General features: G+C 41.5%; 4 protein-coding genes across 4 annotated transcripts; all 4 read right to left on the bottom strand.

Moving 5' to 3' along the window:
• Window positions 1-1,633: 1,633 nt before the first annotated feature.
• LOC148116312 (vomeronasal type-2 receptor 26-like) lies at window positions 1,634-16,816 on the bottom strand. Its single transcript, XM_087871913.1, has 6 exons — window positions 16,658-16,816; window positions 14,754-14,761; window positions 10,691-10,803; window positions 8,755-9,624; window positions 7,091-7,192; window positions 1,634-2,016 (listed from the first exon to the last, which is right to left on the bottom strand). The coding sequence occupies exons 1-6, from the start codon at window positions 16,814-16,816 to the stop codon at window positions 1,634-1,636; spliced, it is 1,635 nt and encodes a 544-aa protein (XP_087728039.1).
• Window positions 16,817-21,446: 4,630 nt separating this feature from the next.
• Window positions 21,447-22,397, bottom strand: LOC148116311 (vomeronasal type-2 receptor 26-like). The gene has a single exon (XM_087871439.1). It carries the CDS (start codon window positions 22,395-22,397, stop codon window positions 21,447-21,449), a length of 951 nt encoding a protein of 316 aa, XP_087727565.1.
• A 15,336-nt stretch (window positions 22,398-37,733) lies between these two features.
• LOC148116310 (vomeronasal type-2 receptor 26-like) lies at window positions 37,734-38,830 on the bottom strand. Its single transcript, XM_087895417.1, has one exon. It carries the CDS (start codon window positions 38,828-38,830, stop codon window positions 37,874-37,876), a length of 957 nt encoding a protein of 318 aa, XP_087751543.1. The 3' UTR covers window positions 37,734-37,873.
• Window positions 38,831-48,285: 9,455 nt separating this feature from the next.
• Window positions 48,286-56,539, bottom strand: LOC148116309 (vomeronasal type-2 receptor 26-like). The gene is made up of 5 exons (XM_087894884.1): window positions 56,434-56,539; window positions 54,353-55,222; window positions 51,761-51,951; window positions 51,284-51,442; window positions 48,286-48,507 (listed from the first exon to the last, which is right to left on the bottom strand). The coding sequence occupies exons 1-5, from the start codon at window positions 56,537-56,539 to the stop codon at window positions 48,286-48,288; spliced, it is 1,548 nt and encodes a 515-aa protein (XP_087751010.1).
• Window positions 56,540-71,635: the final 15,096 nt, after the last annotated feature.

Here is a 71,635-nt window from a genome sequence, read left to right as displayed (position 1 = left end):
CGGAAGGTTCCTCCTCAAATCTCACTGGAAGTTTAGCAGATCAGACACCACCTGTGCCACCTGGATGGCCCCAGGACCACTTTATAGCAACAATATTTTTTCTTACCTGTGGTTGGGCTTTGACCATAGAAGAAATAAAGGCATGTGAGTCTCTTCAAACCCAGGAATGAGCTCTTTGCAAGGCAGGTTAAGGTGATATGTTCTTCCCCCCATCTGGTGAACTCAGAGATATTTTTTAAAGCAGGTTTTATCCTGGAAGATCTTTGTGTGTGGAAATCCACAGGGGATACATGAAGAATGACTGTTTTTTCTGATAATTGCAGGGAAAGCCATTGTCCTCTCCCCTTAGTAACAGCTTCTCTTCATACAGCAGAATGGAAAACATGTTTGTGTCTCTTGTAATTCTCAGAGCAGATGGAGTCATGGGGAAGTTGTCTAGTTGACCTATGTGAAAGTGACCCCTGCACACAAGATGGATTTTGGCTTGTCCCATAGTTTGGTCAGATAATATGAAGGCTACTTGGGAATAGTGGCACAAGGCAGAGATGTAATTTGAGGAAGAATGTCAGGATATTAACTGCAATTTTTTGGCAAGATTTGAAAATTTCTGTTGCTGTATCCTAAGGGTAGGAATTGTCATCTGGTTGTCTCTTTTGGTCTTTTGGGGTGCTGCTCCCCAAATTACCAGGTCTGAAATTCTTTTCTAGAAGTTTCATTCACAGGTGCAGTTGGAATCAATACTACTGTACCAGCCTTCTTGCTGCACAGCAACTTCCCTGTCTGAGCCTCTGGAGGGCATTTCACGGTTGACTGAGGGGTTCCCTAGACTTAAGGTCTTGAGATATGTCAATTTGCCATTTCTAGAGCAATCCTTAGAGGCATTTCAACATGGCCACCATCATTCATGGCTCGATTCAAAAGAGACCACTTCCAACGTGATCTGAGGAGGAGCTATCCTGGTCCCCTTTGTCCTGGCCAGATCATGACTTTGAGATTCTATTTTGCTGCTCCTCTCTGCAGGGAGGCTGGATCTCTTTGACCAGTCCACTCTTAGTGACTGATGGGGTTCCAAAGGGAACTGAGGATTATACCCCAGGCTCTGCTGCATGGTTCTTCTGAGGCCTTGGCCACTACCTGGAATAAGACAGCTACTGAGGCCTTGGATAGGATCACTCGCATGCAACCTCTCTTGGCCCATTGTTCCCAACATGCCCCAGGATTCAATTGAGGGAGCAAAAAAGGGTCAAGAGACATCCAGAGCTCTGCTGAAGGAACATGAGGGATGAAGCTGACTGAACGTGAGCTAGAGCAGGGGTGTCAAACTCCATTTCACTGAGGGCCAGATCAGGATTATTGTTGCCCTTAGGGGAGCCGGGAGTGGCATGGCTGTGTGGTTGTGGGTGGATGGGTGGGTGTGGACAGTGTGGGCATGGTGAGCTAGATGTCCCTCATGTTGGGGGTGGGACCAGGCTGATCCACCGGAGGAGACTCACTGACCCGCTCAGGCCACGCGGGGGGGTACAGATGGCAGCATGAGTCATCTGACCTTTGAGCTCCCAGGGCACCAGGACTCCACAGCCCTGCCCTACTTCCCTGAGGGGATGCCTGGGCTCACTTGCCTCCTGCTCCAGGCTCACTCTCCTTGCCCAGTCTGGGCTTCCTGGATTGGGAAGAGGGGCTGAGGGACAGTGGGGCTCCTGCTGGAGGGCTCTGCTACTGCTGGTGCCACTGCTTGAAGGTGAGGCAGGGGGTGAGACGGTGTGGCCTGGCTGAGGGGTCCCCATGTACGCTGGTGTAGGGCATGTAGGTCAGCTCTGGGGCTGGGCTCAGTAGGGAGGGGAGTCCCAGCTGCCTCTTTGGGATTGTCTTCCTGCCCTTCCCATATACTGGGGCCATTCCAGGTGGGTAGGTGGGTGGGAGTCTCATCCCACTTGTCTGGTGGAGCTGGAGGAAGAGGTTTGGACAGCACGGGCTGCGCCCCATGGTGGAAGCTACAGGAGCAGGTGGAAGCAGATGCTTGGGGGAAGACAGGAGATTTGGTCTGCAAGGGGACCACACATCTGCCTGCCCTGTTCCAGCTGGGATGGCCGTGGGCAAGCAAAAACAAATGGTGGGACAGAGTGGGTGAGTGAGTGGGCAGCCACCTGGTGCATTCAGCAGGCCTGATCACGTGCCTCCCCCCATGGCTCTGCCTCCCCCTTTTGCTTGGAGGGCCAACCTGGCAGTCCCAGTGCTTGGACCCACCTGCCCAGCATGGGCTGTGACTACTGCCAGACACTGTTGGACCCTGTGCACTCGTCCCCTCCTGTGTGTGGACTGGGGTGGGAGGGGCCTTGTGTTTGACATACCTGAGCTAGAGTTTCTATTAAGGCCCACCTCATGGCACTACAAGCCTCAAAATGTCAATATTTCTCCATTCTTTTTGCACTTCTTATAACACTGAGTGACACCCGTGGCCTTTGTAAAGATGATCTGGAACCTTCTGGGTAAGGGTCATGTGTAGGTTTTCCTTCAGGCCTCACAGGATGTTATAAAGATGGTGGACCATAACTTTATATGTTTACAATCTATTAAATAAATGAGCCTCACAAAGATTTTTAAACTAAACTGTTTTATTTACGAAAATAAACAAAGCCTATTCAACAGAATATCCGTTGTCAGTCTCTTCCTTAAGTATCTTGTCAGCTCTTTCTGCAGTCGCCCTGTACGATTGGAGTTTGGGCCTTTCTTCCTCAGAAGGGAGAGGCTTTGGTGACTTCAGCTCTGCCTCTGATCCCGAACTGGGTTAGCCTGCTGGCAAGCAGCTCCTTATATGCTGACAGTTAGTGACAGTTAGTGACAGTTAGGGAAGGCATAGAAAAAGCCCGGGAGATTCAAAACCAGGAGCTGCACTCTGATTGGCCTATTCAATTATCTAAGCCAAAGGCCATTAATAGGCACAGCAATCGTGAGGGAATTTTTTTTCCTCACACTCACAGAGGAATTCTGGTTGATAAAATTGCTTGGATCTCTTCCCAGTTGGAGGCCAAGCATGGTGTGGATCCTATGGAGAAGGCTGGGGAAAGGACTTTTGCAGTAATTTAGGAACAGTTTGATCTGGTTGATCCCAAGGATGTCGACAGAGTCCATGGGATGTAGTTGTGACCACCTGTGAACTAGATCCATGCCCCCCTGTTAATGACATGGTTGTTAAATGAATCTAGTTTCCCCATTGACCTGGCTTGTTGGAAAGTCAGAAAAGAGGACCCTGGGACACTGCAACCGTCATAAATATGAGCCAGTTGCCAAAGGCCCAAAGTTTGACCACATGCCCATGGGAATGCTGCAATGGTCATAAGTGTGAAAAATGGTTATAAGTCATGTTTCTCAGTGCCTTTGTAACTTTGAACAATCACTGAATGAACTGTCGAGGACAGCCTGTATAATGTCACATACACTTTTGAAACTCCTTCTGTGTTTAATTTTTATATTGATTGTATAGTTTTTGGTTTATTTAGATCAATAGGCCAATTTTAAATAGCACATTTTCTCCTTTTATTGTAAGATGTTCTGCACTCGGAAAATAAAATAAATAAATGAAATCACCGTTGTTGACCCCCACCTGAAACTTCACCTTCGCTGGAGCTCCAGAGTTTTCTGCAATGCTGCACAAACAGCCAGAGGGAAGCAGAACGAATCACTTTGTCACAAGGCCACATGGTGCAATGACAGAAGTGGCCACCATATTCCAAGGGACCACAACTGAATGAGGCCACTGGTGGCTGCTACCAAAATCATGCTGGAAGTGCTTGTTTAGCGAATCTGTCCCAACATTGATGAAGAACATCAGTTTTTTATGCTTTACAGACCTGTGAACATGGTCAATGTGTAGTCTGGGACAATTGGCTACATCCACTTCATCCCAGCCCCCTCACCCCACCTGACCCATGGCATTCACCCCTCCCTAGCTGCTATGGTTGATGCTCCCCTCTTTGCAAACTGGATTCCCCAGGCTGTGGCAGGAGTGATCACGATGGCCTTTTGACTCCCTTTGAGCTGCCCCACTTTGGTTCAATGCAAAGGGTGAGCACATGGGCCAGACAGCTTCTGTTCTCACCATTCAGCAGCCAATCCAGAGCTTCAGTTTGCTGATCAATTCCATGGCCTGAGGTGTGCAGTTTGCAAAGAGGGGCCCACAAGCTGTATCCTGCTGTCAATGCAGGGCAGGACTGGGCTCTCTGTATAAAAATTCAATCTCTCCTGGAGTGATAGAGCCTTTAATTTAGGAAGCATCATCTGTGGCTCTCCAGTTGGGACCTCCGGTTACATAATGCCTTTGCTGGCCTTGCTGGTGGACAGAATGTCAGGCCTGTCCCCGCTTAGACATTTAGGAAAGAAAAATCCTTGACTCTCTTTGTAGAGTTGTGTATACTTTTACTAAAAGTCAAGTGGTTACTGCGTAAGCAAAGCCAGATCTGAAGATTTCTGTATAAACCATGTAATTTTTCCTCTTCCCAGGCCTCCCCCATATGTCATCTTGTTAGTTTCCAATGAGGTTAAAATTAGTCTTCTTGGTTTCTAAAGTTTGAGGCCTGTTTAGTGGCCCGTTGCATTCTGTTCCCATGCCTCTGTCCTTGGATCGTTCAGGCATTGTCTCTGGTTGCCTCTTCTGTTACCTGTCATTCCCCCCTTCCCTATTTCCCTCCTCTCATCCTTGATGGCAGATCTGACCTAGAGCCTGTTACTGTCTGCAACCCACATGGCCCCGATCCCTCTTTGCTGAGAGTGATTCTCATGTGGGAGGCAATGAAATAAATGGGGAATGGGCCCAATTCCAGGAGTCAGTAGAGGAGGAGGAGGAGGTTGGTGCAGTGGGAAGGATCTTCTGGAAATGGTTTTGTTCTGGGAAGAGTTGAGACATGCAGGGCTAATTGTCCCGTGATGCAAATCTGCCGAGGCAATTTGTACTACAGTGAATCCGCCAGGGTGAGGCAGCGTGAGAGGGTGGCTGGGGAGAATCAGTTGGGGGGCTGATAGGGAGGAGCTAACAGGAAGGGACTGATGGGGAGGGGTGGCCATGGTGGGTTAGCTGAAATGGGGAGGCTGGGGTGAGATGGCCGGGGCAAGGCGACTGCAGCCAATTGTCCCATTTCCATCAGTGTTGGGTTGCAAAGTTACTATTTCATCATTGTCGCTAAATAAGGACTATCTCTCATGTTTATGCAGCTGTTACAACTGCTTAAGCCTTCAGGCTTCAGATGCAGGACCAAATCAAGTCTCACTGCAGTATTTTTTGTTAAGAGTATGCCCAGGATACATTTTCTCTACAGAATAGTTGGAGGAATGCTTGAAGGTCAAAGGATGCATTCATATTTATACATTTGAGAAAGATGGAGAAAATGATATATGTATAAGGAATAGATGATGTAAGCATACCTATTCATAATTAACAAACTATCAATTATGGTGCCACTTGTCTAGTGTTACTATCGTCAACAGAGAAATATTGTCTTAATAAAAAAGTATGTCTGTTAGATTGCCATAGAAATTTTGATAAAGCTTATGGAAAACCAGAGAATTTGAGTTTGCTATTTTATGGGCCAATTTGCACACATTCCTCCATTGTTTCCATTTCCCACATGAGAGGCCTTCTGATGGAAATGGAGATGTTATCATCAACATACCAATTGTGCACTACCCAGGATTAAATGACTACATGTCACAGGACTCTGTGATTTCTAGGTGCCTCCTGACTTTGATGACTGTCATACCTTGTCACACCTTGAATGACATTACCGGGAACTTGTCCTCATTAAAGAAATTTGATTGTGGTGTTGGGCATGGATAGAATGATTCCTGTGGAGACCTTCTGTGCACACAGATCTCATAGAACAACGTAGTTTACCACAGAAGTCCATGAGATGAAATGTCAGAAGAGATGATTAACATACTCCATAAAATTATGACATTCTTTGTTCATTCCTCTCAGGGAGATTCTGCCCAACATTGATGAGGCAATACTGCAGATCTGGATGTGAGGAAGATTTATGTTTAAAAAAATTGATATTGAACCTAGTCCTTTAAAACACTACCTTAAAAATAAACTAAATAAATTAAGAAAATTTCCTCCTTGAAATAATAAACACATCTTTTTTCAAGTTTAACATTTTTTATTAGGTTATAAGATAAAATACAAAATACAAAAGTAAATAGGAAGACACAGTGTGTGTGAGGGGGAAACAAGGAGAGAAAAGTGAGAAGAAATTGGGGAAAAGAAAAGAAGAAACATTGACTTCCGACTCCTTCTCTTGCAGTAAAAAAAAGCATTAACATCAAACCACAACTTTTTGTTTTTCCATAGTAATATAAACTAACCATTTCTATAAAAACATATCAATCTAATCAGTAAAACCCAAAATCAAAGTTTCATTTTTTTTCCACTTCAAGCACAAAGTTCAGAAGTGGTTTCCATGTGGAAATAAAGGTACTTATATTCTTGACCAAAATGGTCAAATTTGCCATTTCTTACAACTCCATCAGCTTCTGTAGCCATTCATTGATAGTGGGAATCTAAGGGTTCTTCCATTTTTATGCGTATAATTGTCTTGCTGCTGTCAACATATATAAGATCAAAATTTTTCTCCAAGTCTTTTTCCATTAAACCCAAAGGAAATGTTTCTGGTTTTATTTTTATTTTCATTTTAAGAATATTCTGTATTATAGGATGAATCTTACTCTAAAATTTCTTTGCCTTAACACATGTCCATCATAAAAGGAAAAAAGTTCCTTCTTTCCTTTACAAATTCATTTGAAATGCCTTTATGCATTCTCGATAACTTATCCGGTGTTAAATGCCAATGATACATGATCTTATAAAATTATTCTTTTAAATTACAGTATAGTGTAAATTTTAAACCTTTCATTTACATATTTTCCCATAGTTCAAGCATCACATTATATCCAAAATTCCTTACCCAGTGAATCATACAATGTTTTACATGTTCACTTTCCAAATTCACGTTCAATAACATTTTATAAATCTTAGTAATAATATGCTCATCACTACCACACAGTAAGATTTCCAATGCATTTTTAGCAAAATCAAACCCACAACTCTTTTTATTTGATTTAAACCATTCTTTCAGTTCTTGATATGTAAACCAATGGCAAACATAACCTTCTAATTCAAGTTCTTCCCTCAATTTTAATGTAGCTTCACCAGAGTTGAAAGATAATATTTTACCACAATGATTGCATGGGGGGAAATTTTTGGTTATGGAATTGACTTAGAGAAATGGCAAAAACTGTGGCTGCAAAATTATAAAATGACAATGTCAACAGCATATAAGGAAAATTTGTATAAGATGTTTTACAGGTGGCATCTACCCCAAGCAAGAATAGCCAGAATGTTCAAGAACAAATCGGAAAAGTGCTGGAAATGTCATCAGACTCCGGGCTCATATTACTATATGTGATGGACATGTGTAGAAGTTAAAAGATACTGGACTGTAATCCATACATGGTTGGAAAAAGTGATTAAAAAAAACACATAGACTTTAAGCCAGAGATTTTTTTTATTAGGAATTGTGCCAGAAATATACAGTAGAGAATTGAGATATTTGATTGTGAATGTTTTAACAGCGGCTAGAATTGTGTTTGCGAAAAACTGGAAAAATGAAAAAATACCAACGCAAGATGAAGTTATTAAGAAAATTATGGAATGTGCTGAAATGAGTAAATTGACATTTGAAATTAGAGAACAAGAAGATAAAAAATATTATAAGATACAGGATTTATTTTACCAATGGCTAGATAAGAAAGCATGGGAATGAAATATGAAACATGAAATGAATGTTATAAATATAATACTTGAAAATAATTTTTATGAAGCGGTAAAGCCATTGTTAAATAAATGACAAATGAGGATGTTTATTTGTTTGAAAATATGAGAAACTAAATAACTAGTAAATTTTGAATATGGAGATGAAGCACAAAAGATTTGTAACCGACCGACACACTGTTTGAAATTATAATGGAAGATGGATTTATATTTTATGTTTTGTTTAAAAAAAAATTCAAAAAAAAAAAAGATAATATTTTACCATACGTCTAGCAGGCTGCCTTCGCCACCATTTCTTTTCTTTAAAAAGCTTCTTGTGGGGACAACCAAAGAGGCAATTTCGTATAGAACCTTGTTTTATATTTATTCCAAACTCTTAGAATAGCATGTCTAGCAAAGTAATTATTAAAATCAACATGAACTTGAACTTTATCATACCATAAATAACCGTGCCATCCAAACCTTAATTCGTGGCCCTCTAATTCAAGTAGCCTCTTATTCTGGAGGTTCACCCACTCTTTTAACCAGGCCAGACAACATGCCTCAGAATACAATTTCAGGTCTGGTAAACCCAAACCCCCTTTTTCCTTAGCATCTTGCAGTAGTTTGTATCAAATTCTTGGTTTTTTCCTTTGCCATATAAACGTACAAAATATCCAAAATAATAAACACATCTTTAACAACAAGTTTTCCTTCCATACAGGGCACTGGACTTCACTAAGGACACTTTGAAAACATGAGAAACAAAAGACTGACCAGAGGAATATTGTAAGCACTTGCAGAACTTGATAAGGAATTCTTTATGGACAAATTCCTCCTTCACATCATCATTTATTAGAAATCTTATCACATTCTAAACATACCACAAAGACAATTATAAATGGCAACTCCTTGCATTGGTTAGAAATTCTTGTTCCTTACTATATTTTCTCTACAATTGAGATCCGGCCTCTGCAGAATAATGTAGCATTTGGGGAAAAAGATACAAGCCAAGAGAGCAGCTCCAGAGGCCAAAATGGAGAAGATCTCCACAGCCACCATGGACTTCCCTTTGGTGCTCAGGTAGGTGGGGAGGAAGGAGATCCAAACACTGCAAAAGACCAGCATGCTAAAAGTAATGAACTTGGCTTCATTAAAACTATCAGGCAATTTCCTAGCCAGAAAGGCCACTGTGAAACTGATGACGGCCAAAAGTCCTAGGTAAGAGAGGACAATGTAAAACATTACAGCTGAGCCTTGCTTACATTCCAAGATGATCTCTCCAAACAAGGAGTGGAAGTCCAAGTTAAGAAATGGGGGAGAGGTTCCCAGCCAGGTGGCACAAAGGACTGCTTGGATCAGGGGACCGGCTATGACAATGGAGTTGATCAGTTGTTTTCTTAAGAGTTTCCTTGTCTTGTTCCCTGGCTTGGTGGCCATGAAGGCCAAAACCACCATGACAGTTTTTGCCAAAACAGAGGAAACTGCCAGGGAAAAGAGAATGGCAAAGGCAGATTGTTGGAAGAGACAGGTGAGCTTCCCTGGTTGACCAATGAAGAGGAAGGAGCAGAGGAAGCAGAGCAGGAGGGAGGTCAAGAGGAGGTAGGTGAGGTCTCGGTTGTTGGCCTTGACTATTGGTGTGTCATGGTGTTTATAAAAAATTACCAGGACAGCAGAAGTGATCACAGAGAGGAAAAGAGCGAGAAAAACTAAAGTGTATCCCAGGGTGTCCTGATAGGCAAGGAAGTGGATCTTCTTGGCAATGCATTGGTCCTTGTCCTTGTTGGGATATTGGTCTTCTGGGCAGGGTTGACAGTGAGCAGCATCTGAAATCAAGAGTCTATTTAAGAATTTCCGGGGCATCTACCATGCCCATTATCCCTATTTTAAAGAACATATGAGTGTTGCCTTTCTGCTGTTGGCGTGTTGTGAGAACCCATGTGTAATTTATGGGACATCAAAAAGAGCAAATCATTCTTCATTTACGATGATCCTGGGGATAGATTAGCCAGAGATGAGGATTTATCCAGTTCCAGTTATCCATTCACTCTGCAGTTCCATGAGTAACGTGGCTTTCAGTTTAAGGTTGCTGCCTTTTTTTTCTCCCATTTTATAATGGAACCCATAGAAGAAAGACAGATTTGTTATCCAGAAATGCTGCTGTTTTGTTTGTGTGTATATTATCCCTGTTTCAGTGGTGAAATTCAAAATTTTTTACTACTGGTTCTTTGGGTGTTGCTTGGTAGGTGTGGTGTTGCTTGGTGGGTGTACCAGGGGAAGGATACTGCAAAATCCCCATTCCCACCCCACTCTGGGACCAGCTAGAGCTGGTGTTTGCCAGTTCTCTGAACTAATCAAAATTTCCGCTACTGGTTCTCCAGAACCTGCTGGATTTCACCCCTGCCCTGCCTTAACCTCTCTACTTCGTATCTCAAATCTGTCCATTTAGAAGTTTTTTGCTCCCTCCTGCTCTATCAAAGAGACATAAATAAATGAATGTCCTCTTTCCCTGGCAGGTCTATTTCCTCAGAGGTTGATAGTGCTGACAGAAGGAGCTTATTCTGAATAATAAAAATTAAAGCTTGGACTTCACACCCCATTTCCTCAGGTAAGTTTGGAAGGCAGTTTTTGCAATTGGATGTTAAAGTAGCAATGGAAATCTGAGTTGGGATTCATAAATTCAGCCCTAAAGATATCCTGCATGGAACTGCTGAGGATTGGGAAAGGTGGCTTCTGTGACCACTGCAATTTATATCTGGAAACTGATTTCAGCAACGGTTTTCCTGGAAGATATGATTTCATGACAATCTCATAAAAATAACAATAACAAAAAAATGACTTAATGAATGTCTTCTTTGATCCTGGATGATTTACATTTGAAGTCTTGCCTACCTGTCTGATTAGAAATGGTCCCTTCTGGACAAGGGTCACACTGGTAGCAGCAAACCTGCTTGCCCTCTGGAACTCTTCTCCTCTCTCCTGCATGGCACCTCTTCATGCCACACCTGGCAAAGGGCACCTTCTGAAAGAGAAAAGAGAAATACTTGAGATGACCTAAGCAATGAACCTGCTGCATCCATGCTTTTCCCCATTCCTACTTCTATGTTCAGATTTTCTTCTAAAGAGATACATTGCCACCATCTATCAGAAATGTGGAACAGCTCCTGGGGGGTTCAGGCCACTGGAATTCCTGAGACATCAACAGATGTTGGAGATTTTAACTGGGGTTTCATCCTGCAGAGGAAGGATTATGACTGAACCACAGCATTTCTAAAATAAAGAACCATGAGGATACAACTGAGTGACAGTGGTCAATGGAAATCACTGTTACTAGCTGTAATTGCATCCTGCGTTTCAAGCAGAAGTCACTCCCAAGCCTAACTCTTTGTGGAATGACACAAATCAGACCACAAATGTGTTACATACAAAGCAGATTTCTCACCAAATAACTGCCATAATTTCTGACTCAATTGATTATTTTTCAACTTAGAAAGATGTTCTGCACCTCAGGAAGAGAATGAATCTTTCTGTGAATTTAGAACATTTCCTTGCAACTCACCTTTGTGGCCCAGATGATTCCATCAGAGTAAATGGTGAAATCCTGGCCTGGAGGAGCCTCAGGATTTACTTGACCAACCTTCCTGTGGACAAAAGATCGATTGGGGAAGAGAACCCAGTTGAGAAGATCATAACAATCAGATCCCAGTCCATCTTCTGAGAAGGAGACTTCCTCTCCAGCACTGTTGTTGAACTGCACATTACTCACATAGGCAAGAATCTGAAATAAAAGAGACATTCAGAAATTCGAATATTTGGGCTAAAGCTACAAATGAGACATCATGGCTTCTATCATCACATAAAGGGCATCTTGAGAAGATGGGTTTATATTTGAGAAGCTAGTTCTGTCTCTTGCTGGAAATCTGAGGAATCAGGTGTATTTAACTCTGAAACTAAAAGTTTTCTCTTCATCACTGGGCATGGTTTCCAACTCCAATTTGAGCAAAACACAAGAATTTTAGTTCCACAATCTAAATTTAATTGTAGGCTTTTCCTCTTGTGATACTTGGCTACATGCACTTTCAAATAGTTACTTTTTCCCATGGTCTTTTTAATTGATAAAGGAATTTTTGGAATGAATAAACCATTTCTAAGAGAATCATGGAAAATTCCACTGGTTTTCTCTAGCTCATTGTCAAAGGCAGCAGAAGGCAGGAACCAGGTTTGATCAATTGGGCCATGTGGAAGGAAGCATCCGACCTGGTTGATCACTTCACTAGTTAGAGAGGTCCAACATTTCAGGCTTTGATGCAGGAAATTCTGATGAATTTCAGACCAGGAGTCCATTAGGACCCCTTTGAATCTTGCTCTGTGCTGTATATTATCATAGAAAGAGAATCACAGTATTGGAAGGGACATTGGAGGTCTTCTAATCCAACCCCCTGCTCAAGCAACAGATCCTCTACGATTTCAGACAAGTGGCTATCCTGTCTCTTCTTCAATGACTCCAGCAATGAGGCTCCCACAAATTCTAAAGGTAAACCCACCCTTAAGAAATTTCTCCTTAGATCTAGGTTGCTTCTCTCCTTGGTTAGTTTCCATCCATTCTTAATCAGAAGCTGTTTTCACACAACAAGTTGTGTAGCACAACAAATGGTAAACTAAAAAGAGGGGCAGGGTCTCAGATGAATTGGTATGGGAGAACACAGACATTTAATCAGGAACTGAAGAAATTCATATGGGGAGCATCCAATTTAAGTGTCTGTGGACTGAGTCAAAAGCCAAAGAAATTACCTGCCATGACTGGACATTGGAGATCCTCTTTCCAAGCCTCATCATGGTCGGTCGAACTCTGGATCCATGCATTGCATGTAAAGCGTGTGCCAAAGCATAAACAGCATTGTAGATATTGTAACTTTCACCTGTCATTCTTTTTTCAATAGTGTAATTGGGCAGATTCTGCAGATTCTCCTTTCCTGTACATTGTTTTTCTCCCTTTGGAGGGATCTCTCCTGATTTATGGATCTTGCAGCGAAAGACCCTTTCCCACCATAGAGGGAGAAAGACATCTCCTTGGGGGTTCAAGGGGTCTAAAGACAGGAGGAAGTGGCTGAATTCAGAGACATCCTTGGAGTGATGCCTAAAATGCAAGGTCCCATGCAAAGCTTTTATATATTGCAATGTGTATTCAGCTTCTTCCATGCCAAGTTTCCAATGGGAAGTGAAGATACAAACTTTCCTAAATGATACTTTCCTGTATTTTTCAAAAAAACGTACTGCCCCTATTACAGTGACTGTAACAACAGTGTCTCCAAACACAATAAACACATCTACTTTAGACCACATGCGGAAATTGGCAACAATCTTGTTCAGAGTGGTTTTAAAATCACTCAATTCCAGCATTTCAGTGAAGGCCAGGCAGATCTCCTTCTCTTGGAGCATTGGTGTCAGAGTTGAGATGAAACGTTCTCCCCTGTCATCTTGAGGGGCCAGAAGACCAACCCAGTTCCACTGGAAATAGAAGAGGAGCTGGACTAAACCCACATACTGAGGAGATTCCTTGGGATTAATCCGAAAGAAGGAAGGATAAACTCTTCTCTCTCCCTGAGAGAACTCAAAGCCAACTCCGAGCTGGAAAAAATGAGATTCATCTTTTAAAGACAAGGACAACATTGGGAGGCACCATTGTGTGGTTTTTCCTCCACCTGTCAGGCTGACTGACTCTGAGTGGCAAGCTTCATCTCCTTCCCTTCTTAGGGAGAGCCACCACTTACACATCTTGACTGGTTGTGGTATGTCAGAAGACAAGAAGACATGAGAAGAAACCAACAACCTGATACAGAGAATAAACATCACTAAAATGATGGGTACACTTTTATGAAGAATAAACGAAGAGTCACAGGCTCATGATGTGCGTTCCCCAAACTACCTTTAATTTCATCTTGGCTTATGTTTGTGCTTGTGATCTTTGTCTATTCTACTCCATATTGTATCTAACAGAGCTATCTTACCTGTGGGACCTTAAAGATGCTGAAGATGGAGTCCATCAGCTTTGAGAATTTGGAGCTGAGACCCCCAATGACAGAGAGCAGAGTGTCCTGCAGGTGACATTTGTAACCTGGAACCACTTGGCCTTGTGAGGAGAGCATGGAGAGGCTGTTGATGGAAATAAATATTTCCCTCTGGAAATGGCCATAGATGTGGAAGCCAAGGGTGAAATTGGGGAGCAGAAGAAAATCCTTATTGACCTCAGAGACAGCAAACATCAATGCAAGGAACTGCTGGTAGTGACCTAGTATGAGCCTGTAGTGAGAAAAAAATATTGGGGAAGATTACAGGAAAGCTTGTGTGTTGCTTCACTGATTGGGGGAGCATTGGGGCAGCAACCCCCAAATTTTATTGGGTTTGGGGTTAGGGTTACGGTTGAACTTTGACTTGAGTTTTCTAACCACAAGTTACTATTTGGGTTAATATTATAATTTGAGTTCTTCACTAAGCCAGCACAGCTTCCCTCTTCATTTTTACTGTTTATCTTCTTCTTGTGGAGAGGTTGAGAATTCCACTCTATTTTAATAGCTTGGTAGTTTATTGAGAAAAGCACAAAATATGAACTCCAGTAGGGCAGTGAAAAATACTAGAAGGATTATTTCTGAAAAGGGTCCCAGAATTAAAAGCAAAGAGACCATTTATATGTAAGTTTCTCCTCCAACTGAAACTTACACATAATTTACAGGAAGATTCATAGTATTAAAGTCTTGGACAGGAGATTTTAAAGTAGTTCCAAAGGGCAAATTCCCACCAATAATGAGATCACCAGACCTATAGTAGCTTTCTTCTAATGGGATATAATCCCTGAGCACACATATGGTTTGCAGTCTCTTTGCTGTAGTTGGAGCCAGGAGCCAGAAGAGCATCAGCATCAGCAGTAGCATGACTCCTGCCCGGTCATTCTTCTCACCTTTCCTCCTAGAACAGAAATCAAAGTTTATGCAGAAACTGAATTGAAGGTTACTGTTGAAATCTCACTGGAGCTTTAGCAGATCAGACTCTACCTGTGCCACCTGGATGGCCCCAGGACCAATTTATATCAACCGTGCTTCCTCTTACCTGTCTTTGGGCTGTGACCATAAAGGAAACAAAGGCATGGGAGTCTCTTCAAACCCAGGAGCTCTTTGCAAGACAGACTAAGGTGACACGTTCTGCCCCCCCAGCAGGTGAACTCAGATAATTTTTAAAACCACTTTTATCCTGGAAGATCTTTGTGTCTAGAAATCCACAGGGGATACATGAAGAATGACTGTTGTTCTGATAATTGCAGGGAAAAGCCATTGTCCTCTCCCCTTAGCAACAGCATCTCCTCTTGCAGCAGAATGGAAAACATGTTTGTGTCTCTTCTTGTAATTCACAGAGCAGATGGAGTCATGGCAAACTTGTCTAGTTGGCCTACGTGAAAGTGCCCCTTGCAAACAAGATGGATTTTGGATTTTGCCCTAGTTTGGTCAGATAATAGGTGGGCTACTTGGGAATAGTGGCACAAGGCAGAAATGTACCATATTTTTCAGAGTGTAAGACACACTTTTACCCCCCTAAAAGAGGGTGATAATGTTGGTGCCTCCTATACACCGAATACGGTCATTTTTGCCCTCCCGAGGCCCCGCCCATCCCATTTTTGTGAGAAATGGGCCCGTTTTTCACAAAAACAGGGTGCACAGAGGGTTTGGGAGGCCTGCAGAGTGCTCCTGGGGACTGGGGAGGGCAAAAACCTGTTTTTCTTACTTACCTCTTCAAAATCTTTGGTGCATCTTATACACCGATTTGTCTTATAGTCAGAAAAATACAGTAATTTGAAGAAGTATCTCAGGATATTAACTGCAATTTTTTTGACAAGACTTGCAAATTTCTGTTGCTGTATCCTAAGGGTAGGAATTGTCATTTGGGTGTTTCTTTTGTTCTTTTGGGTGCTGCTCCCCAAATTGCCAGGTCTGAAATTCTTTTCTTGAAGATTCATTCACAGGACCAGTTGGGATCATTACTACTGTACCAACCTTCTTGCTGCACAGCAATCTCTGTGTCTGAGTCTCTGGAGGACATTTCACAGTTGACTGTGAGGTTCCCCAGACTTATGGTCTTGAGAGAGGTCCATTTACCATCCCTGGGGCTGGCCTTAGAGGCATCTCAAAATGGCCACCATCATTCTTGGCTCAACTTAAAACTGACCACTTCCAACCTGATCTGAGGAAGAGCTGTCCTGGCCAGATCATGGCCTAATGACGTTGAGATTCTATTTTGCTGCTCCTCTCTGCAGGGAGGCTGGATCTCTTTGGCCAGTCCAGTCTTAGTGACTGATGGGATTCCAAAGGGAATTGAGGATTATACCTGAGGTTCTGCTGCGTGATCCTTCTGAGGCCTTGGCCACTACCTGGAATAGGAAAGTTACTGAGATCTTGGATAGGATCACTTGCATGCAACCTCTCTTTGTCCATTGTTCCCAACATGCCCCATGATTCAATTCAGGGAGCTGAAAAGGGTCAAGAGACATCCAGAGCTCTGCTGAAGGAATATGAGGGATGAAGCTGACTGAACATGAGCTGGAGCAGGAGTATCAAACTCCATTTCATTGAGGGTCACATCAGGAGTGTTGTTGGCCTTGGGGGGCCGGGGTGGTGGTAACTGGGTGGTTGCAGCTGCTGTGTGGGCATGGCCAGTGTGGGCATGGCCAGCTCAACGTCCCTCATGTAGGGGGTGGGACCAGGGTGGGCTTCAGGCCCTGATCCACTGGAGGAGCCTCACCAAGCCTCTTAGGTCACATGGTCAGGCCCTGGATGGCAGCATGGGCTACCTGGGACCCTGGGCAGCAGGTACCCGACACTTGAGTTCCCAGGGCACCGGGACTCTACTGCCCAGCCCCACTTCCCTTAGGGCATGCCTCCGCCTGCTTGCCTCCTGATCCTGGCTGCTGCTGCTGGTGATGCCATTGCTGCAAGGCGAGGCAGGAAGCAAAGCGGGGATCCCAAAATACATGAATGCAGGGTTCGTGGGTCAGCTCTGGAGCTGGGTTTGGGTGGGGCAGAGTGGAGAGGGGAGTCCCAGCTGCTTCTTGGGGATGCGTAACTTCTTACAGTGTGTCAGTTGGACCTTTTTCTGGACTATAATTCTGTGTGCTCAGTCATTCATGCCCTGGTCTTCCTTCATTTGAGTTCATACAATGGGCTCTACATAGGGCTACCTTTGAAGAGCATTTGGAAGATGCAGCTGGTGCTTAATGACGCAGGGTGGACAATGTTATCTACCCCTAGTATGGCCCATGTAATAGCCCTGTTTTAAAAGCTGCATTGGTTTCTGCTTTGCATCCGTGTCGAACTCAAGGTTTGGGTTATCACATTGAAAGACCTCCATGGCATCCTCTTTGAAATATTTATTTTATTTATTGTTTATTATTTGTTGAGTACATATTAGATAATTTATAGAAGTATAAGCATGAAAACCAGTTCTATTGAATTCCATAAAAAAATCTCCAACCAAAAAAGGACAAAAGTAAAAAATAAAAAGACAAACCTAAAGACCTTTTTTGAGAGTTCTCAAAGCAAAACCAAACAACCCAGAAAAGAAAAAGAAAGTAAAATAAAAAGTTACGTTCCAATATGAAAAAAAAAGTTCCAAAACATGCTTAAAGTCTAATCTCTCAACTCTCCACAGTTGGCATTCTTGCCTTCATTAAGAGTTCATGAAATAGTAGCTCTTAAGTGAATTAATGACATGGTTGTTAAATGAATCTGGCTTCTCCATTGACTTGGCTTGTCAGAAGGTCACAAAAGGGGATCACGTGACCCTGGGACACTGCAACCGTCATAAGTACGAGTCAGTTGCCAAGGGCCCAAATTTTGATCACGTGCCCATGGGAATGCTGCGATGGTCGTTAAGTGTGAAAAACAGTCCTAAGTCACTTTTTTCATTGCCTTTGTAACTTTGAACAATCACTGAATGAACTGTCGAGGACAGCCTGTATAATGTCACATAAGGATTTTAAATTCCTTCTGTGTTTAATTTATATATTTGTTATATAGTTTTTGATTTTTTAAAATTTAGATCAATAGGCCAACATTAAATAGCATATTTCTCCTTTTAATATAAGATGTTCTGCACTCGGAAAATAAAATAAATAAATAAAATCACCGTTGTTGATCCTCACCTGAAACTTCACCTTCGCTGGAGCTCCAGAGTTTTCTGCAATGCTGCACAAACAGCCAGAGGGAAGCAGAACGAATCACTTTGTCACAAGGCCACCTGGTGCAATGACAGAAGCGGCCACCATATTCCAAGGGACCACAACTGAATGAGGCCACTGGTGGCTGCTACCAAAATCATGCTGGAAGTTCTTGCTAAGCGAATCTGTCCCAACATTTATGAAGAACATCATTTGTTTATGCTTTACAGACCTGTGAACATTTTCACTGTGTAGTCTGGGACAATTGGCTGCAGCCACTTCATCCCAGCCCCCTCACCCCAGCTGACCCATGGCATTCACCCCTCCCTAGCTGCTATGGTTGACGCTCCCCTCTTTGCAAATTGGACAATTCAGGCCTTGGCAGGAGTGCTCATGCTTGCATTTTGACTCCCTGTGAGTTGCCCAACTTTGGTGGAAGTGCGTAAGGTGAGCACATTGGCCAGACAGTTTCTGTCCCCAAACTTCAGTTTGGTGATCAATTCCTGGGGTGTTCAGTTTGTAAAAAGGGGCCCGCAAGCTGTAGCCTGCTATCAATACAGGACAGGACTGGGCTCTCTGTACAGGTATCTGGGGGAAGAAAATTCTCAATCAGCCCTGGAGTGACAGAGCCTCTAATTTAGGAAGCACCATTTATGGGTCTCCAGTTGGGACCACCGGTTGCATAATGCCTTTGCTGGCCTTGCTGGTGGACAGAATGTCAGGCCTGTCCCAGCTTAGACATTTAGGAAAGAAAAATCCTTGACTCTCTTTGTAGAGTTGGGTATACTTTTACTAAAAGTCAAGTGGTTACTGCGTAAGCAAAGCCAGATCTGAAGATTTCTGTATAAACCATTAATTTCCCCTACTCCCATATGTCCCATATGTCATCTTGTTAGTGTCCAATGAGGTTAAAATTAGTTGTTTTGGTAATAGTTCTAAAGTTTGATGTTTATTTGATGGCCTTTTGCCTTCTATTCCCATGCCTCTGTCCTTGGATCGTTCAGTCATTGTCTCTGGTTGCAAAGTTACTATTTCATCATTGTTGCTAAACAAGCACTATCTGTAATGTTTATGTAGCTATTCCAAGTGCTTAAACCTTCTGGTTTCAAATGCAGGACCAAAAACAAATAATCAAGTCTCACAGCAATATTGCTTATTAAGAGTGTGCCCAGGATAAATTTTCTCCAGAGAATAGTGGGAGGAACCCTTGAAGACCAAAGATTGCACTCATATTTTCATTTCAGAAAGAAGGAGAAGATGATTTATGTATAAGAAATAGATGGTGTAATCACATATATTCATAATTAACAAACTATCAATTATGTTGTCATTCTTCTAGAATGATTCCTGTGGAGACCTTCTGTGCACACAGATCTCATAGAACAGCGTAGTTTACCATGGAAGTCCATGAGATGAAATGTCACAAGAGATGACTAACATACTCCATACAATTATGACATTCTTTGCTCATTCCTTTCAGGAAAATTCTGCCCAACGTTGATGAGGCAGTACTGCAGATCTGGATGTGAGGAAGATTTAAACTCTGCTATTTCAAAAACAATTGAGTAGTGGTAGGGAAGTTCTATAAAGCCTCAAACATCTAAGGAAACAGCCATATATGTTTAAAAACACTGATATTGAACCCAATCCTTTAAAACACTACCTTAAAAATAAACTAAATAAAATAAGAAAATTTCCTCCTTGAAATAATAAACACATCTTTTTTCCAGTTTAACATTTTTATTAGGTTATAAGATAAAATACAAAATACAAAAGTAAATAGGAAGACAGAGTGTGTTGAGGGGGAAACAGGGAGAGAAAAGTGAGAAGAAATTTGGGAAAAGAAAAGGAGAAACATTGCCTTCCGACTCCCTCTGTTGCAGTAAAAAAAAAAAGCATTAACATCAAACCACAACTTTTTGTCTTCCCATAGTAATATAAACTATCTATTTCTATAAAAACATATCAATCTAATTGGTAAAACCTAAAATCAAAGTTTCATTTTTATCCACCTCAAGCACAAAGTTCAGAAGTGGTCTCCATGTGGAAACAAAGGATATTTATATTCTTTCCTTTAACCAAAACGATCAATTTTGCCACTTCTGCCAACTCCATCAGCTTCTGTAGCCATTCGTCCATAAGCGTCCTTCCATTTTTGTGCATATAATAGATTTGCTGCTGTCAACATATATAAGATCAAAATTTTTCTCCAAGTCTTTTTCCATTAAACCCAAAGGAAAAGTTTCTGGTTTCATTTTTATTTTCGTTTTAATAATATTCTGTATTATAGTATGAATCTTACTCTAAAATTTCTTAACACATGTCCACTATAAAAGGCAAGAAGTTCCTTCTTTCCTTTACAAATTCATTTGAAATGCCTTTATGCATTCCGCATAACTTATCCGGTGTTAAATGCCAGTGATACATGATCTTATAAAATTTTTGTTTTTAATTACAGTTTAGTGTAAATTTTAAACCTTTCATCCACATATTTTCCTATTGTTCAAGCATCACATTATATCCAAAATTCCTTACCCAGAGAATCATACAATGTTTTACATGGTCACTTTCCAAATTCAAGTTCAATAACATTTTATAAATCTTAGCAATAATATGCTCATCACTACCACACAGTAAGATTTGCAATTCATTCTTAGCAAAATCAAACCCACAACTTTTTTTTTTAATTTAAATTATTCTTTCAGTTCTTGATATGTAAACCAATGGCAAACATAACCTTCTAATTCAAGTGCTTCCCTCAACTTTAATGTAGGTTCTATACAGAGTTTGAAGATAATATTTTACCATACGTCCCGCAGTCTGACTTCGCCACCATTTCTTTTCTTTAAAAAGCTTCTTGGGGGGACACCCAAAGAGGCAACTTCGTATAGAACCTTCTTTTATATTTATTCCAAACTCTTAGTATGGCACATCTAGGAAAGTGATTATTAAAATTAACATGAACTTGAACTTGATCATACCATAAAAAACGGTGCCATCCAAAGTTTAATTCGTGGCCCTCTAATTCAAGTAGCCTGGAGGTTCTGGAGGTTCACCCACTCTTTTAACCAGGCCAGACAACATGCCTCAAAATAAGAATTTGGGTCAGGTAAACCCAAACCTCCTATTTCCTTAGTATCTTGCAGTAATTTGTATCTAATTTCGGGTTTTATCCTTTGCCATATAAATTTAGAAATATCCAAAATAAAAAAATGCATCTTTGACAACAGGTTTTCTTTCCATACAGGACACGGAGCCTCACTGAGGACACTTTAAAAACATGAAAAACAAAAGATTGCGCACAGGAATATTATAACCAATTGCAGCACTTGATAAAGAATTATTTTATGGACAAATTCCTTCTTCATGTTATTATTTATTAGAAATCTTATCACATTCTAAATGTGCCTCAAAGACAAATATAAATGTGGCCAGCTGTTGCATTAGTTAGAATTTTTTGTTTTTTACTATATTTTCTCTGCAATTCAGATTGGGCCTCAGCAGAATAATGTAGCATTTGGGGAAAAAGATACAAGCCAAGAGAGCAGCACCAGAGGCCAAAATGGAGAAGATCTCCACGGCCACCATGGACTTCCCTTTGGTGCTCAGGTAGGTAGGGAGGAAGGAGATCCAAACACTGCAAAAGACCAGCATGCTAAAAGTAATGAACTTGGCTTCATTAAAACTATCAGGCAGTTTCCTAGCTAGAAATGCCACTGTGAAACTGACTAGGGCTAAAAGTCCTAGGTAAGAGAGAACACTGTAAAACATTACAGCTGAGCCTTGCTTACATTCCATGATGATCTCTCCAAACAAGGAGTGGAAGTCCAAGGTAAGAAATGGGGGAGAGGTTCCCAGCCAGGTGACGCAAAGGACTGCTTGCATCAGAGGACAGGCTATGACAATGAAGTTAGTAAGTGGTTTTCCTAAGAGTTTCCTTGTCTTGTTCCCTGGCTTGGTGGCCATGAAGGCCAGAACCACCATGACAGTTTTTGCCAATACAGAGGAAACTGCAAGAGAAAAGAGAATGGCAAAGGCAGATTGTTGGAAGAGACAGGTGATCTTCCCTGGTTGACCAATGAAGAGGAAGGAGCAGAGGAAGCAGAGCAGGAGGGAGATCAGGAGGATGTAGGTGAGATCTCGGTTGTTGGCCTTGACGATTGGTGTTTCATGATGTTTATAGAAAACCACTAGGACTGCAGAAGTGATCACAGAGAGGAAAAAAGCAAGAAAAACTAAAATGTATCCCAGGGTGTCTTGATAGGCAAGGAAGTGGATCTTCTTGGCAATGCAGTGGTCCTTGTCCTTGTTGGGAAATTGGTCTTCTGGGCAGGGTTCACAGCGAGCAGCATCTGAAATCAAAAGTCTTTGTCTAAGGATTTCTTGAGCAACTACCATGCACATTACCTTCCTGAAAAAATGATACGTTTCTTGCCTTTCTGATGGTGATTTACCCACCAAGGCACTGATGAAATAATCCCTGTGTTCTTTATGGGGCATCAAAAAGAACAAATCATCTTTCATTTATGATGGTCCTGGGGATAGATTAGCCAGAGACAAGGATTGGGTTCTAGCTATCCATTCACCATGCACTTTCATGAGTCATGTAGCTTTCAGTTTGAGATTGCTGCATGATTTTTCTCCCATTTTATAATGGAACCCACAGAAGAGAGATACATCTGTTATACATGAATTCTGGTGTTCTGCTGGTGTGTACATTATCCCTTAACATGATAGCCTTAATGTCTCTGCTTTGTACATCAAATCTGTTTATTCAGTCTTTTTTTGTCTCCCTCCTGCTCTATCAAAGAGACATAGATAGATGGCTCTCCTCTTTCTCTGGCTGAGGCAGATGGGAGAAATCCCCTAAAATTCCTGATCAATATACTAGGAGCTGTAGTAGAAATAAGGGTGTTTAGATGCTTTCAGCTTTGGGAAAGTACAGGAAAGTTGCTAAATGTAACGATGTGCTTAAGGACCTATGTGCTAGATACTTCCTGTAACAGAAAACATTGCAAGAAGGGTCTACCGAAAGTAACAGATGGTATCAGATAGTACCCATATATGGAAATAGAGTAAGATAATACATTATTATTAATAATAATAAAGGGGAAGTTTACAATAATGTAAACTTCCCCTTTTCTCTTTAGCTGTGTTAAAGCTAGATAACAGTAACGCCTCCGGCAAGGGTGGAATTGCAAAATGTATAAAAGTCACACTTTGGGTGTAGCCCGGTGTTCGGAATCTGACATGCGAATGCTCCGAACCTTTGCGCAATGAACCTGTATTCTCCAATCTCCGTGGTCTTGTCTCCTGAATTGGGAACGTGGGTTATCCTGCTTCATAGCAGGTCTATTTCCTCAGAGGTTGATAGAGATTCCTGAAGAAGCTCACGGTAAATGATCAAATAGAAGCTTGGACCACATGCCCCACTTACTCAGGAAAAGACTGAAAGTTGGTTTCCCAATTGGATGTGAAAGTAGAGGCAGAAATGGATGTTGGGGGACTCATAATTTGCACACTCAAACTATCCTTGCTGAGGGTCGGGAAAGGTGGCTCCGATGGCTATGGCAGTTTAAATGTTTAAACTGAAAGGTTCTATTGAAATGTATGAATGCATATCAATCTTATAAAAAATGACCACAATAACAAAAAAATTGAATTAATGAATGTCTTCCTTGATCCTGGAAGATTTACATTTGTTATCTGCTCTTTATCAAGATTGAACTGCTTTTGAAACATTTGAGTCTTATCACTATTCAATTTGCCAAAGAACTGGGAGGGAAGGGTGAGAAAAAATGCAGATGCTCCAGAGACAGACAGTGAGAGCCAAGAACCTACCAAGGCCACTGCTGAAGGTGTCCAGCAAAGAAGTGAACTGTTCTCAAAACAAAAGGACGATTCATAATTGGACAATGTGAACAGCCAGGGGTGGGGAGAAGGACAAGCTATTGTTTAACCATGTAAGCCTTGTGTGGGAAAAACCAGAGCTGGTTTTGATTCTTCAGTACCGAAATGGTGTATCCAATAAAGTTTTGCTTTGGGGATTACAAAGTTCCTGAGAGTCTCTACTTTTGTTGGGTTCGCTAGTCGGAACATTGACACTCTACCTGTCTGATTAGAAATGGTCCCTTCAGGACAAGCGTCACATTGGTAGCAGCAAACCTGCTTGCCCTCTGCAACTCTTCTCCTCTCTCCTGCCTGGCATCTCTTCATGCCACACCTGGCAAAGGGCACCTTCTGAAAGAGAAAAGAGAAACACTTGAGATGACCTAAGAAATGAATCAGCTGCATTCATTGTTTTCCCCATTCCTATTTCTCTTCCTTATTCCTACTTCTATGTTCAGATTCTCTTCCAAAGAAATAGTTTGCTAGTGAAATAGGGAAAAGCTCCTGTGGGATTCAGGCCAGTGGCATTTCTGAGACACCTATGGATTTTGGAGATTGGAACTGGGATCTCAGCCTGCAGAGGAAGGATTGTGACTCAACCACAGCATTTCTAAAAGAAAAAACCATGAGGATACAACTGAGCATCAATGGTCTGTGGAAATCACTGTTGCTGTAATTGCATCCTGCGTTTCAAGAAGAAGTCATTCCCAAGCCTTTGTGGAATAACACAAACCAGACCTCAAAGGTGTTACCTGCATAGCAGATTTATCACCATATGACTGCCATGATTTTTGACTCAATTGATTATTTTTAATTTAGAAAGATGTTCTGCATCTCAGGAAGAGAATGACTCTTTCCCTGAGTTTACAACATTTCCTTGCAGCTCACCTTTGTGGCCCAGACAATTCCATTAGAGTTAATGGTGAAATCCTGGCCTGGGGGAGCCTCAGGATTTACTTGCCCAACTTTCATGGGGACAAAAGATTGATTGGGGAAAAGAACCCAGTTGAGAAGATCATAACGAGCAGATCCCAGTCCATCTTCTGAGAAGGAGACTTCATCTCCAGCACTGTTGTTGAATTGCACATTCCTCAAATAGGGAAGAATCTGAAAGAAAGGAGACCTTTACAAATAGAAGTATGAGGACTAGAGCTACAAATGAGACATTGTGGTTTCTATCACAACATGATTGCCACCTTGAGAAGATGGGTTTATATTTGAGAAGTTAGTTCCATCCCTTGGTGGCAATCTGAGGAACCAAGTGTGTTGATCTCTGAAACTAAGCTTTCTCTTTATCATTGGGCATGGTTTGCAACTAATATTTCACCAAAACAGAAGAATTTTAGTTCCACAATCGAAATTTAATTTTAGGATTTTCCTCTTGTGATACTTGCCTACATGCACTTGGCCCAAGGTCTTGTTAACTGATAAATGAATGTTTGAAATGAATAAATTATTTCTCTCAGAACCATGGAAAATTCCACTGATTTTCTCTGGCTCATTGTCAAAGGTAGCAGAAGGCAGGAACCAGGTTTGATCTACTGGGCCATGTGGAAAGAAGTATTTGACCTGGTTGGTCACTTCACTATTCAGAGAGGTTCAACATTTTAGGCTTTGATGCACAAAACTCTGATGGATTTCAGACCAGGAACCCATTAGGACCATGTTGAACCTTGCTCTGTGCTGTGGTTGTCATAGAAACAGAATCACAGAATTGGAAGGGTCTTCTAGTCCAACCCCCTGATCAAGCCACAGACCCTCTACAGCTTTAGATAGGTGGCTATCCTGTCTCTTCTTAAATGACTCCGGCAATGGGGCTCCCACGACTTCTAAAGGGAAACAGATCCTTAAGAAATTTCTCCTTAGTTCTAGGTTGCTTCTCTCCTTGGTTAGTTTCCATCCATTCTTAATCAGAAGCTGTTTTCACACAGCAGGCTGAGTAGCACAACAAAGGGTAAACTAACAAAAAGGGCAGGGTCTCAGATGAATTGGTATGGGAGGACCCAGACATTTAATCAGGAACTGAAGAAATTCATATGGGGAGCTTCCAATTTAACTGTCTGTGGACTGAGTCAAAAGCCAGAGAAATTACCTGCCATGATTGGACATATTGGACATTTGAGATCCTCTTTCCAAGCCTCATCATGGTCGGTTGAACTCTGGATCCATGCATTGCATGTAAAGCGTGTGCCAGAGCATAAACAGCATTGTAGATATTGTAACTGTCACCTGTCATGCTCCTTTCAAAAGTGTAATTTGGCACATTCTGCAGATTCTCCTTTCCTGTACATTGTTTTTCCCCTCTTGGAAGGATCTCTCCTAATTTATGGACCTTGCAGGCAAAAACTCTTTCCCACCATGGAGGGAGAAAGACATCTCCTTGGGGGTTCAAGGGGTCTAAAGACAGGAGGAAGTGGCTGAATTCTGAGACATCCCTGGAGTGGTCCCTAAAATGAAAAGCCCCATGATAAATCTTTACCAATTGCAATGTTTTTTCAGATTCTTCCATGCCAAGTTTCCAATGTGAAGTGAAGATACAAACTTTCCTAAATGATACTTTCATGTATTTTTCAAAAAAATGTACTGCCCCTATTACAGTGACCGTAACAACTGTGTCTCCAAACATAATAAAAACTTCTGTTTTAGACCACGTGAGGAAATTGACAAAAATCTTGTTCAGAGTGATTTCAAAATTATCCAATTCCAGCATTAGAGTGAAGGCCAGGCAGATCTCCTTCTCCTGGAGCATTGGCATCAACATTGAGATGAAACGTTCTCCCCTGTCATCTTCAGGGGCCAGAAGACCAACCCAGTTCCACTGGAAATGCAGGAGCAGCTGGACTAAACCCACATACTGAGGAGATTCCTTGGGATTCATCCGGAAGAAGGAAGGATAAACTCTTCTCTCTCCCTGAGAGAACTCAAAGCCAACACCCAGCTGGAGAAAAAGAGATTCTTTTTTCAAAGACAGAGTAAATGCTTTATGTTGACTTTAGTAGTAACCATTGTGTGGTTGATGGCCCTCCAGTCAGGCTGACTCTCTTTGACTGGCAAACTTCATCTTCTTCCCCTCTTAGCCATTTTTATTGGTTGTGGTACGTCAGAATATAAGAGAAGAAACCAACAACCTGATACAGAGAACAAATGGCACTAAAATGATGGCTATCCATTAATCAAGAATAATCTAAAAGTCACAAGCTTGTTATAGTCTCCCTCCTCCCCAAGTAACTACTTTTAGTTTAATATTTGGCTTCTGTGTGTGCTTTTAATCTTTGTCTGTTCCATACTGTATCCAAGGGAGCTCTCTTACTTGTGGGACCTTGAAGATGCTGAAGATGGAGGCCATCAGCCTTGAGAACCTGGCACTGAGATCACCAATGACGGACAGCAATGTGTCCGGATAGTCACATTTGTATCCTGGAACCACTTGGCCTCGTGAGGAGAGCATGGAGAGGCTGTTTAAGGAAATAAATATCTCCCTCTGGAAATGGTGGTAGATGTGGAAGCCAAGGGTGATGTTGGGGAGCAGAAAATCCTTATTGACTTCAGAGACAGCAAATATCAATGCAAGGAACTGCTGGTAGTTACTGATGGCGAATCTGTAGTGAGAAAAAAATTTGAGAACATTACAGGAAATCTTGTGCATGGCTTTAGAATTTGCTTCACTGTTTGGGGGGACTTTTGAGGGCAGAAACTGCCAAGTTTCATTGGGTTGGGTTTTTTTCAAAGGATTTCCCTTGGCTAAACTTGGATTATTTTGTGAGAAAGGAGACAATCCTTTCCATAAATATCGTGGACTGTTTTATACTCTCTATCATCCCTGCCATATTCACTTTGCTTCAGTGGCTGTTATCCATTCCAACTTCTCCACTTTCACCATCATTATTTAAGGTCTCTCTTGGAGCTGCTTCTTCAGGTGTGGTAAAGATTGTTGAGGACAAGACTACAGTGGGGGTTCCCTGGTAGATTTACTGAAGACCATTATTCATCAGCAATGATGATTGCAAAACTGTAAGGGATTTTTGTAACTACTGAACACTTGAAGAGTGTTGAGCTTTTATTTGAATTTTCAACAGAAGTTTCTGTTCAGATTAATATTATAATTTTATTTCTGCACTAGGCCAGCACAGCTTCCCTCTTCATTTTTGTTGTTTATCATCTTCCTGATGAAGAGATTGAGAATTCCAGCCTATTTTAAGAGCGTGCTAATTTATGGAGAAAAGCACAAAATGTGCACTACACCAGGACAGTTCAAATATACCAGTAATGTTTTGGAAAAAAATCCTTGAATTTAAAGCAAAGAGAATAATTATCTGCATGTTTCCCCTCCAGTTGAAACTTACATATGATGTAAATCAAGCTTCACTGTATTAAAGTCAAAGACAGGAAACTCTTCAATGATTCCCAAGGGAAAATTCCCACCAATAATGAGATCACCAGGCCTGTAGTAGCTTTCCTGTAATGGGATAAAATTCCTGAAAACACACATGGTTTGCAGCCTCTTTGCTGTAGTTGGAGCCTGGAGCCAGAAGAGCATCAGAAGCATCAGCAGTAGCATGACTCCTGCCTGGTCATTCTTCTCACCTTCCCTCCTAGGACAGAAATCGAGGTTTATGCAGAAACTGATTTGAAGGTTTCTCCTGAAATCTCACTGGAACTTTAGCAGATCAGACACCACCTGTGCCTCCTGGATGGCACCAGGACAAATTTATGTCAACAATGCTTCCTCTTACCTGTGTTTGGGCTGTGACCATGGAGGAAACAAAGGCACATGGTCTCTTCAAACCCAGGAGTGAGCTCTTTGCAAGGCAGGCTAAGGTGATACGTTCTGCTCCTATTTAGAGAACTCTGAGATATTTCTTTAAAGCAGGTTTTGTCTTGGAAGGTTTTGTGTCTACAGGGGATACACTAATAATTACTGTTCTTTTGATAATTGCAAGGAAAAACCATTGTTCTACACATGTAGCAATAACTGTTCATACATCCAAATCAGGGGTGGGTCCCAATTTTTTTTTACTACCGGTTCTGTGGGCGTGGCTTGTTTGGTGGATGTGACTGGGTGGTCATGTGACTGGGTGGGCGTGGCTAACTTGACGTCACTCATGTCAAGGGTTAGGGTTAGGGTGCCTGGCCTCTACTCGCCTCAAAGGCCTCAACAAGATACAATTTCACTGTGTATTTACTACTACTGAACATCCAAAATACACTATTTAATCCTATGTATATATGCCATATGTGTACATACGTATTACATAGTATAGAGGCACACAGAAAGATACATTATCTACTATATATACTGTATGTACAATATACACAGACAGACACACAGCTCTTCTAAAACTATACACATTCAACCTCACTTACTACATTTGGAAAAACACACCTAGAGTCCACTTTCTGCCACACATTTAACTATAACTTCTGTACATTTAAAACATTACACACACCTTCAGATGTTCTTCCCTAGCTTGCACATGACTGTTAGAGCCAGGAGAGGTCATGGATTGAGTAAAATGTGGTGAAACTCACTTAACAACGCTCTTGCTTAGCAACCAAAATTTTGGGCTCATTTGTGGTCATACGTCAAGGAGTATCTCTGCCGTCCTCTGCATGGCAGCCTTGTCCTAGTAAACTCCTTCTCCTTTCTGGCAATTTTCCTCTCTGTTCGAAGCACCAAAATAATCCAGATGATATAAAGTTTCCTGCTGGAGCAGGGGGTTGGACTAGATGGCCTCCAAGGTCCCTTCCAGCTCTAGATTGCTGTACTTTTCTGTGTCTTCTGAAGCCACATCTAGTGCCAGGGTTTGTGTTCCTTCCTTCCTTCCTTCCTTCCTTCCTTCCTTCCTTCCTTCCTTCCTTCCTTCCTTCCTTCCTTCCTTCCTTACCCCTCTCTCTTTCTCTCCCTTCCTCTTTCTTCTTTCTTTCTTTCTTTCTTTCTTTCTTTCTTTCTTTCTTTCTTTCTTTCTTTCTTTCTTTCTCTCTTTCTCTCTTTCTCTCTTTCTCTCTCTTTCTCTCTCTTTCTCCCTCTCCCTCCCTCTCTTCCCTTCCTCCTGAAACGCCAGCAAAACCCACCACTTTGCTCCTAAAGTGGTCTAGGGCAGGGGTCTCCAACCTTGGCAACTTTAAGACTTGTGGACTTCAACTCCCAGAGTTCCTCAGCCATCAAAGCTCCCAGAGTTCCTCAGCCAGCAAAGCAAAGCTGGCTGAGTAACTCTGGGAGTTGAAGTCTTAAAGTTGCCAAGGTTGGAGACCACTGACCTAGAGGAACAGTCCACATCGCTTAAAGAACCAAAAAATCAACCCACATCACATCTGTTTTAGGGGAGGAAGTTCAATTCACTGCCCAGTTAAAGACTGAAATAAAATACTCCAGGCTGACAGCATGGCTTCCAATGACATTCGGCTCCAGATCAGATTGGGCTTTTTTTTCTTTTTTCTTTGCATGAAGGAGGAACATGGAGCAAATGGAGGAACAAGAACCTTGGTGGCGCAGCAGACTAAAGCGCTGTTAAGTAACACCAGCTGCCTGCAATTACTGCAAGTTCAAATCTCACCAGGCTCAAGGTTGACTCAGCCTTCCATCCTTCCGAGGTAGGTAAAATGAGGACCCAGATTGTGGGGGCAATAAGCCGACTTTGTATAAAAAAGAACACCGCATAGGGGGGGCCCGAAAGCCCTACTAAGCAGGTATATACAAAAGTATGAAGGCTATTGCTTAACGCACTGTAAGCCGCCCTGAGTCTCCGGAGAAGGGCGGCATATAAATCGAACCAATAAATAAATAAATAAATGAAAACAAAAAGCCTCCAGCTTCTGACACAAAGCAAATTAAAGCCTCTCTCCCCACCCACCCCCATCCCGCTTCCTTTTACCTTTCTTTAACGCGCTTGAGGTGGCACCATGAGGGGGAAAAGAAAACAAATGGCTCGGCCTCGAGGGAGATGTGTGTGTGTGTGTGTGTGTGTGTGTGTATGTGAGTGCTGTGAGGCAAGCCAGGCGAATGGAGCACGCCAGCTGCAAAGCGATTGGCCACTTCAACTGCCGGTGCCTCTGCCTCTTCCTTCTCTCTGCTAACAGAAGTCAGAGAGGAAAAGGCAGTTGCTTCGCCGGGCGTTTCTCTGTGTTTCCAACTTTCCACCCCAAATCAGCCGCAGCCGCCTCCTCCCATCTGCCACAAGCATCGCCTTCCCAACAGCTCCAGGCGGCGGCAGGTGTGGCAGGAAGGGGCCCTTGGGGCCCTGGGAAAGTGTGGGCTTTCTGGATGGGACTTACCGGAGTTCAACTAAAGCGCAGTGCTCTGAAAGACTTTCTCTCCCAGGCAAGAAGCAGCAGGGGACAGAAGCAGCAGCCACTGACTTGGAGACCCCATGGAGCCCTCCGCGTGTCCTCCAGTGCTCTGTTTTCTCTCCCCTGCTCTCTTGCTGGGACAGAGAGAGAGTTTTTCACAGCAATGCGCTTTGGGGACCCAACCGGAAATCCAGGCACAGAGAAACAGCCAGGTTGAAGGCCGGTACTTTCAGCGCTCACGAGGAACCGCTCCTCGGCCCCAGCCATCCGTTTTCAAGCCCGGGCTTCTTGGAATGAAAAGCTATTGCAATAGCCTGGGTTTGAAAATGCATGGCTGGGGCTGAGGAGCGGTTCCTTGTGGGTGCTGGTTTGCCTTCCCTTCTACCACCAGCTGTGGGAGGAAGAAGGTAAGGTCATGAGCCCTGCGGGGATGATAGAGGGGCTGCGGCAAGCTAGGCCGCAGGCAGCACGGCCTGAAATGGAGCCAGGCCATGCCAGCTTAGCAAGCCATGCGAGCCCATCGGACACGGTAGGGGGGCTGCGGCAAGCAATGGGGAAGGGGGGGCTAGCACGATTCACATGCTTACCTGTAGGTAGGAGGAGGCAGGTCAGTTGGGGCGCAGGGCAGGCACTGCATGGGAAGGCAGCTTAGGCAAGCCACAGAGTAGACTGCTCATGCGTGAGTGCCACACAGTGTGCTCTGCCACCCGGGAGGTGAAGAGTGACTGGGCGGGCCGAGTGGGTGGGGCGAGCGAGCAGTGACTGGGCGACTGGTTCAGGGGCGGGGCCAGCCAGAAGTCACCAGCGGTTCAGCGAGCGACAACAAATGATCGCTACCGGTTCTCCTGACCCGGTGCGAACCGGTAGCAACCCACCACTGATCCAAATGTAAAACCATGTTTATGTTTCTCCTAATATTTCTTGTAATTTACGGAGCAGATGGAGTCATGGTGAAGTTGTGAATTTGAGCTCCTGCAAACAAGATGGAGCTTGGCCTGTGCCATAGTTGGTCAGCTTGTATGAGTGCTAATGGGGTTTCGTGGAACATGAGAATTAGTCGTACCCTTGTAACTGTGAGCAGTCATGCCAATGCTTGTATGGAAGAACTAGTTTATGTGTAAATACAGGGCAGCGGATGAAATTACAAAATGGAGTAACAGAGAATGGGTACATATTGCTTTGTGGGTCTCTCCTGCAGCTGAAGGTGGTTCCATTCAATGTTGATTGGTGGGAAGAGATTGAGCCCGATCCACCAACTTTCAGGGAGCATCAATAAGGCCTTCTCAGTCAGAGTCTGATATCATTCGTATGCTGTTAATGTTCAGTTGTATATTCACGGACTGAACAAGCAGTGCTGTCATGTTTTTGCTGGAGTGCATGGAAACTGTTTGATGGGGAGGAACAGTCATGGTTTAAATCCTAGGCTTCAAAAACAGAGGGATAGAATCAAGTTCACATGAAGTATTCATACCACTTTATAATACTTTTGGACAATCACACTTGGAATACTGCATCCAGTTTTGGTCACTATGATATAAAAAAGATGTTGAGACTCTAGAAAGAGCGCAGAGAAGAGCAAGAAGGATTAGGTGGCTGGATGCTGAAACCTACGATCAGGAACTGTGTATGTCTAGTCTCAGAGTCCAGTTGATACTTTGGGGAAACTATGACCTGGTTGACTGGGAATCTCCATAGACAGATTGCAGGAACTGTGTTCGCCTAGTTTAAGAGAGAAGGACTAGAGGTGACATGGTAGCAGTCTTCCAATATTTGAGGGGCTGTCAAAGAGAAAGGGGGGTCAACCTATTCTCCAAAGCACCTGAAGAAGTAATGGATGGAACCTTATCAAGGAGTGATCCAATGTGAGAAATGAGAAATGAGAAGTGAGAAATGTCCTGACAGTGAGAACAATTAATCAGTGGAAGGGCTTGCTCCAAAAGTGATGAATGCTCCAACACTGGAAGTTTTTAAGAAGAGATTGGAAAACCATTTGTCTGAAATAATATAGGGTTTCCTGCTTGAGCAGGGAGTTGGACTAGAAGACCTCCAAGGTCCCTTCCAACTCTGTTTATTCTATTCTATTCTATTCTATTCTATTCTATTCTATTCTATTCTATTCTATTCTATTCTATTCTATTCTATCCCAAACATTACATCAACTAGACCAGCACTGTTTCTTATGTATTGTCCCTCCTTACTTTTGTTGTTGTTTATCACCTTCCTGGTGAAGAATTCTGGAAAGATTGAGAATTTTAGACTATTTTATACGTTTGGTTCTATTACAAAAATCACAAAGACTTGAACTGCACAAGGACAATGCCAATAGTACAATGACTAGTATTTCTGATAGGAGTCCCTTAAATCCCAAAGAAAGCAATCAATTATCTACATTTATCCCATCCAGGTGAAACTTACACAGATGGCAAAGCACGTTGGTATGGGTTTAGATAAGAGTCTGGCCCATCGTTGGGGGAAAAACTGTGGTTCCCAGAGCCAAATTCCCACTAATAATAAGATCACCAGGCTTGTAAAACGTCTCTGGAATAAACATAAGCCATGGTATGGCACAGCTAGTCTGCATCCCCTTCATAGAAGTTGGAGGCAGGAGCCAGAAGAGCAGCATCAGCAGAAGAGGCAGCCAAGTCATTCTTGTCACCTTCCCACCTAGATCAGAAATCATGGTTTGTGCAGAGGCTGAATTGCAGGTAGCCATTCATCCAGGCTCTTTCAGTGATGATTCAGGGCTGGGTATGAGATGGAAACGGCATTAGAGTGGAATAAAGATTCCTGCCTTGGGCAGAGGGTTGGAGTAGAAGACCTCCAAAGTCCCTTCCAGCTCTCTATTTATAGGATTCTATCTGAGGAACCATCTCACCCCAATGATATTAGAGTTAGTCCACCCCTCTCTATCCATCAGAAGGGGTATGATGCATAATTTAATTATCTGTTTCCCAGCTGTATTTTCCAATACTCCTATCTCTATTTGACTGGTTCACAGTTTGACTACTATTCTCCAATAAAATCTCTTCCACTTCCTCCTATTTCTTTCTTTCTTTCTTTCTTTTGCTGGTTCGCAACTTAATCAGCTGCTTTCCAGCAACGTTTTCCTCCACTCCTTTCCTTGGTTGTTTTGGCTGGTTCACAGTATAATTTTAACTGGACACCGACTTTCTCCTTTACTCCTCCTAAATCTGTTATAAAACTGGTTCACAACTCAAATGATTGCCTTCCAGCAATGCTTTCCTCCGCTCCTACCCCTATTTTTAACTAGTTCACAACTTTATTTCAATTGATCCCCAGATATAGTCTCCTCCACTCCTACTTTTTATTTTTTGGCTAGTTCACAGTTTTGCTTTAACTGTTCCCCAGCGTATGCTTTCCTCCACTCCTAACTCTATATTTGGCTGTTTCACAGCTTTGCTTTAACTGTTATCCAGCACGTGCTTTCCTCCACTCCTAACTCTTAATTTTATTTTTAACTGGTTCCCAGTTTGCTTTGACTGTTCTCCAGTATGATGCTCTCCTCCACTCCTACCTTATTTGTAAGACTGGGTCACGGCTTTGTTTTCACTGATCTCCAGAATCATGCTTTCCTCCACTCCTAAATTCATTTATTTAACTGATTCATAGCATTTTATTTTAGTTATTATCCAGCTTTACGCTTCCCTCCATTCCAACATCTCTTATTCAGTTATTTAGCTTCAAATTACTTCAAAATATATTACCAATGTTATTTTCCAATCTCCTCCATATCTCTTGCTAATTTAAAATGAAAATATATTTCAACAAATATCTTATCTCCTATTCTCTCCTAGATTTTCTCCCATTCTATGCTTATTTCTTATTTTCAATAAAAAAACAACATTTTAAACCACTATAAAATCAATTTTCTATGGTTATTAGTTAATTCTTTTTAACATCCAATGCCTTAAAAAGAATACATTTTCTTCCAAATTATTAAATCTGTAAGTAGTGCTTATTAAGAAGTCAAGATTTAAAAAGGCATTAGCACAACCAAACATTTTTGTTCAATCATTTATACTCTTATTTCTTAATCAAATTGTTTGCATATTTATATAAAAATAATAATAAAAAAGAATAGTAGCAATAATAATAATTACAATAAAAAATAAATAATAATAATAAAAGAAACAATAAAAAAGATAAACGAAGAAGGAAGAGAGTAAAAATATAACAAAAGAAATCAAATGGGTTAGAAAAAATAGAGAGGGGAAAAAAGACAAGGAAAAAGATACAAGAAAAAAAGAAAATAGAGAGAGAGCATGGAGAAGCAAGAAAGTATCTCCTAGCATTGTTCACCCAATCACCCAAAAACCATTACATTCACCTAAGTCAAAGTATAACATTTTCTTATCTTGTTACATAATATATTCCGTTATTCCTTTCTCCAGTCTATCCAAATATGTCTCTTTCCCATTTCAATGTCATCAAAGTTAAAAATTCTACAAAATTGGTTCTAAAACTCTTCCATATACGGTATCTTCATGTCCTTCTTTTGTTGCCACGTTTATTAGTCCAGCTTTTCATTATTCCATTTAATTTCTTCATTCCAATCTTCAAATAAATCCTCCAGTGGACAGGTTATATATCCAAAGTCAAGTTCTCAAAGTCTTTTCCTCTAAATAGTCAAATTTAAGTAACAAGCAACAAAGTTTCTCTTTTCAAGTAACAAACTGTCAGGAATTTACACTTTCACTTCTCAGCTAATAGCCATTTTGTCAGTCTCCGTTTGTTTTTTCCCTTTGCTTTTAAAGGCATAATTATTTCCTCTTCTCCTGCCTCTTTCCCAGGCATGATCCAATCTCATTTATCCACAAAAAAGAAAAAAATATATCCAAATCTGTAATCAAATCAATTCCAAAAAATCAGTAATTGATGTTATCCACCAACAGGTCTTTTCTCTTTATGCCCCAATAGTTCTCAGCTGCTGTTAAGGCTGGGGTGAACTTGTTGTAATCCATCCTTTATGGGCAGTTCCCGCCTGGGCGAGTATCCACTCACCCGGCATGCAAACTCCCGGCTCCGCTCTCCGCTTCTCCTCCTCTCCCCCTGCACATTCTTGTGTCCCGGTTGCTGTGGTTTCAAGGCAGCCACCATGGCCGCCGCTCCACCACCACCAGCGTAGAGGGCAAGCCTCCAGCCCTGAGGATCCTGCCCGTTCCTCTTGGCCATCCGAGGGGTCCCTCTCTATCCCCCTGTCCCTACAGGACAGGGTAGGTCTATCGACCTGCTGGCGGGGGCTTAGCAGACGGGGTTTTCGCGGGGCTCCGAAGAGCCTGCTAATTCCCCATCTGGTTCCCCGCGGCACCAACCGGAAGCTCCCCCTTATTAAGGTTATAAAGATTATGAGTCAGTTAAATATCAGATTTAATAGAATATGAGAATAAGATTGAAGTAAATAAAATAAAATATTCTGGAAGTAACAAATTATAGAAGGAAATGTTGATTGACTTTGAAATGAATTTAAGAGAGGAGAAAAATATTTTTTGCTAAGATCATGGATATTAGTTGTCATTTAAGAGAGGTAAAATATAGATTTGCAGTAATGGGTTTTAGGATTGAGGAATATATATGAAATATTGATTGTTAAAATGATAAAAACTTAGAACGGTGTTTATTGTTTAGAAATTTGGGTGTAATAGTAGAATGATAAATGTTTAGAATAAGATTTTTCTTTTTTTTCTTTTTCTTTTTTTTAAGATGTAAATGGATAAAATCTGGAACAAAATTGATTCGGGGAATGTGGATAATTGTACCTATTTTCTGCCGGACCAAACCCTTGCTCTAAAAAGATGTATTTTATGTTTTATGTTTAAAAAAAAAAATGGGGGGGGGAAAGAAGCAGTATGATGCAGGCCCTCTTGGTCAAACTTTTGGCTGACTGAGTCTAGAAGGAGAACCTTTTCTGCCATGAAATATTTTTCCCCTGTGGTGAGGTCTGTCCCTTCCCTTCTGGTCTTCCAGAAGTTTATTAAAAACTGGAGGTGGCTGGTGGATTGACAAAGAAGACAGTGCCATTGTACCAGTTTTGCGCTGTGTTGTAATATTTAATATATTTAATATTTTATCTTTATTATTCCAATTGTAGCCACCCAGTTACTTTGTAGACTGAGATAGTGGCATATAAATTTAATAAATAATTGTAATTTACACTCTGTCATCTATGTATTTATGGAGTCCTTGGTGTTCTATGAGTTTGGCTGTTTGCTTGCAGACATTTCAAGTCTAGTGAGTGTTGGGATTGTTTCCTGTTTATATCCAGTAGCTTACTTCTCAGTGTTGATGGGGGTATGATTTTTCTCTTGGTAGTCCCTTGATTAATATAATGATTTCGGTTTGTTTGTCTGGTGCTAATCCATGCTTATCTGGGCATTGCCTGCTGGAGAAGATGCACTTTGCTCTTTTGGTTTCCTTCTTAGCTGTTTTTATTATCATAGCCCTTGCCAAACACCACTTTTTTGTAGACCAAAGAACACAGTTGTTGACAAATGCAAATAGCTTCAAACACATGAGAAGCATCAACTTGAGTGATGGCTATTTGGAGAAAGAAATTGATTCCAAAATCAGAAAAGCTAGCCAGGTCCTGGGATGGACAAATTCCTACTTCAGTCATCATTTATTAGAAATCTTATCACATTCTAAACATGCCACAAAGACAACTAAAAATGGGTCAATTCCTATAAATTTCTGTTTCTTACTATATTTTCTCTACAGTTCAGATTGGGCCTCAGCAGAATAATGTAGCATTTGGGGAAAAAGATACAAGCCAAGAGAGCAGCTCCAGAGGCCAAAATGGAGAAGATCTCCACAGCCACCATGGACTTCCCTTTGATGCTCAGATAGGTGGGGAGGAAGGAGATCCAAACACTGCAAAAGACCAGCATGCTAAAAGTAATGAACTTGGCTTCATTAAAGCTGTCAGGCAATTTCCTAGCTAGAAATGCCACTGTGAAACTGACAAGGGCCAAAAGCCCTAGGTAAGAGAGGACACCATAAAACATTACAGCTGAGCCTTGCTTACATTCCAAGATGGTCTCTCCAAACAAGGAGTGGAAGTCCAAGTTAAGAAATGGGGGAGAGGTTATCAGCCAGGTGACACAAAGGACTGTTTGGAACAGGGGACAGGCTATGACAATAGAGTTGGTCAGTGGTTTTCCTAAGAGTTTCCTTGTCTTGTTCCCTGGTTTGGTGGCCATGAAGGCCAGAACCACCATGACAGTTTTTGCCAACACAGACGAAACCGCAAGGGAAAAGAGGATGGCAAAGGCAGATTGTTGGAAGAGACAGGTGATCTTCCCTGGTTGACCAATGAAGAGGAAGGAGCATAGGAAACAAAACAGGAGGGAGACCAGGAGGATGTAAGTGAGATCTCGGTTGTTGGCCTTGACAATTGGAGTGTCATGATGTTTATAGAAAATCAACAGAACTGCAGAAGTGATCACAGAGAGGAAAAGAGCAAGAAAAACTAAGGTGTATCCCAGGGTGTCTTGATAGGAAAGGAAGTGGATCTTCTTGGCAATGCATTGGTCCTTGTTCTTGTTGGGATATTGGTCTTCTGGGCAGGGTTCACAGTGAGCTGCATCTGAAATCAAGAGACTTAGTTTAAGAATTTCAGGGGCATCTACCAAGCACATTATCTCTCCTGCATAACAGATATGTGTGTTACTTTTCTGCTATTGCTTACCCACAAAAGGACTGATGAAAAACCCAATGTGCCATTTATGGGGCATCAAAAAGAGTAAATCATCCTTCATTTAAGAAGTCCTGGGGATAGATTAGCCAGAGACAAGAATTTATGCAGTTCCAGCTGTCCATTCACTGTGCACTTCATGAATATTGTGGCTTTCTGTCTGAGATTCCTGCCTGGTTTTTTTTTCTATTTTATAATTGGACCCACAGAAGATTGATAGATCTGTTCTCCAGGAATATTGCTGTTTTTGTGTGTGTGTATATATTATCCCTACCTTAACCTCTCTGCTTTGTATCTCAAATCTGTTCATTCAGATGTTTTTTCCCTCCCTCCGGCTCTATCAAAGAGACATAGATAGATGAATGTCCTCTTTCCCTGGCAGGTGGATTTCTTCAGAGGTTGATAGTGCTGACGGAAGGAGCATAATCTGAATAATAAAAATTAAAGCTTGGACCGCACAGCCCACTTCCTCAGGATAGATTGAAAGGCAGTTTTTGCAATTAGGTGTTAAGAGTAGGAGTGGAAATTGGACATTTATCAATTCTGCCCTAAAGCTACCCTGCATGGAACTGCTGAGGATCGGGAAAGGTGGCCTCTGTGGCCAAGGCAATTTAGATCTGTAAACTGAAAAGTTTTGCTGAAAAATATGATTTCATGTCACTCTTATCAAAAAAGATAACAATAACAAAAATGACTTAAATAATGTCCTCCTTGATTCTGGAGGATTAAGATTTAAAAGTCTGATCTACCTGTCTGATTAGAAAAGGTCCCTTCTGGACAAGGGTCACACTGGTAGCAGCAAACCTGCTTGCCCTCTGGAACTCTTCTCCTCTCTCCTGCATGGCACCTCTTCATGCCACACCTGGCAAAGGGCACCTTCTGAAAGAGAAAAGAGAAATACTTGAGATGACCTAAGCAATGAACCTGCTGCATTCATTCTTTTGAGCATATGACGGCCGTGGCCAGGGGGGCTTTTTATCAGGTTCGCCTGGTATGCCAGTTGCGGCCCTTTCTGGATTGGGATGCCTTGCGAACGGTCACTCATGCCCTTGTCCCATCCTGTCTGGACTACTGCAATGCTCTCTACATGGGGCTCCCCTTGAAGAGCACTCGGAGGCTCCAACTGGTCCAGAATGCAGCCGCGCGGGTGATTATGGGCGCGACTCATTGCGCCCATGTGACACCTCTCCTGCGCGAGCTGCACTGGCTCCCAGTGGTCTTCTAGGTGCGATTCAAGGTGTTGGTTACCACCTTTAAAGCGCTCCATGGCTTAGGACCCGGATACTTGTGAGAGCGACTTCTGCCACCAATAGCCGCCCACTGGCCAGTCCACGCACACAGAGAGGGACTCCTCAGGGTGCCATCGGCCAAGCAATGTCGGCTGGCGACACCCAGGGGGAGAGCCTTCTCTGTGGGAGCTCCTGCCCTTTGGAATGAACTGCCCCCGGAAATACACAAGATCTCCGACCTCCGTGTGTTTCGCTGTGCCCTTAAGACCCGACTGTTTCGCCAGGCAGGGCTAACTATGTAATTATTTTAAATTGGGAGTTTTAAATTGGGGGTTTTAATCCGGGCTGAAATTGTGTAATATTTTTAATAATTTTAAATTTTGATATTTGTATATTTTTTGTTTTAATAGGCTGTACACCGCCCCGAGTCCTTCTGGAGAGGGGCGGTATAGAAATAAAATAATAATAATAATAATAATAATAATAATAATAATAATAATAATAATAATAATAATAATAATAATATTTTCCCTATTCCTATTTCCCTTCCTTATTCCTACTTCTATGTTCAGATTCTCTTCTAAAGAAATAGTTTGCCCCTGTCTATCAAAAATCAAGAACAATCCTGAGGTATTCAGGCCAGAGGTATTCCTGACACACCCATGGATGTGGGAGATTGGATCTGGAATCTCAGCCTGCAGAGGAAGTCTTGTGATGGGACTAGAGAATTTCCAAAAGAAAGAACCATGAGGATACAACTGAGTGGAAATGGTCCATGGAAATCACTGTTGCTTGCTGTAATTGCATCCTTTGTTTCAAGCAGATGTTGGTCCCAAGCCTAACCCTTTGCAGAATGCCATAAATCAGGTGCTACATGCAAAGCAGATTTTTCACCAAGTGACTGCCATAATTTCTGTCTCAATTGATTATTTTTCATGTCAGAAAGATGTTCTGCATCTCAAGAAGAGAATGAATCTTTCCCTGAACTTACAGCCTTTCTTTGCAGCTCACCATTGTGGCCCAGATGATTCCATCAGAGTTAATGGTGAAATCTTGGCCTAGGGAACCCCCAAGATTTACTTGCCCAACTTTCACAGGGGCAAAGGATCGATTGCGGAAGAGAACCCAATTGAGAAGATCATAACGAGCAGATCCCAGTCCATCTTCTGAGAAGGAGACTTCATCTCCAGCACTATTGTTGAACTGCACATTCCTCAAATAAGGAAGAATCTGAAAGAAAGGAGACCTTCAGAAATTGGAGTATTAGGGCTAGAGCTACAAATGAGACATCATTGCTTCTATCATCACATAATTGCCATCTTGAGAAGATATGTTCATGTCTGAGGAACTAGTTCCATCTCTTGGTGGCAGTCTAAGGAATCAGGTGTATTTAACTCTGAAACTAAGTTTTCTCTTTATCACTGGGTGCGGTTTCCCACTGCAATTTCACCAAAACAGAAGAATTTTAATTCCACAATCTAAATTTAATTTTAGGATTTTCTCTTGTGATACTTGCCTACATGCCCTTTCAGACAGTTACTCTGGCCCACAGTCTTGTTATTTGATAAATGAATGTTTGAAATGAATTAATTATTTCCATCAGAAGCATGGAAAATTCCACAGATATTCTCTGGCTCATTGTCAAAGGCAGCAGAATGCAGGAACCAGGTTTGATCTACTGGGCCACGTGGAAGGAAGCACCCAACCCAGTTGGACTCTTCACTATCCAGAGAGGTCCAACATTTTAGCCTTTAATGTACAGAATTCTGGTGAATTTCAGACCAAGAACCCATTAGGACCCCTTTGAATCTTGCTCTGTGCTGTGGTTGTCATAGAAAGAGAATCACAGTATTGGACGGGATATTGGAGGTCTTCTAGTCCAACCCCCTGCTCAGACCCTCTACAGTTTTAGACAAGTGGCTATCCTGTCTCTTCTTTCTTTTTTTTTATATTTTTTTAAATTTTCAAACAAAAACAATATAAAAACATCATCCTTTCAAACAGTTACAGACAGTGTTTAGGTCGGTTAAAATCCTTTCGTGTTCCCAAAATCTTCAAAATATCAATATATGACAAATGTTCTTTTCCTCTAAAAGAAAACAAGTGTTTACACATTTTATCTTAATTTCGTTTCATATATCATATTTCATCTCCATGTTTTATTGTCTATCCATTGATAAAATAACTCCCATATCAAATAATATTGTTTATCTTCCTGTTCTCTTATTTCAAATGTCAGTTTACTCATTTCAGCACAGTCCAGCATTTTCTTAATAATTTCTTCATCAGTAATTATCTTCTCTCCTTTCCAGTTTTTAGCAAATACGATTCTAGCTGCTGTTAAAATATTCACAATCAAATATTGCAATTCTTTATTGAATATCTCTGGTAAGATCCCTAATAAAAATGTCTCTGGTTTAAAATCAATGTGTCTTTTTATCATTTTTTCCAACCACATGTGTATCTTAGTCCAATATCTCCTTGTTTCTACGCATGTCCACCACATATGGTAATATGATCCTGGGGTCTGATGACACTTCCAACATTTCTCCGATTTATTCTTGGCTATCCTCGTCGGGGGTAGATGTCACCTGTAAAACATCTTATACAAATTCTCCTTATATGCTGTAGACATTGTCATTTTATAATTATGTGACCACAATTTTTGCCATTTCTCTAAATCGATACCATAACCAAAATTTCCCCCCCACGCTATCATTAATTCTTTAACTTGTTCTTCTTCCAATTTTATCTCTAACAAATATCCATATAACTTTTTAATTACATAGTAATCAGAACCTATTAATATCTTATCTAAATTAGTCAAAACCATTATAAAAACCTTCTTGTTTGAGATCTTCTCGATATCTAGAAAATATCTGCATATATGAAAACCAATCCATTTTACATCCCTGATCTTCTAGATCTTGCTTTAACTTAAGTTCATCCTTTTCATCCAATAACTCACTATATTGAACAATTTGTTCCCCTTTAAATATTACTGGATATGAAAAAGCTTCAATTGTAGATACCCAGACTGGAATCTTCAAATAATGATGTTTTTTAACGTTCTCCCAATTCAACCACAAAGCTTCACGTATTTGATGTCTTCTAAAATACCCCTGTATTTTGGTTCCTTTATACCATAAAAAGGCATGCCATCCCAATAACAAATCATGTCCCTCCAAATTCAATAATCTAGTATTTCTTAAAGTTATCCATTCTTTAATCCACATTAAACTTGTTGCTTGATAATATAGTTCAAAATTAGGCAGGACAAAACCACCCCTCATTTTAGCATCTTGTAACAACTTTAACTTTATTCTCGCCTTCTTTCTCTGCCAAATATATTTCAATATCATTTTATTCAAATCTACAAAGAATTCCTTGTTGTTTGAGCTTATTATAATTATTTTCTTTAAGCGTGCTACACCTTGCTGTCAAATATATTCCCAAATATTTTGCCTTGTTTGTGAGTTGCATCTTTGAAATCTCCGTCAATTCCTCTTTTTGCATTTTCAACATATTTTTAGTCATTATCTTTGTTTTGTCTTTATTAATTTTCAAGCCAGCTACTTTCCCAAACTCTCCAATACTTTCTGTCAGTTTATTTATTGTTATTAGTGGTTCTTCAATAATAAAGACCAGGTCATCTGCAAAAGCTTGTAATTTATATTCTTCTTTTCATATTTTCATATTTTCATACCTTTTATCTCTTTATCTTCTCTGATATTTCTATTTAAAACTTCTAAAGTCAATATAAACAACAATGGGGACAGCGGACATCCTTGTCTAGTACCTTTTTCTATTTCGATAGAATCAGTCAATTCACCATTTATCATTACTTCTACCGTCTGTTTAAAATATATAGCTTCAATTGCCTGAATAAATTTCCTATCAAAGCCCACCTCTTCCATTTGAAGTATCATAAATCGCCAGTTAACGTTGTCAAAAGCTTTTTGTGCATCTAAAAATATCAAAGCCATCTGCTTTTCCGGATGTGCTTCATAATATTCTAATGTGTCTAGAATTATTCTTATATTATCTCTAATTTGTCTTTTTGGGAGAAATCTATTCTGGTCTGCATGTATAAACTTGGTCAGATATCTCTTGAACCTTTCTGCCAATATTGAAGCAAAAATTTTATAATCTGAATTTAGCAGGGAATTTTTGATTTGTTGTGGGTCTGCATCTTCCTTATGTATCAAAGTAATATACACCTCAGTCCATGATTTGGGTATTTTCTTCTTTATCATTACTTCATTCATATCCGGTCTCTTCTTAAATGACTCCAGCAATGCCGCCCCCTCCCCCCCAATGACTTCTAAAGGTAAACCATTCCTTAAGAAATTTCTCCTTAGTTCAAGGTTGCTTCTCTCTTTGGTTAGTTTCCATCCATTCTTAATCAGAAGCTCTTTTCACACAGCAAACTGAGTAGCACAAAAAATGTTTAGCTTCTTACTATGTTACAGAACCCCTGATTACGACCTTGTACATGTGAACCAGCTAATTTCACTACTAAGGTGGTCACACACCCTCTCATCTTTCTTGGTGACCTCAATCTACTGCTTATTAATTGGACCATAAACGAATGTACAACTGAACCCATACATGCAACCCAGTACAATTCTGTTACTAATCTGGGACTGGATCAACTAGTATCTAACAACACCAGACTCAACAACTGCCTTGATCTCATCTTCTGCAACAGTTTAAACTCAATTTATGGTCTACAAATAAAATAATCCTTTTCCAACAGTGACTACAGCATGACTGACTTTTGTCTCAATATACATCCTTACAAAGAATATCATAATGATGGGATCCCCAATTATAACTTTAAAAAAATCCAACTATGATCTCATAGACACTGACCTCTCACCTCTTGATTGACAAATTCTGTTCCCTGGTTGTAATACTGCTGAAGACCATTATAACATTTTTTTTTGCTTGAAATCAAAAGTGTCATTAAACTATACGTATCACTAATTACCCCCAAAACCAGAAAACACAAATCACCCATAACAATAAGGAAGCTTAAATCAAAAAAATAATCCCTTTCGCGAAAAAACAAAACTGGCTATATTGCTAACTTTAAAAGCTGCTACAAAATCTTATGCTGCCAGATAAAGACAGAATGCATCAATTACCACAGTAAACAAGAGGAAAACCTTCTACGCACAAAATCTACCTGCACCTTCTATAATTTGGTAAACAGCAAGCTTGAAGACTCAAGATCCATCCCACCCCTAAAAGGCAATGGCTCAAGTCCCACATTTCCTATTCGTACCACAACTAATTGCAACGATCTACTACATATTGATTTTACAGACGATAATGTTGAAAAGGCACTGGGCAGCCTAAAACCATCTCTATCTATTGGACCTGATGGATTATGTGCCTACTTCTTTAAAAAGCTTTCCACTGAGCCTCTAAGCATAATCTATGAAAAATCTTTCTGGACCAGCTTCTTGACCAAGCTATGGTCACTAGCCACAGTCTTTCCTATCTTCAAAAAGGGTGACCCCAGCCTAGCTTCTATCATCACATAATGGCCATCTTGAGAAGATGAGAAGCTAGTTCCATCTCTTGCTGGCGATCTGAGGAATCAGGTGTATTTACCTCTGAAACTAAAACTTTTCTCTTTATCACTGGGCATGGTTTCCGATTCCAATTTCACCAAAACACAAGAATTTTAGTTCCACAATCTATATTTAATCTTAGGATCTTCTCTTGTGATACTTGGCTACGTGCACTTTCAATTGGTTACTCTGGCCCTCGGTCTTGCTAACTGATAAATGAATGTTTGAAATGAATAAATCATTTCTCTCAAAACCATGGAAAATTCCACTGATTTTCTCTGGCTAATTGACAAAGGCACCAGAAAGCAGGAACCAGGTTTGATCTACTGGGCCATGTGGAAGGAAGCATTTGACCTGGTTGGTCAGTTCACTATTCAGAGAGGTGCAACATTTTAGGCTTTGATGTAGGAAATTCTGATGAATTTCAGACCAGGAACCCATTAGGACCCCTTTGAATCTTGCTGTGTGCTATGGTTGTCATAGAAACAGAATCATAGTATTGGAAGGGACATTGGAGGTCTTCTAGTCCAACCCCCTGCTCAAGCAACAGACCCTCTGTAGTTTTAGACAAGTGGCTGTCCTGTCTCTTCTTAAATGACTCCAGCAATGGGGCACCCATGACCTATAAAGATAAACCGTTCCTTAAGAAATTTCTCCTAAGTTCTAGGTTGCTTCTCTCCTTGGTTAGTTTCCATCCGTGATTAATCAGAAGCTGTTTTCACACAGCAAGCTGAGTAGCACAACAAATGGTAAACTTAAAAGAAGGGCAGGGTCTCAAATAAGTTGATATGCAGACATTGAATCAGGAACTGAAGAAATTTGTATGGGGAGCTTCTGATCTAAGTCAAAAGCCACAGAAATTACCTGCCATGACTGGACATTTGAGATCCTCTTTCCAAGCCTCATCATGGTTGGTTGAATTCTGGATCCATGCATTTCATGTAAAGCGTGTGCCACAGCATAAACAGCATTGTAGATATTGTAACTGTCACCTGTCATTCTTTTTTCAAAAGTGTAAGTGGGCAGATTCTGCAGATTCTCCTTTCCTGTACATTGTTTTTCTCCCTTTGGAGGGATCTTTCCTGATTTATGGATCTTGCAGCCAAAGACAAATTCCCACCATAGAGGGAGAAAGACATCTCCCTGGGGGTTCAAGGGGTCTAAGGACAAGAGGAAGTGGCTGAATTCAGAGACATCCCCGGAGTGGTCCCTGAAATGCAAGACTCCATGAAAAATCTTTATATATCGCAATGTTTGTTCTGATTCTTTCTCACCAATTTTCCAATGGGCAGTGAGGATACAAACTTTCCTTATTGATGCCTTTCTGATATTTTCCAAATAATGCATTGCCCCTGCTACACTGAGAGTAACTGCTGAGTCTGCAAACATAATAAACACTTCTGTTTTAGACAAAGTAGGGAAATTGAAAATTAACTTCTTCAGAGTGATTAGAAAACTATCCAATTCCAGCATTAGAGTGAAGGCCAGGCAGATCTCCTTCTCCTGGAGCATTGGCGTTAGAGTTGAGATGAAACGTTCTCCCCTCTCATCTTCAGGGGCAAAAAGACCAACCCAGTTCCACTGGAAGTACAGGAGCAGCTGGATTAAACCCACATACTGAGGAGATTCCTTGGGATTAATCCCGAAGAAGGAAGGATAAACTCTTCTCTCTCCCTGAGAGAACTCAAAGCCAACACCGAGCTGGAGAAAAAGAGATTCTTTTTTCTTTTCATAAAATAAATTTTATTAAATTTTCCAAGTTAAAATCAACATAAGAGAAAAACATTGATTATACATAACAATAAAAACCATACATTCCGAGACTTCCGGGTGTGACGTCACTGGCGGCTACAGCCAAGATGGATCGCTCCTGATTCCTTGGCTGGATTTTATCCGCTGAGCAGCGTGAATTGGCCACTGGTCACCTCATTGGGGAGGGTACAGTAGAGGGGAAGCCCTAGCAAGCCTGCTGAAGTGCGATCGGCTGGATTTGTGAAGGGAAATCCCACCCCGGGATGCCAGTGGAGGAAGAGGGCTCCAGATGGTAGCCCCGAAGCCAGGCTCGCACCCAGTGGAAGAAGATTTGCCCACAACACAGAGAGACGTGAAGCGGAGGAGCCCGTGTTGGGATCGGATTACTTGGAGAGGTGTGTGTATGAGGGAAAGCCGACGAGAGGGAGCATGGGAGGCTCCATTGAAAGCGGCAAATTGACTGACAGGCTAGAGTGATAAGTGGCAGCAGAGTTTGTACTTGTTAAGACGGCCTAAAGAGATTCTTTTTTCAAAGACAAAGTAAAAGTTTTCTGGTGACTTTAGTAGTGACCATTGTGTGCTTGATGGGCCTCCAGTCAGGCTGACTCACTTTGAATGGCAAACTTCATCTTCTTCCCCTCTTAGCCAGTTTTATTGGTTGTGGTACATCAAAAGACAAGAGAAAAAACCAACAACCTGATACAGAGAATAAATGGCACTAAAATGATGGCTACCCTTTAATAAAGAATAATCTAAGGGTCACAAGTTCATTAATTCCCCCCACACACAAAACAACAACAACAACAACTAATTTTAGTTTCATCTTTGGCTTCTGTTTACTTCTGATCTTTGTCTATTCCATACTGGATCCAGTGGAGCTCTCTTACCTGCGGGACCTTAAAGACACTGAACATGGAGGCCATCAGCCTTGAGGACTTGGCACTGAGACCACCAATGATGGACAGTAGAGAGTCCTGCAGGTGACATTTGTACCCTGGAACCACTTGGCCTCGTGAGGAGAGCATGGAGAGGCTCTTTAAGGAAATCTCAATCTCCCTCTGGGAATGGCCATGGATGTGGAAGCCAAGGGTGATGTTGGGGAGCAGAAGAAAATCCTTATTGACTTCGGAAACAGCAAACATCAATGCAAGGAACTGCTGGTAATAACTGGTGATGGGTCTGTAGTGAGCAAAACATTGGCAAATATTACAGGAAAGCTTCTGCATGTCTGTAAAATTTGCTTCACTGTTTGGGGGGACTTTTGAGGGCAGAAACTCCCAAATTTCATTGGGTTGGGTTTTTTTCAAAGGATTTCCCTTGGCTAAACCTGGGTGATTTTGTGAGAAAGGAGACAAACTTTTCCATAGATATCATGGACTGTTTTATACTCTCTATCATCCCTGCCATATTAGAATAGAATGGACTAGAATTCTTTATTGGTCAAGTGTGATTGGACACACAAGGAATTTGTCTTTGGTGCATACGCTCTCAGTGTACATAAAAGAAAATATACATTCTTCAAGAATCAAAAGCTACAACACTTAATGATAGTCATAGGGAACAAATTAGCAATCAAATCATATTAGGAAACAGTCAATATGAATCATAAGGCCACAAGGTTACAGTCATACAGTCATAAGTGGGAGGAGATGGGTGGTAGGAATGATGAGAAGATTAATAGTAATGCAGACTTAGTGAATAGCTTGACAGTGTTGAGGGAATTATTTGTTTAGCAGAGTGATGACAGATTTAACAGATTAAGAGAGTGGGAAGGGACTTTATAGATCATCTAGTCCAACCCCCTTCACTGAAGCAGGAGACCCTACACCATTCCTGACAAATGGCAATGCAATCTCTTCATGATAGTCTCAAGTGATGAAGCTCTGATAACATGGCATTCGGGGAAAAACTGTTCTTGTGTCTAGTTATTCTGAGTGCAGTGCTCTACAGCATCATTTTGAGGGTAGGAGTTGAAACAATATGTCCAGGATGTGAGGGGTCTGTCAATATTTTCACAGCCCTCTTTTTGACTCGTGCAGTACACAGGTCCTCAATGGAAGGCAGCTTGGTAGCAATTGTTTTTCTGCAGTTCTAATTATCTTCTGAAGTCTGTGTCTGTCTTGTTGGGTTGCAGAACCGAACCAGACAGTTATAGATATATTCACTTTGCTCCAGTGTCTAGAATCCTTTCCAACTGCTCCCCTTTCACTGTAGTTATTTAAGGTCTCTCTTGGAGCAGCTTCTTCAGGTGTGGTAAAGATTGCTGAGCACAGGACTAGAGTGGGGGTAACCTCATAGATTTACTAAATACATGAGCAATACTGATTCCAAAACGAAGAGGGATTTTTGTAACTCCTGAACACTGGAAGAAAAAATTCCCTGAATGTAAAGCAAAGAAACGATTTATCTTCATGTATCCCCTTCAGCTGAAACTTACTTATTTACTAAATCAAGCTCCAAAGTATTAAAATCAAAGAAAGGAGACTTTAAATTGGCTCTCAAGGGCAAATTCCCACCAATAATGAGATCACCAGGCTTATAGTAGTTTTCATCCAGGTCAATATAATCCTGGAGCACACATATGGTTTGCAGCCTCTTTGCTGTAGTTGGAGCCAGGAGCCAGAAGAGCATCAGCATCAGAAGTAGCATGACTCCTGCCCAGTCATTCTTCTCACCTTCCCTCCTAGAACAGAAATCAAGGTTTATGCAGAAACTGATTTGAAGGTTTCTCCTGAAATCTCACTGGAACTTTAGCAGATCAGAGACCACCTGTGCCACCTGGATGGCACCAGGACAAATTTATATCAACAATGCTTCCTCTTACCTGTGTTTGGGCTGTGACTATAGAGGAAACAAAGGCATTTGAGTCTCTTCAAACCCAGGAGTGAGCTCTTTGCAAGGCAGGCTAAGGTGATATGTTCTGCCCCCAGAGATATTTTTAAAGCAGGTTTTATCTTGGTAGCTTTTGAATCTTGGAAACCACAGGGGACACACTAAGAATTACTGTACTTCAGATAATTGCAAGGAAAAGCAATTGTTCTACCCGAGTAGCCATAATTTTTTATTCACCAGGATGGAAAAACATGTTTGTGTTTCTTGTAATGCACAGAGCAGATGGAAGTTGGTGAAGTTGTGAATTTGACCTCCATGAAACTGACCAGAGAGAGTTTGGCCTGTGCCATAGTTGGTCAGCTAGTATGAGTGCTAATGTGGTTTGGTGGCACATGAGAATCGGTTGTACCCTAGTAGCTGTGAGCAGTCATGCCAATGCTTGGATGGAATAAACAGTTTTAACAAAGACTTGACAGGGGGATGAAATTAGAAACTGGGGTAAACGGCATGGGTGCATTCTGTTATGTGAGTCTCTCCTTCATCTGAAGGTGGTTCCATTGGGTGTTGGTTGGAGGAGAGAGACTGAGCCAAATCCATTGACTTTCAGGGTGCATCTGAACAGCCTTCTCAGTTTGAGATCCAGTATCATCATATGCTGATGATATTCAGTTCCACCAATGATTGACCAAGCAGTGCTATCAAGGTTTTGCATTAGTGCAGGGGTGGGCAAATATGGCCCCTTTATGACCTGTGGACTTTAACTCCCAGAATTCCTGAGCCAGCTTGGCTGTCAGGAATTCTGGGAGTTGAAGTCCACAGGTTGTAAAAGAGCCACAATTGTCCACCCCTGCTCTAGGCCAGTGATGGCAAACTTTTTTGGCGTTGCACCCCATTTGCACATGTGCACATGACCCTCCCCCCACGCATGTGCCCCACACTGCGTATGCACCCTCCTGTGCATGCACTCTCCACTTTTTCCAAGAGGGCTGGTGCACCTCTTACCGGAGGACAACCAGATACTGAACTGTTCCCTGGCGAGACAGCTGTTCCCCGGCTGGCGGCAGTGCTCTCGGCCCCGCCATGTGCCAACTGGGGAAGCTCCGAACATGCAGCCTTGCCTGGGTTCCTCCCCACTGGGTGCTGGGCTTCCCGGCAAGCCCTCTGCAGCAACGCGAGAACCGCCACCCCCAGGGGCAATGGGGGGTGGCTGCAAGGATGGACGAACTGGGGGTCCCCTGTCTCCCCATATGAGTAGGCTTCTGGTGTGGACCCAGGCCTGGGGGGGGGACTGAAGCCTCAGCACACCCATCCTTTCCGCTGCCACCCCATCACCGCTGGCGCTTCTCATGCTACCGCTTCTTACTCAGTGGCAGCTGCCTGGGTCGGCATGGCCAGTGTGGGCATGGGTGCTCAACATCCCTCATGTTGGGGGTGGGACCAGGGTGGGTGCCAGGCCCTGATCCACTGGCAAAGCCTCACCGATCCTCTTAGGTCACATGGCATTTCCTGGATTGCAGCAGGACATGGGCTGCCTGGGGCCCTGGGCAGCAAGTACCCGACACTTGAGTTCCCAGGGCACCAGGACTCTACTGCCCAGCCCCACTTCCCTGAGGGGATGCCTGGGCCTACTTGCCTCCTGATCCTGGCTGCTGCTGCTGCTGGTGCCAATACTGCAAGGCGAGGCAGGAAGCAAAGTGGGAGAGGCCTGGCTGCAGGGTCCCCGAAATACATGAGTGCAGGGCATGTGGGTCAGCTCTGGAGCTGGGTTCAGGTGGGGCAGAGAGGGGAGGGGAGTCCCAGCTGCTTCTCTGTTCCCTGATCATGATTCCCTGTTCTCAGTCACTCATGCCCTGGTCCTCTTGCATTTGAATTCACACAATGTGCTCTACGTAGGGCTTCCTTTGAAGAGCATTTGGAAGCTACAGCTGGTGCTGAAGGAAGCAGGGTGGACAATTTTATCTACCCCCTAGAATGTCACATGGAATAGCCGTGTTTTACAAGCTGCATTGGTTTCTGCTTTGCATCCGTGTCCAACTCAAGGTTTGGCTTATCACATTGAAAGTCCTCCATGGCATCCTCTTTGAAATATAAAACACATCTTTTTGCAGTTTAACGCTTTTTATTAGGTTATAAAATAAAATACAAAATGCAAAAGTAAATAGGAAGACACACTCTGTGTGAGGGGGAAACGGGGAGAAAGTGAGGAGAAATTGGGGAAAAGAAAAGAAGAAACATGGACTTCCGACTCCCTCTGTTGCAGTAAAAAAAAGCATTAATATCAAACCACAACTTTTTCTTTTTCCATAATAATATAGGCGAATCATTTCTAGAAAAACATATCAATTTAATTGGTAAAAGCCAAAATCAAAGTTTCATTTTTTTTCACTTCAAGCACAAAATCTGGAAGCTGTTTCCATGTGGAAAGAAAGGTACTTATATTCTTTCCTTTAACCAAAATGATCAATTTTGCCACTTCTACCAACTCCAACGGCTTCTTCTTTTTTTTTTTTGATTTTTTTTTAAACAAAACTTAAAACATAAAACAATTGTCATCCATTATAATTACAGAAAGTGTATTGATCGGTTATGAATCTTTTGTGCTTAATCCTCTATCCCACATTTTCTTATTTAACTGTTTATTACATTATTATTCTCATTTACCAATTATTTAACAGTAAATTGTCCTCTCTAAGGGGTAACTCCAATGGCTTATGTAGCCATTCATCCACAGTGGGAATCTAAGTGTCCTTCTATTTCTGTGCATATAATAGTCTTGCTGCTGTCAATATGTGTATATATATATATATATGATCAAAAATTTTCTCCAAGTCTTTTTCCATTAAACCCAAAGGAAAAGTTTCTGGTTTCATTTTTATTTTCATTTGAAGAATATTCTGTATTATAATTATAATCTAAAATTTCTTTGCTTTATCATATGTCCACCATAAATGGGAAAAAGTTCCTTCTTTCTTTTACACTTCCAATTTTCATTTGAACTACCTTTATACATCCGTTATCACTTATCCGGTGTTAAATGCCAGCGATATATCATCTTCATTAGAGTCTAGTGTAAATTTTAAACCTTTTATCCACATATTTTCTATTGTTCAAGCATCACATTATATCCAAAATTCCTTACCCAGTGAATCATACAATGTTTTACATGTTCACTTTCCAAATTCAATTTCAATAACATTTTATAAATCTTAGCAATAATATGTTAATCACTACCACATAGTAATATTTCCAATTCATTTTTAGCAAAATCAAACCCACAACTCTTTTTATTTGATTTAAACTTTTCTTTCAGTTCTTGATATGTAAACCAATGGCAAACATAACCTTCTAATTCAAGTTCTTCCCTCAACTTTAATTTAGGTTCACCAGAGTTGAAAGATAATATTTTACCATACGTCCAGTCGGGATTCACCACCATTTCTTTTCTTAAAAAAGCTTCTTGGGGGGACACCCAAAGAGGAAACTTCGTATAGAACCTTGTTTTATATTTATTCCAAACTCTTAGTATGGCACGTCTCGCAAAGTGATTATTAAAATCAACATTAACTTTAACTTTATCATACCATAAATAACCAAACCTTAATTCATGCCCCTCTAATTCAAGTAGCCTCTTATTCTGGAGGTTCACCCACTCTTTTAACCAGGCCAGACAACATTCCTCAAAATACAATTTCAGGTCTGGAAAACCCAAGCCCCCCTTTTCCTTAGCATCTTGCAGTAGCTTGTATCTAATTTTGGGTTTTTTCCTTTGCCATACAAACTTAGAAATATCCAAAATAAAAAATGCATCATTAACAACAGGTTTTCCTTCCATACAGAGCACTGGACCTCACTAAGGACACTTTAAAAACATGAAAAACAAAAGATTGACCACAGGAATACTATAATGAATTGCAGCACTTGATAAGGAATTCCTTTATGGACAAATTCCTCCTTCATGTTATTATTTATTAGAAACCTTATCACATTCTATATATGCCACAAAGACAAATATAAATGAGGCTAATCCTTGCATTAGTTAGATACTCTTGTTCCTTACTATATTTTCTCTACAATTCAGATCGGGCCTCAGCAGAATAATGTAGCATTTGGGGAAAAAGATACAAGCCAAGAGAGCAGTTCCAGAGGCCAAAATGGAGAAGATCTCCACAGCCACCATGGACTTCCCTTTGGTGCTCAGGTAGGTAGGGAGAAAGGAGATCCAAACACTGCAAAAGATCAGCATGCTAAAAGTAATGAACTTGGCTTCATTAAAACTATCAGGCAATTTCCTAGCTAGAAATGCCACTATGAAACTGACAAGGGCCAAAAGTCCTAGGTAAGAAAGGACACCGCAAAACATTACAGCTGAGCCTTGCTTACATTCCAAGATGATCTCTCCAAACAAGGAGTGGAAGTCCAGGTTAAGAAATGGGGGAGAGGTTACCAGCCAGGTAGCACAAAGGACTGCTTGGATCAGGGGACAGGCTAAGACAATGGAGTTGGTCAGTGGTTTTCCTAAGAATTTCCTTGTCTTGCTCCCTGGCTTGATGGCCATGAAGGCCAGAACCACCATGACAGTTTTTGCCAACACAGAGGAAACTGCAAGAGAAAAGAGAATGGCAAAGGCAGATTGTTGGAACAGACAAGTGATCTTCCCTGGTTGACCAATGAAAAGAAAGGAGCAGAGGAAGCAGAGCAGGAGGGAGACCAGGAGGATGTACGTGAGATCTCGGTTGTTGGCCTTGACAACTGGTGTGTCATGATGTTTATAAAAAATAATCAGGACTGCAAATGTAATCACAGAGAGGAAAAGAGCAAGGAAAACTAAGATGTAGCCCAGGGTGTCCTCATAGGCAAGGAAGTGGATCTTCTTGGCAATGCAGTGGTCCTTGTCCTTGTTGGGATATTGGTCTTCTGGGCAGGGTTCACAGTGAGCAGCATCTGAAATCAAGAGTCTATTTAAGAATTTCAGGGGGATCTACCATTATCCATCCTGCAGAGAAGATATGAGTGTTGCCTTTCTGCTATTGTCCTACGCACAAAGGGAATGAAACCGGCCACTGTGCAATTTTTGGGGAATCAAAAACAGCAAATTGTCTTTTATTTATGATGATCCTGGGGATAGATTATCCAGAGACAAGGATGTATCCAGTTCCAGCTATCCATTCACTATGCACTTCCACGAGTAATGTGGCTTTCAGTTTGAGGTTCCTGCCTGTTTTTCCCCCTACTTTATAATGGAACACACAGAAAATTGACCGATCCAGAAATGCTGCTGTTTTGTTTGTCTGTACATGATCCCTGCCTTAATCTCTCTGCTTTGTACTTCAAATGTGTTCATTCAGACTTATTTGATTGCTCCTATTCTATTAAAGAGACATAAATAGATGGATCTCCTCTTTCTCTGGCAGGTCTATTTCCTCAGAGGTTGATGGAGCTGCCAAAAGAATCACACTCTAAATGATATAAATTAATGCTTAACCACATACACCACTTCTTCAAGACAAGATTGGAAGTTGGTTTTACATGTTGGATATTAGAGTAGGAGTAGAATTGCATGTTGGGGATTCACAAATTGTGCCCTAAATCTATCCTGCAAGTAATTGCTGAGGATGAGGAAATGTCCTCTGAGGTAGGGCAATTTACTGTAAGGTTCTGCTGAAAAGTAGGAGTGCATATCAATAACAACACAAATGACAACAATAACAAAAACTTGATTCAATGTCTTCTTTGATCCTGGAAGATTTACATTTGATGTCTGCTCTATATCAGCTTTTGAAACATTTGAGTCTTATCACTATTCGATTTGCCAAAGAACTGGGAGAGAAGGGTGAGAAAAAGTGCAGATGCTCCAGAGACAGACAGTGAGAGCCAAGAACCTACCAAGGCCACTGCTGAAGGTGTCCAGCAAAGAAGTGAACTGTTCTCAAAAGAAAAGGACGATTCATAATTGGACAATGTGAACAGCCAGGGGTGGGGAGAAGGAGAAGCTATTGTTTAACCATGTAGGCCTTGCGTGGGAAAAACCAGAGCTGGTTTTGATTCTTTAGTACCGAAATGGTGTATCCAATAATGTTTTGCTTTGGGAATTACAAAGTTCCTGAGAGTGCCTCTTTTTGTTGGGTTTGCTAGTTGGTCCGCTGACACTCTACCTGTCTGATTAGAAATGGTCCCTTCTGGACAAGGGTCACATTGGTAGCAACAAACTGGTTTGCCCTCTGGAACACTTCTCCTCTCTCCTGCATGGCACCTCTTCATGCCACACCTGGCAAACGGCACCTTCTAAAAGAGAAAAGAGAAATGCTTGACATGGCCTAAGCAATGAACTTGCTGAATTCAGTCTTTTCCCGTTCCTATTTCCCTTCCTTATTCCTACTTCTATGTTTAGATTCTCTTCAAAAAAATACTTTGCCACTCTCAATCAGAAATCAAGAACAGTCCTGACACATTTATGAATGTGGAAGATTGGAACTGGGATCTCAATCTTCAGAGGAAGGTTGTGACTGAACTAAAGCATTTCTAAAAGAAAGAACTAGAAATTGAGCATCAATGTTCTATGGAAATCACTGTTGCTTGCTGTAATTGTATTCTGCATTTTAAGCAGATGATGTTCCCAAGCCTAACCCTTTCTGGAATGATATAAATCAGACCTCAGAGCAGATTTTTCACCAAATGACTGCCATAATTTCTAACTCAACTGAATATTTTTCAAATTAGAAAGATGTTCTGCATCTCAAGAAAAGAATGAATCTTTCTATGAACTTACAACATTTCCTTGCAGCTCACCTTTGTCGCCCAGACAATTCCATCAGAGTTAATGGTGAAATCCTGGCCTGGGGGAGCCTCAGGATGTACTTGCCCAACTTTCATGGGGACAAAAGATTGATTGGGGAAGAAAACCCAGTTGAGAAGATCATAACGAGCAGATCCCAGTCCATCTTCTGAGAAGAAGACTTCCTCTCCAGCACTGTTGTTGAACTGCACATTCCTCAAATAAGGAAGAATCTGAAAGAAAGGAGACCTTCAGAAATAGGAGTATTTGGGCTAGAGCTACAAATGAGACATTGTGGCTTCTATCATCACATAATGGACATCGTGAGAAGATGAATTTGTATTTGAGAAGCTACTTTCATCTCTTGGTAGCGATCTGAGGAATCAGATGTATTTAACTCTAAAACTAAAAATTATCACTGGGCATGATTTTCAACTCCAATTTGATCAAAACAGAATTTTAGTTCCACAATTTAAATATAATTTTAGGCTTTTTCTCTTGTGAGACTTGGCTACATGCACTTTTCAATAGTTCCTTTGTCCCAAGTTCTTGTTATCTGATAAATGAATGTTTGAAATGAATAAATTATTTCTATCAGAACCATGGAAAATTCTGCTGATTTTCTCGATCATTGATAAAGGCAGCAGAAAGCAGGAACCAGGTTTGATCAACTGGACCATGTGGAAGGAAGCATCTGACCTGGTTGGTCATGTCACCTGGTTGGTCATGTCACTATTCAGAGAGGTCCAACATTTCAGGCTTTGATGCAGAAAATTCTGGTGAATTTCAGACCAGGAACCCATTAGGACCCCTTTGAATCTTGCTCTGTGCTGTGGTTGTCATAGAAACAGAATCACAGTATTGGAAGGGACATTGGAGGTCTTCTAGTCCAACCCCCTGCTCAAGCAACAGACCCTCTACACTTTTAGACAAGTGGCCATCCTGTCTCTTTTTCAATGACTCCAGAAATGGGGCACCCACAGCTTCTAAAGATAAACCATTCCTTAAGAAATTTCTCCTTAGTTCTAGGTTGCTTCTCTTCTTGGTTAGTTTCCATCCTTTCTTAATCAGAAGCTGTTTTCACACAACAAGCTGAGTAGCACAACAAATGGTAAACTAAAAAAAAGTGCAGGGTCTCAGATTAACTGGTATGGGAGTATGAAGACATTTAATCAGTAACTGAAGAAATTCATATGGGGAGCTTCCAATTAAAGCATCTGTGAACTGAATCAAAAGCCACAGAAATTACCTGCCATGATTGGACATCTGAGATCCTCTTTCCAAGCCTCATCATGGTTGGTTGAACTCTGGATCCATGCATTGCATGTAAAGCTTGTGCCAGAGCATAAACGGCATTGTAGATATTGTAACTTTCTCCTGTCATTCTTTTTTCAATAGTATAATTGGGCACATTCTCCAGATTCTCCTTTCCTGTGCATTGCTTTTCTCCCTTTGGAGGGATCTTTCCTGATTTATGGAACTTGCAGCCAAAGACAAATTCCCACCATGGAGGGAGAAAGACGTCTCCTTGGGGGTTCAAGGGGTCTAAAGACAGGAGGAAGTTGGTGAATTCTGAGACATCCCTGGAGTGGTCCCTAAAATGCAAGACTCCATGAAAAAACTTTATATATTGCAATGTGTGTTCAGCTTCTTTCATGCCAAGTTTCCAATGTGAAGTGAAGATATAAACTTTCCGAAATGATACTTTTCCGAGTTTTTTAAAAAGAATTTCTGTTCCTATTACAGTGAGAATAACAACTGAGTCTGCAAACAGAATAAACACTTCTGTTTTAGACAAGGTGCGGAAATTGAGAATAAATGTCTTCTGAGCAATTTTAATATTATCTAATTTCAGCATTAGAGTGAAGGCCAGGCAGATCTCCTTCTCCTGGAGCATTGGTGTCAGAGTTGAGATGATATGTTCTCCCCTATCATCTTCAGGGGCCAGAAGCCCAACCCAGTTCCACTGGAAATGCAGGAGCAGCTGGACTAAACCCACATACTGAGGAGATTCCCTGGGATTAATCCGGAAGAAGGAAGGATAAACTCTTCTCTCTCCCTGAGAAAACTCAAAGCCAACACCGAGCTGGAGAAAAAGAGATTCTTTTTTCAAAGACAAAGTAAAAGTTTTGGGTTTTTTTTTCATGTTTTATTTATTTTATTTATATAACAGATAAAAATTCAATTTTCATCAAACAGTGTGTAGTCTGGGTACAATTGTTTCTTTAAGTAGTCATAATCCAAATGTTTACAATAGTATTCTATTGCTCGGTATGCAAATTGCAAGGGGTCTAACAGTGGATCCGTGATGGTTTTCAAGTGGGACAGCACTAGCCTTTCAAAGGTTCCCATGACTACAGATGTTAGAGCAACTGGTCTGTAGTCATTCAGTTCCTTGATGGTGGGCTTCTTCAGCACTGGGATGATAGTGGAGTGTTTGAAGCAAGAAGGAACATAGCACATCTCTAGTGATTTATTGAATAAACGGGTGAAGATGGGGGCCAATTGGTCAGCACAGACTTTTAAGCAAGAAGGAGTTATCTTGTCTGGGCCTGGAACTTTTCCTGGCTTTTGTCTGTGAAATAGGTCTTGCACTTCCTTTTCTGTGATTACGAGGGGTTGTGAACCCAATGGGATGGGGTCAGTTGTAGGAGGCTTGGCTGTTGTTGGTGTGTCTGAAATGGGAATTGTGGAGATAGGCGACTGTAGTTTCCTTTCAAACCTGCAGTAAAACACGTTCAGGTCATCTGCCAGTTGCTGATTTCCTTCAGCCTGGGAAGGAGGTTTGCAATATTTTTAAGAGTTTTCCACATGTTTGCTTGTTCATTTGTTGAGAACTGATTCCTTAGCTTTCCAGAGTAGCTTCTTTTTGCCCCTCTGATCTCCCTTGTTAATACATTTCTGGCCTGATTGTATAGCATTTTATCACCTTTTCTGTAGCTTCCTCTTTGGAACGACGTAGTTGCTTAAGTTTAGCTGTGAACCAAGGTTTGTTGTTACTGTATATTCGCAAGTTCTTGGTGGGTACACATAGGTCTTCACAGAAGCTGACATATGACGTTACAGTCTCTGTGAGTTCATCTAAGTCTGCAGAGATACTTTCAATTCTTTGTTAAAACCATACATTTTAAAATCTTTCTCGTAACGAGATTGTATCTGCATATGTGGCCACCATGCAATATGCATCCCTTGACTACAAAGAGATTCTTTTTCAAAGACAAAGTAAAAGTTTTATGTTGTCTTTAGTAGTTACCATTGTGTGGCTGATGGCCCTCAGATTGACTCACTTTGACTGGCAAACTTCATCTTCTTCCCTTCTTAGCCATTTTTATTGGTTGTGGTACGTCACAAGACAAGAGAAGAAACCAACAACCTGATACAGAGAATAAATGGCACTAAAATGATGCCTACCCTTTAATAAAGAGTAATCTAAGGGCGACAAGCTCATTATATGCTCCCACCCCACAAAAAAACTACTTTTAGTTTCATCTTGTATGTTTTGATCTCTGTCTATTCCAATGGAGCTCTCTTACTTGTGGGATGTTAAAGATGCTGAAGATGGAGGCCATCAGTCTTGAGGACTTGGCACTGAGACCACCAATGATGGACAGCAGAGAGTCCTGCAGGTGACATTTGTAACCTGGAACCACTTGGCCTCGTGAGGAGAGCATGGAGAGGCTGTTTAAGGAAATAAATATCTCCCTCTGGAAATGGCGGCAGATGTGGAATCCAAGGGTGATGTTGGGAAGCAGAATAAAATCCTTATTGACCTCGGAGACAGCAAACATCAATGCAAGGAACTGCTGGTAGTTACTGGTGGTGAATCTGTAATGAGAAAAACATTGGAGAACATTACAGGAAAGCTTGTGCATGGCTGTAGAATTTGCTTCACTGTTTGGGGGGACCTTTGAGGGCAGAAACTCCAAATTTCATTGGGTTGGGGTTTTTCCCCCCAAAGGATTTCCCTTGGCTAAACTTTGATGTCTTTGTGAGAAAGGAGAGAAACCTTTTCATAGATATCATGGACTGTTTTATACTCTCTATCATCCCTGCCATATTCACTTTGCTGCAGAGGCTGAAATCCTTTTCATCTGATCCTCTTTCACCATAATTATTTAAGGACTCTCTTGGAGCAGCTTCTTCAGGTGTGGTAAAGATTGCTGAGCAGAGGACTACAGTGGGAGTCACCTCAAAGATTTACTGAAGACTATTATTCATCAGCAATGCTGAATCCAAAACTGAAAGGGATTTTTGCAACTACTGAACACTTGAAGAGGGTTGAGCTTTTATTTGAATTTTCTGCCAGAAGTTACTGTTCAGATTAATTTTATAATTTGACTTCTTCACTAGGCCAGCACAGCTTCGCTCTTGGTTTTTGCTGTTTATCATCTTCCTGATGAAGAGATTGAGAATTCCAGCCTATTTGAAGAGCTTCCTAATTTATCGAGAAAAGCACAAAATATGCACTACACCAGGACAGTTCAAAACACTAGAAGTATTTTTTGAAAGAAGTCCCTGAATGTAAAGCAAAGAAACAATTTATCTCCATGTTTCCCCTTCAGCTGAAACTTACCCAATTATTAAAACAAGCTTCACTGTATTAAAGTCTATGACAGGAGACTCATTAATGATTCCCAAGGGCAAATTCCCACCAATAATGAGATCACCAGGCCTGTAGTAGCTTCCATCTAATATGATATAATCCCTTAACACACACGTGGTTTGCAGCCTCTTTGCTGTAGTTGGAGCCAGTGGCCAGAAGAGCATCAGCATCAACAGTAGCATGACTCCTGCCCAGTCTTTCTTCGCACACGTATGGTTTGCAGCCTTTTCAGAGAAGTTGGAGATAGAAGCAGGAAGGGCATCAGCAGTAGCATGACTCCTGCCCCATCTTTCTTGTCTTCTTCCCTCCTAGAACAGAAAAGAAACTTTGTGCAGAAACTCATTTGAAGGTTGCTCCTGAAATCTCACTGGAACATTAGTACAGCAGACACCACCCGTGTAACCTGGATGGCACAAGGAGAAATTTATAGCAACAATGCTTCATCTTACCTGTGTTTGGGCCATGAGCATAGAGGAAACAAAGGCATTCAAGTCTCCTGAACCCCAGGAATTAGCTCTTTGCAAGGCAGCCTAAGGTGACATCTTCTGCCCCCATCTGAAAAACTCAGAGATATTTTTTTAAAGCAGGGTTTATTTTGTAAGATTTTGTATTGAGAAATCCACAGGGGACACGCTATGAATTACTGTACTTCTGATAATTGCAAGGAAAAGCAATTCTTTTACCCATGTAGCAATAGATTCTCATTCACCAGAATGGAAAAACATGTTTACGTGTCTTGTAATGCACAGGATAGAGGGAGTCATGCTGAAGTTGTGAATTTGACCTCCATGAAACTGAACCCCTGGAAACAAGATGGAGTTTGGCCTGGACCATAGTTGGTCATCTATTGTGAGAGTCATGGGGTTTGGTGGCATACAACTATCAGTTGTACCTTTGTAACTGTGAGCAGTCATGCCAATGCTTGGATGGAGTAACCATTTTTTTAATATCCACATGGCAGTGGATGAAATCAGAAACTGGGATAACAAAGGATGGGTATATAGTGTTAGGTGAGTCTCTCCTTCACCTGAAGGTGGTTCCATTCAGTGTTGGTTGCAGGAGTGAGACTGAGCCAAATCCATTGACTTTCAGGATCCATCTGGAAAGCCTTTTCAGTTTGAGGTCAGGTATCATTTGTATGCTGATGATATTCAGTTGTACAACCACCGATTGACCAAGCGGTGCTATGAAGGTTTTGCCCTCGTGCATGAAGGTTGGATGGGAAGGGAGAGTCTCAGTTTGAATCCTAGCAAAAACAGGCAGCTGTGCATGATTGGTCCTCTCAGAAGTGGAATTTTTCATCTTTGGTTCATCATGACATTGAACTGTAATGCTTAGGACTCTTCTTCACTCTAGGATCTTCCTGGACTAATAGTTTCTGCTCAAGGAGCAGAATGGTACCTATCTCAAGAAAGAAGTGTGCCTGCTTGGAGAATAAGTCTCCACTTAGTGGGGGCCAAAAGCAGGTATACTAAGCAGGTATATACAGAAGTATGAAGGCTATTGCTTAATGCATTGTAAGCTGCCCTGAGTCTCCGGAGAAGGACAGCATATAAATCGAACCAATAAATAAATAATAAATAAATCACAGTGCAGATCATGGCTAAATTCTGGAGGGAGTTCCTGCGGTCGATTGGGTCATCCCAAGGCCTTAGCTTGATCTTTCATCTGACCAACAATGGGAGGGTAGAGAGACTGAACGCCATGGTAGAACAATACCTGAGGTGTTACGTGAACTACCAGCAGTCCCATTCGGGAGATCTCTTGCCATTCGCTGAGGTCAGGTACAATAATGCTGTTCACAGTAGCACGGAACTAACCCCTTTCAAGGTAGTAAGTAGTATAGGCTTCGTCCCAATGCCAGAATACCCAAGAGATCCCCTTTCTTCAATCAGCCTGACGGATTGGCTGTCAAGGTTCCGACCAATGCCCAATAAGAGCAGGAGCCTCAAGCCAAGTTTCAAGGAAAATCCAGTTGTTTATTAGGTGCATCATGTCAGCACGGACCAAGTGAAGCCAATTTCACTCAATTTATGTCTTGCCTCTGACCCTGTTTCCCCCTCCCCCCAAGGTGTGTCATCAGTCACAGTCCCCAAAGAATCAATTTTGTGGGTCATAGAAGTCATTCCCTCTGGTCATTACTGGTTTCTATGGTGATGGCCTTGACTTTGGCCAGCTAGGTCTTTGTAAATGTTCTGTCAGGTGCAAAACATTTGGATCAGACATGAACTTCCAACTAGACTGATTAATTTCTCATCATACAAGCAGTAACTTTCTCAATTAATGTTTAGAACTAAGGGTTAATGGAATTCACGAGGGATTGGATTTAGTTTATTTGTGGCTATGTAGACAGTTTAGGCAGATTGCTCTTTTGACTTCATGCCCAGGTTCTGCCACTCCTCCAATAGGTTAAGTTTGTTAAGCAGAACGAAATTGAGCAGTGGAGAGTCAACTTGCATGAGAGCAACAGAGGTGATGGAGGCAAGAGGGGTGGAAGAGTGGAGGCAGAAAGTCAGGAGTTCTTGGGAACAAAGCTACAGTTGAGAGATACCCAGCATGAATTCATCCTTGAAAGATGGGTGTGTTCACCCACCTATGAAGGATTACTTGATTTGGTTAATACTCAAGAAACAATTCCTGGGTCCTACCTTACTGGACAATTATAGTGGAACTTTGATAAATCCTGATTTCTGTGAAAGTTCAGGCCTTTAATGGGATGAAAATAGCATGAGTTGAACTTTTAGATGAATTTTGGAAAGAGCAGGATGAGGCCAGTGCATCCATTCTTCTCCCCTTTTAAATATATATTTTAAATACAAATTTTAATCTGTTTAATTATGGGGTATTTTAAAATTCAGCCAAATTATTTAATTCGTTTTAATCTATTTTAAATTTTGTATCTCTGTGTTTTATCTTCTGGCTGTTCACTGCCCTGAGTCCTTCGGGAGAAGGGCGGTATAGAAATTTAATAAAATAAAATAAAATAAATTCTGGCTCAATATGACCTCTTGGTGGTCTATAATGTCATCAACCATCAAACACAGCTGCATGGCACAATTACAGAAGTGCTCACTATTTTCTAAGTGACCATAATTAAATGGGATCAGTGGTGGCTGCTTTGAAAATCATGTCAGAAGTGTTTGCCAAGTGAAACTGTTGCAGGAATTATGACTTCAGTTTTTGTATGCTTACAAACATTCAAATGTTGTCAATGTGATAAGTTGCAAAGTTACTTTTTCATCATCATTGCTCAACAAGAACCAATTGTAATGTTTGTGTGACTATTACGGCTGCTTAATCCTTCAGGCCCCCTCCATCCAAAAACCACTGTGGAATGAAATGCAGGACAGAAAACCAATAATCAAATCTCATTGGAAAACAAACCACTGCCACAATCTAAACCTGAGCCGTGAACATTCTCTACTGTTTCATGCTGCAATGTTCTTGCATTAGGGCTACCCTTGAAGACCCCTTGAAAACTGCAGCTGGTCCAAAATGAAGCCCACAATATTGGACCCTTCTAGGTTCACCCATTTCAGACTTCCGTAGCATAAGTTGCAGTGGCCCCCAGTTTCCTCCAAGGCACCATTCAAGGTGCTGGTTATCACCTTTAAATAACTTCATGTCACAGGATTGGGTGATTGACAAATGTCTCCTGACTTACGTTAGGAAGCTGGGATGACTCTCATGCCCTGGATGACATTGCTAGTAACATATACTCATTAAGGAAATTAGATTGTGATCCTGGGTCAAATTATTCCTCTGCAGACTCTCTGTGCACAAAGATCTCACAGACCACCTTCGTTCACCAAGGATGTCCAAGAGATGAAATATCATGAGAGGTTATTAATATAATGCAAACAGTTATGACATACTTTGCTCATCCATCCCAGGAAAATTCTGCCTGACATTGATGAGGAACTATAGCAGATCTGGATGTGAGAGGGATTTAAACTCTACCATTTGAAAAATCATTGAATAGTGGTAGGTAATTCTATAATGCCTCAGATATTTAAGGAAACAACCATATTTGCTTAAAAACATGAATACTGAACACATCCCTTTAAAATACTAACTAAAAAATAATTAAATTAAAAGGAATAAAATGAGAAAATTTCCTCCTTGTAATAATAAACACATCTTTATGAAAAAGATTCCCATCAAATCAGGGCTCTGGACATCACTGAGGACATTTTGAAAACATGATAAACAAAGACTGGAGGATCATTGCTGACCACAGGTAAATTGTCATGTAAGGTCCTGCCTCGCCAGTCTTCTCAAGAAAGCAGAACTCTTGAAACAATTATTGTTTCAAAAGGAACTTTTATTGAAAGACAGTGATAGCAAAGGAAATGTAGGAAGGAATTGAAGTTTCCCACTCAAAGGCTAAACTGCTACAAGCAAAGCCCCTCCCAATGTCCAGTTCAACATTGAGCCAATCCCAAAGTGCAAAGATGTTTTGAGAACCTCAGGTAGAGATGGTGATAACTGTAAATTCCCAGGTGCTTCAATTTCACTTTCTCTAGTGGTGAGATAAAGCAGATGGCTCAAAGCGCATTCCTTTCCCCCTCCCTATTTCCCACAAGGTACAGCCAAGCAAAGTAAATGAAACCCTGCACAAGGAATCTCACACAAGCCTCCCCCTCCCGCCAGAATGGTAGTTTCCCGATAGAGATCTATGAGAGCTGACATGTAACCAGTTGTAGAACTTGATAAGGAATTCTTTAATGGACAAGTTCCTCCTTCTTGTCAACCTTTTTTTTTTAAAAAAAAAAAAATCAGATTCTAAATATGTCTGAAAGACAAATATAAATGAGGCCAATCTTTTCATTAGTTAGAAATTCTTGTTTCTTACTATATTTTCTCTACAATTCAGATCCGGCCTCAGCAGAATAATGTAGCATTTGGGAAAAAAGATACAAGCCAAGAGAGCAGCTCCAGAGGCCAAAATGGAGAAGATCTTCACGGCCACCATGGACTTCCCTTTGGTGCTCAGATAAGTAGGGAGGAAAGTGATCCAAACACTGCAAAAGACCAGCATGCTAAAAGTAATGAACTTGGCTTCATTAAAACTATCAGGCAATTTTCTAGCTAGAAATGCCACTGTGAAACTGATGAAGGCCAAAAAACCTAGGTAGGCAAGCACAGTGTAAAACATCAAAGCTGAGCCTTCCTTACATTCCAAGATGATCTCTCCAAACAAGGAGTGAAAGTCACAGCTGGGAAATGGAGGAGAGGTCACCAGCCAGGTGGCACAAAGAAGGGCTTGGATCAGGGGACAGGCTATGACAATGGAGTTGGTCAGTGGTTTTCCTAAGAGTTTCCTTGTCTTGTTCCCTGGTTTGGTAGCCATGAAGGCCAGAACCACCATGACAGTTTTTGCCAACACAGAGGAAACTGCAAAGGAAAAGAGAATGGCAAAGGCAGATTGTTGTATAAGACAAGTGATCTTCCCTGGTTGACCAATGAAGAGGAAGGAGCAGAGGGAGCAGAGCAGGAGGGAGGCCAGGAGAATGTAGGTGAGATCTCGGTTGTTGGCCTTAACAATTGGTGTGTCATGATGTTTATAGAAAATCACCAGGACTGCAGAAGTGATCAGAGAGAAAAAGAGAGCAAGAAAAACTAAAATGTATCCCAGGGTGTCTTGATAGGCAAGGAAGTGGATCTTCTTGGCAATGCATTGGTCCTTGTCCTTGTTGGGAAATTGGTCTTCTGGGCAGGGTTCACAGTGAGTTGCATCTGAAATCAAGAGTGTTTGGCTAAGAATTTCAGGGGTATCCGCCATATGCATTATCCCTCCTACAGAGGTGATATGACTTCCTCTTTCTGCTGTTGGCCTGTCTACAAAGGGAATGATGAAAGGACTCCCTGTACAATTTATGGTATATCAAAAAGGGCAAATCATCCTCCATTTATGATGATCCTGGGGAGAGATTAGCCAGAGACAAAGATTTGTTCAGGTCCAGCTATACATTCACTGTGCACTTCCATGACTGATGGAATTTGAAATTTGAGTTTCCATCCTGTTTTTTCTCCTATTTTCTAATGGAACCCACAGAAGAACAATATATCTGTTATCCAGAAAGGCTGCTGTTTTGTTTGTGTGTATATCATCCCTGCCTTAATCTCTCTGCTTTGTACCTCAAATCTGTTCATTCAGACGTTTTTTACTGCCCCCTGCTCTATCAAAGACACATTGATAGATAAATGTCCTCTTTCCCTGGTAGGTCTATTTCCTCAGAGGTTGATAGTGCTGACAAAGGAGCATATTCTGAATAATAAAAATTAAAGCTTGGTCCGCATACCCCACTTCCTCAGGATAGATTGGAAGGCTGTTTTTGCAATTAGATGTTAGATTCTGCCCTAAAGATATCCTGCATGGAACTGCTGGGGATCAGGAAAGGTGGCCTCTGTGGCCAAGGCAATTTAGATCTGTAAACTGAAATGTTTTGCTGAAAGATATGATTTCATGTCACTCTTATCAAAAATGATAACAATAACAAAAAAAAATGACTTAATGAATATCTTCTGTGATCCTGGAAGATTAACATTTGAAGTCCGCTCTACCTGTCTTGTTAGAAATGGTCCCTTCTGGACAAGCATCACATTGGTAGCAGCAAACCTGCTTGCCCTCTGCAACTCTTCTCCTCTCTCCTGCATGGCACCTCTTCCTTCCACACCTGGCAAAGGGCACCTTCTGAAAGAGAAAAGAGAAACACTTGAGATGACCTAAGCAATGAACCAGCTGCATTCATTTTTTCCCCATTCCTATTTCTCTTCCTTGTTCCTACTTCTGTGTTCAGAATCTCTTCTAAAGAAATAGATTGCCACCGTCTATCAGAAATCAAGAACAGCCCTGAGGTAATCAGGCCAGTGGCATTCCTGACACCCCCATGGATGTGGGAGATTGGATCTGGAATCTCAGCCTGCAGAGGAAGGTTTATGATGGGACGAGAGCATTTCTAAAAGAAAGAACCATGAGGATACAACTGAGCATAACTGGTCCATAGACATCACTGTTGCTTGCTCTAATTGCATCCTACGTTTCAAACAGATGTTGTTCCCAAGCCTAACCCTTTGTGGAATGACACAAATCAGACCTCAAACGTGTTACACGCAAAGCATATTTTTCACCAAATGAATGTCATGATTTCTGACCCAATTGATTATTTTTCAAGGTAGAAAGATGTTCTGCATCTCAGGAAGAGAATGACTCTTTCCCTGCAGTTACAGCATTTCCTTGCAGCTCACCTTTCTGGCCCAGACGATTCCATCAGAGTTAATGGTGAAATCTTGGCCAGGGGCAGCCTTAGTATTTACTTGCCCAACTTTTATGGGAACAAAGGATCGATTGGGGAGGAGAACCCAATTCAAAAGATCATAACGAGGAGATCCCAGTCCATCTTCTGAGAAGGAGACCTCATCTCCAGCACTGTTGTTGAACTGCACATTCCTCAAATAGGCAAGAATCTGAAATAAAAGAGACCTTTAGAAGTAGGAGTATTTTGTTAGAGCTACGGTTATGGCCCTCTTTATGGATTATTTTCTTGTTGTGGCAAAGGGGCTTGCGTAGCTCAATGAAGCTATGAGCTATGCCATTCAGGGCCACCCAAGATGGACAGGTCATAGTAGAGAGCTCTGACAAAACATGATCCACTGGAGAAGGAAATGACAACCCTCTCCAGTATCTTTGCCATGAAAACCCATTGGACAGTAGTACCAAAAGGTAGAAAGATATGGTGCTGGAAGATGAGCCCCTCAGGTCGGAAGGTGTCCAATATGCTATTGGGGAAGAGCAGAGGGCTAGTAGTAGTAGCGCCAGAAAGAATGAAGCAACTGGGCCGAAGCCAAAAGAATGCTCAGCTGTGGATGTATCTGGTGGTGAAAGGAAAGTACAATGCTGTAAATATCTGTACTCCATAGGAACCTGGAATGTAAAATCCATAAATCTAAGCAAGCTGGACATGGTCAAACAAGAGATGACAAGACTGAACATCGACATCTTAGGAATCAGCAAACTAAAATGGACAGGAATGGGTGAATTTAATTCAGATGACCATCAGGTATACTAATGTGGGCAAGAATCCCTCAGAAGAAATGGAGTAGCCTTCATAGTCAATAAAAGAGTAGGAAAAGCAATACTGGGATACAATCTCCGAAATGACAGAATGATCTCAGTTCGAATCCAAGGCAACTCATTCAACATCACAGCAGTCCAAGTCTATGCCCCAAGCATTGTGCTGAAGAGGATGAAGTTGACCTGTTCTATGAAGCTCTACAGCACCTTGTAGAATTAAGACCAAAAAACGATGTCTTTATGATCATGGGGGATTGAAATACTAAAGTAGGAAGCTAAAAAATAACTGGAATAACAGGCAAGTTTGGCCTTGGAGTACAAAATGAAGCAGGGCACAGGCTGATAGAATTTTGTCAAGAGAATAGGATGGCCATAGCAAACGCTCCTTTCCAACAACCCAAGAGATGACTCTACACATGGACATCACCAAACGGTCAACACAGAAATCAGTCCGACTATGTGCTCTGCAGCCAAAGATGGAGAAACTCTTTACAGTCAGTAAAAAAAAGACCAGGAACTGACTGTGGCTCAGATCACGAGCTTCTCATTGCAAAATTTAGGCTTAAATTGAAGAAAGTAGGGGAAAGCACTAGGGCACTCAGGAATGAACTAAATCATATTCCTGAATGCCTGAGGATCTATGGACGGAGGTTCACAACATTGTACAAGAGGTAGCAACTAAAACCATCCCTAAGAAAAAGAAATTCAAGAAAGCAAAATGGTTCTCTGAGGAAGCTTTATAAGTGGCTGAAGAAAGAAGGGAAGCGAAAGGCAATGTCAGGCCTGGAAGCCATGTTTTATATTAGGCCTTCAGATCTGCTACATTTACTACTGTGGGAAATTGGGAGGGGGGATTGTATAGAACATGGGAGATGTATAGTAATAATAACATTCCTTTCTCAAGAAGTCAAGGACAACTTGCCCTGCACCTGGAAGGCTGGAATTGAGAGGCATGTGCTGGAGAAGACTCCTGCAAGTCCCTTGGACTGCAAGGCGATCAACCCTGACTGCTCTTTAGAAGGCCAGATCCTGAAGATGAAACGGAAATACTTTGGCCATCTAATGAGAAGGAAGGACTCACTGGAGAAGAGCCTAATGCTGGGAAAGATTGAGGGCAAACGAAGAAGGGGACAACAGAGAACGAGGTGGCTGGATGGAGTCACTAAAGCAGTAGGCAAGAGCTTAAATGGACTCCAGGGGATGGAGAGGACAGGAAGACCTGGAGGAACGTTGTCCATGGGGTCTTGATGGGTTAAAGATGACTTCTCAACTAACAAGAACAACAGTTATGGCTTCTATCAGAACAAGGTGACCATCTTGAGAAGATGAGTTAATGTCTGAAAAGCTAGAGGAGTTCTCTTGGTGAAGAACTGAGGAATCTGCAGTAATACCAAATATTTAACTCTGAAACTACAAAAGTTTTTTTCTTTGGTCCTTTGTGTCATGGTTTCTTCAAATCAAGCTTTATCAGAATAAGTACATTGAAAGATTTTAGTGCCCCATTCCAAAATTAATCATATACTTTCCTCTTGTGATATTTGATTACAAGTAATTGTAAAGATTTACTTTGTCCTGAGGTCTTGTAATTGATAAATTCACTTTAACAATGATGAAATAATTTGTATGGCAACAGAGTACAATTCCTCTGATTTTCTCTGCCTGAGAATTGAACAGAGCACAGTGCAGGAACCATGTTTGATAAAATGGAGTCAAGGAAAAGGAAGGGCTCGCCCTGGTTTGTCTCTTCACTGTTCAGAGAAGTTCAATGTCTATCAATTAATGCAGAAAAGTCTGATGGGTTTGAGACAAACAACCCATTAAGACTATTTTGAGTCCTGCTTTATGGGCTCAGGTGGAGAAAGACTTGCTGCATTCACACAACAAGCTGAGCAGTGCAATAAA

The sequence above is a fragment of the Pantherophis guttatus genome, chromosome 1 (genome assembly GCF_059756535.1).
Source record: "Pantherophis guttatus breed Tessera chromosome 1, ASM5975653v1, whole genome shotgun sequence".
Taxonomy (NCBI): Eukaryota; Metazoa; Chordata; class Lepidosauria; order Squamata; family Colubridae; genus Pantherophis; species Pantherophis guttatus.
The sequence above is the reverse complement of the archived record's forward strand: the minus strand, read 5'-3'. Positions and strand labels throughout refer to the sequence as shown.

Excerpts from the sequence above, each read along its gene's own strand:
- LOC148116312 (XM_087871913.1), bottom strand. The coding sequence starts at position 16,816 with ATGTATTTTGGGATCCCCGCTTTGCTTCCTGCCTCGCCTTGCAGCAAT. Across the intron at positions 9,625-10,690 it reads GACCATTTCTAATCAGACAG|ATGCTGCTCACTGTCAACCC; the intron begins GTAGGCAAGACT and ends TCTTGATTTCAG. Across the intron at positions 7,193-8,754 it reads GCAGAGGCCGGATCTCAATT|CTACATTAAAATTGAGGGAA; the intron begins GTAGAGAAAATA and ends ACTCTGGTGAAG.
- LOC148116311 (XM_087871439.1), bottom strand. The coding sequence starts at position 22,397 with ATGGTAGTTGCTCAAGAAATCCTTAGACAAAGACTTTTGATTTCAGAT.
- LOC148116310 (XM_087895417.1), bottom strand. The coding sequence starts at position 38,830 with ATGTGCTTGGTAGATGCCCCTGAAATTCTTAAACTAAGTCTCTTGATT.
- LOC148116309 (XM_087894884.1), bottom strand. The coding sequence starts at position 56,539 with ATGAAGAGGTGCCATGCAGGAGAGAGGAGAAGTGTTCCAGAGGGCAAA. Across the intron at positions 55,223-56,433 it reads GACCATTTCTAATCAGACAG|ATGCTGCTCACTGTGAACCC; the intron begins GTAGAGTGTCAG and ends TCTTGATTTCAG. Across the intron at positions 48,508-51,283 it reads CAGTATCTGGTTGTCCTCCG|AGGGAGATTGAGATTTCCTT; the intron begins GTAAGAGGTGCA and ends GGCCATTCCCAG.